This window comes from Mixophyes fleayi, chromosome 9 (assembly GCF_038048845.1).
Source record: "Mixophyes fleayi isolate aMixFle1 chromosome 9, aMixFle1.hap1, whole genome shotgun sequence".
NCBI classification, from domain to species: domain Eukaryota; kingdom Metazoa; phylum Chordata; class Amphibia; order Anura; family Limnodynastidae; genus Mixophyes; species Mixophyes fleayi.
Window position 1 is genome coordinate 83530506 of NC_134410.1, and position 72089 is coordinate 83602594.

Below are 72089 nucleotides of genomic sequence, written 5' to 3' on the forward strand. Positions count from 1 at the left end.
GTCTGAAATCAAGAAGCTGACCACAAAGGAAATTACTTGAGCGCCTATGAATGTGAAACTTTGCAGAATCAAGAAGTAATGACAGCCTCAAGGACCTCAGAATCAATAATGGAACTTGATGACATTTAGCATTTTTGAAATTACTATGCTTGGCCGCTACCTTGTTTTATATCTATTTTTATGTCACAGAAACTTTCCATTATGTTACAGAACCTTTCCATTGACGTGATTGTTGTTTATAAAAATATGAGCTATTTCAATTAGTAAAGCAGTTCAGTTTGGAAACCAGACTCTGTGTGTTTTCTCATTTCTGGGCTCCGATTGATCGGTACTGCTGCTAGCTGCTATTACATCTGATAACTAATACTGGCTTGTCAATTGAAGGTAGTTATATACATCTGTATAGGAAATACAGACGTCGCCCCGACAACCTGTTGCAACAAGGTTCAATATGCCACCAAATACTCAGTTTATGTAAATGAAGGTATAGAGAGTTTGAACCTGCAGAGAGAATTTTTTCAGAGATAGTTATTAATATCTACAACCCTATATCCAATAGGGATAATCATGTTGCTAACTTTAGATAGACTAGTCCTCAGAGAACTGTAACAGTATTAAACCACCATTAGGGAAATCAAGAGGGGATCAGTGCAGCTTCTTTACAAAGTAGTTGTGTAGCTAGTTATATATGGATTTAAATAAAAACAAACAAAAACCCCCCCAAAAAAAACATAAGTGCAAAAATAGATCCTCTCAGAAGTATAAACACCACCATGTAGTTTTGTAAACATATATAAATTTATTAAAAACAAAATAATGAAAGTAAAATTACATTATACACATACAATCATAGATCAATCATAAAATAATAAAATTCACTCAAATTCAATAATGAGGACCAATGAGATTATTGTATTCAAAACAACAGGAATAGTGCACATTTAGGAAAAATTGTTCAATTCAAATAATTCTGGAGTATACTAAAGTTGTAAAGAAATATATCTGATAAATACCACAATCGTTCAGTTTGTTATCTCAGTCTATGTATCACCCAGGAGGTAGACTTCACAATCAGACTGTCTGACTCATGTGACTGTCGGCAGATCCTGGCTTTGCCAGCCAGAACCACTACACAAGTCTTAATGCCACCATCAAATGTTCATTTTCACAACAACGATCTTACCCTTTCCTGGGCTCAGCAAGATGATCTTGTTTTAGTAATATTCCAGCGGGGTTATAGCAATTACAACAATGGGCTTTCTCCTCCAAGTGTTTGAGAGCTGACATATACAGACCGCTCTCTTTTTACCTACTAATGTGGACCCCTTATGAGGAAAAGGATTCATACTAACTGAAGACTGACTGCACACATGACTACCATCGCCCGGCAGCTGTGGGAAGCATTCAGAGGTAAAATTACTGTTGGAGCATCCCCACTACTGTGAGTCATACCACAGACTGCAGTGCCCACAATACTTTGAAACCACACTAATTTGGAGTGATTTGGTTTGCCAATCGGAGGTCTGATTTATAATCATATGGTGAAGTGCACTTTTCATCTCTCAAAACCAGTAGCTACTTGGTATTATTCGAGACATATTTATTCCTGGATCCCACAGGTTGGACTCAATTTTTGTAGGAACCAAACAATTACAATATTAATTATCAGGACATTAGTAATTTATTACGATAATTAATCTATGCAGAGCATACAATTGAAATATTTTTATTTCATAATGCCACCTATGTGGTTCATATATGTGTTTGTTTTTGCACAAAATCTTTTGAGGGTTCAGAATATCAGCTGATAATATTGGACAACCACCATATAACCACTCAATCTCTGTATGTTTTTGTTTTAATTCTGGTGGCTTTTTTATTATGGTATATGTGTATTAATTTGGTCTAATAAACATTTGTTTTTAAATAGAACCATTCTGTTTTTAGTTATTTTCATTCTGGTGCATCGTTATGATGGATTATGCCATTTAATTATTCAACAGTATTTACAATTCTTTGGTTGTCAGCGCTGTATTTTTTGTTCTTTTTTGACACTGATCTTTTTCTAAGGACTGTAGTAAGGTCCTTGTATACAGCTGTGACTTCCTTAGTCATTTGTTGTACAAAGGGTTGCCCAACTCCAGCTTTCTTACATTTGCCTCAACGTTGATGGCTCCAATAATGCCTTTGCTATCTGGTAGGCTGAAATACTACTGTTTGGTATTCCATAAAAAAAAAGAAAAAAAAAAAAAAAAAGACTTCCATAGTTGAGTTGGGTCTATTTTCTGTTACTTGTTTTCAGATACTGTGTTACCTTATTTGTCAAAGTGTAAGAAATTGCCCATATAAAGTTGTGTGCTCATTTAATGGTATGGTATCTGTAATGGGTTTGCATTGCTGCACAATGGTTTTTCCGTTTTCATAATATTGACTACCACAAGCTGCCACGCTTTAAGGGTAGACTCATACTTTCAGTAAGTTGAATAGCCTTCTTGCTGCAATAAGTATATATGTAGTCAAAACCTTTTGATCATGCATCTTAACATATTTCCTCAATAGGGTATTACACAATACAATCACATGTCATTTTACCTTTACTGTAGTATTCTTTTTTGCAACTATTCCTTTTGTATCTTAAAAATAGGGCAGTTGTACTGGACATGACATGTGTGCTTAGCGTAGAGTGCTCCAGTATGTTTTGGCTGGACATATATCTTACAATGTTTCAATTGAAGAAAAATGATGTTGTTTCTAGGGTCAGTATGTGCCTAAAGGAATAATGCAATTATTTCAAAATTTAATTTAATTTCCTCCTTTCTGTTTGAATTCCTAGCTCAACCTCACAGCTGTCCAGGTGTTAGTTTCAGGGTTCTATGATGTTAGTAAATACCAGAAATTTTCAGATGCCTGGCTAGAGAGGATGCAAATACTTTTGAAAAAGTTAGTATAGGTTCTTAGCTCTAGTTTATTTTGTTGGCAGTCCATGTAGCACGTACATTGTTTATATTGCTAATATTCTATCTTCAAAACTATGCCATTTATTTTGGAGACTAGAGAAGAGGATTTGTATCACTTGTGGGGTGTTGTTAGGCTAATATGGGTTTGCTAGCCTTAGGGATCCAAGGTAAGATGGGGAGAGTTAGGTCAACTATTACAAATTTCTTCCTGTCTATGTTATGATTCCTAGTGAATTCAGGACATGGCAATAGCAGCAGAAAAACTGAGTTTATGAAATATGCAGATTCAGGTAGCAGAATAAACAGGTATACTCCAATACACAATATGAACAGGTGTGATGAATGTTAGGAATAGTCTACAGAAGCAACAGGTTCAAAGCATTAACAAACAGTTTATATGCAGGCACAAGTATATTCAGTTACCCAATTGCCAGGAGGCACGAGGCTCCAGACTAAGGAGGCAGGGATCAAGATGCCAGAGGCACAAGGCAGTCCAGGGAAGCAGACAGACTAGCTGAGTCCAGTAGCCAGGCAGAGGTCAGGGTCACAGCAAGCAAGCATAATCCAGTAATCAGACAGAGGGTCACAACAGGAGATCAGACAACAGCAAAGCATAACTGGAACAGGGATAAACAAGAGACAAGCAGCAGCCAGGTATAAACTATGAACTGCACAGAACACAGATTGAGGGAGGTACATGATGCTGTGAGACAGGTGCAGTACTAATCAGGTAAGGAGATTAACTCCTACAGGCAAGGTATAAAATTCAGGGGCAAAACAGCAGCACTTCTGGTGGAATTGAGGTACTGCAGCCACATTCAAAATACATGAAGTCTACCATTAATTCCTCACATTTGACCAATTGCCATCACCATCTATATTATAATTCTTATTTAACAAACTACAATTTTTATATGAACCTCAATATTGTAAAGTTTTCCATTATGCTTTTTAAGAATCAACATTTGTTTTTTTTTGTTTTTTTTTACAACCTATCACTTCATCTGCATTCTGTACTGAACAATGTATTACAATTAATGACGGAAGGATAAAATGGACTCTTCACAAGATTCAGCACCCCCACTCTTGACGATTTTCTTAGAAATTGCATGTTGTAATGTTACCACTTTCCAAAACGGCATTCAGACATTCCCAACAATTTTTCCTCTTCATAATCAGTTTTGGGGAGGTGAAACTTGGGTTCTTATTCCAGCTTCAGCAACACAGTGCCTGAAGGGTTTACCAGCAGAGGCAAAGAGCAAGTTGCATTAAAGTATCCATACTCATACCGTGTGGGAAGTAACTGCGTCAGATAACACTTGTTTTTACAAGCTAATCCTTTCCAGAGCAAGGATTGCGAGAGCTGGAAAAAGCGAGCACCACCTATCTCTTTACGGTTAGTCACAGACACCGCTAAAGACCTTCCAGATAGGGGTTTCTCCCACAGTTCAAAGCTATCCACCTAAAAAACAGCAGAGGTATTAATGAATATGATATACTGGTAGTACTTTAGTAAACTAATGTAAACGAGCCTCAATTGTATAGTAAAAATATAAAATCTTAACGTAAAGTAGTAAACACACTAAGAAGTAATAATATAAAAAAAAAAAAATTTCAAAAAATTAAAAATGCACAATTAAAAAAAGTCACCTGTGTCCACGCAGCAAATATTATATATTGAGACATACAATAATTCCAGAGTTTTAGAAACATGCATGTAGTGATGAAAAATGTTACAAAGTTATACCACATTTACAGATAAAAGGACAACAACAATAGATTGCAAACCAAGAAAAACCATTGTCACACTTTAGAATCTTATTTTGTAATCTACTTTCTGAAAATTGTTCCAAATGAAGAAAGTGTTAAATTAAGCTGGATTAACACACACACACACAAAATTGCTGCAGATCCGATTCCTGTAATGATTTTACCAACGACTGAAAGTCCTGATGAGCATGCACATTGATGCGTACACACCTACACAATTTACAGTCAGATCTGACATTTTCATCTCTCATAAACATCTGCTGAAACGATCAGTACTCTGTACACACTCTACAGACATCTGCTGTCAGTGCAGCAATAGGCAAACCTAATGTAAATAATGGGCTAAACCATAGCGCACACAACTTCTAGAAACAGGATATACTATCACCGCAATTCGTTGCTTTGTGTATAGTGTATGTTTGGTTAACTCCCATTACAACTGTACACAATGTACAGTTCAGGAATGTCCTGTGGATGAATGATCCTACATTCCAGAAACTACTTGAATTTGTCACCCCACTCATCCAAAGGAGGACATGCATAACTGCAGAGCAGATTGGTTGCAACCCTCTAATTTTTGCACAGCTATTTCACTGCAACCTCTGTGTCTGATCATATTTGAGACCTATAAGGCCAGCAGGCAAGTTTTACATCGACAATAAATATTATTGTGATGAATAATAAGTTCAGTTTATTTTAATAAAAAAAAAAAAATGAAAATCAGAGTATTTCTTTAACTAACCAATCTTCACATATATAAAAAAATCAAAAACCTATAAAAACACCAAATTCAAACTGTGAAAAAAAAAATTACAATCTACAAATGAAAAACTCACAAGTGTTCATAATAATAATGTTCTATATCATCTAAGGAGGAATACTCCCACTGTATTACAGCATGTTCTAGCACTGGTGCTTGTTGTATAAGTCCTAAAGGCAGGAGGGAGGGTACTGGACCCATATCTGCAGAAAAGAGACTGGTGGCTACACTCTGATTTTTGGCTACTGGAAGGCCACTGGCTGATCTCAAGTACAGCGCCGCTATTTCACTGCAAACTGTGGGTAAGTTCTACAGGGACAATATATGAAGGTTGGTGAAAGACAGATTGTAAAAAAATGTTTTATTAAAATATAAACTGAACTTAGCTTATTAACAACAACACCCCCAAAAAATATATATACTGTATAAAAAATCTAAAAAAACACAACCAAAACAAACATTTACATCTATATCTAAAACCTATAAAGAAAAGCAAAACATAAAAGCAAACCCAAATATATTTACATCTATAAATAAAACGGCATAGATGTAATTTAATCCAACTGTAAAGAACAATCTAGAAAAGGTCACAACTGTTCAGAATTATAATGTTCTATATTTTCTAAGGAGGAAGGACTTCCACTGTATAACAGCAAACTAGCACTGCTGCTTGGTGTGGAAGTCCTAAAAGTAGAAGGTGTACTGGACAATCTTTCCCACCAGGTGTAGTTGTCTTTGGGGAGGGAGAGGCAAAAAAGGAGATGGGGCAGGACAGAACAAATCTTGGGCATTGCCGGGAGGGGGGGTGGATGGAACTCTGTCAAGCCAGTGTACTGCGCAATTTCCACGTGCCCTATAAAGCAGGTTCATAATTATCCGTTCTGCCTCTACCCAGTTGTCAACTTCCAAACGTCTAATTGTTTTTGGATATTGCCGCACTCATCAAATCACACTCGTCATCCTCTTTTTCCATCAGTTTGCTTGCAGAGTCTAAACAATGGAAAAGAGACAGGTTGCGCTCTACTCTTTTTAAGAGCAAGAGCAGCTTCACTAAAGGGGGGATATTCCTACCCTATTAAGAATAATGAAATTATATAGTGATAGCGCTCAATTGTCCTATTGAGATTGGGTATTTGTAGAGAGGATAAAGTAATAGTCCTAATATTCTATGCCACCAAGGTAATTGTACTAATGTTCTATGGTAGATCAAGGGGTGGATAACTAGGATAGAGAAATAACATTCAATAAAGTTGCAACAAAATGAACATAAAGTATTAATGAGAAAATCTGGTCATTGCTCTGTTGTTATGGAGTGGAATCAGGGGATACAAACCTGGGATAATAAAATAGCATCCATTTAATTGCACATACTACAAAGTGGATAAAATTACAGAAAAATAAAAAACACAGTGAAAGAGGCGACAATGTTGTCACTATCCAGATAAAAACCCCAAAAATCACAACATAAAATAAAGGTTCAAATGTCCAATATTACAACATGAATAAGTCCAATTGATGCTGAACTGATATTGGGCCGGGAAAACCTCTAAGAAACAAGAAAAGAAAAAGCCTATATGGTAGGTCCGATTTGTAACAGTCTTTGACCAACCTTATTAACCTGAATGTCCGCAAATGGATAGGAGAGTCCAGTAGTGTCCCTTTAGATGTGTCCTGTTTGATGAAAGCATGGGTATCCGTGTATAAACACCAGCGCTTCAAGCAGTAATCTACAAGCAGCGGTGGAGTGGTAGACGGCGTGCGTTCCACAGTGGAATGCACGGCACTTCCGGTGTGACGTCACTAAGAGGGTGTGACCCAACGCGTTTCATTCGCTTAGCGAATTACCTCAGGGGAGCATCATCGTTGTTGTGGAAACATGCTTTTATAGTTGTAATCATTAATTGCACAGGATTGGTAATTTTGATAAATCTGGTCTTGATATTAAAGACTGGTCATTAGTATTTATAGCTTTGGTAGATATGTAGCATAAATGATAAATTGATAATCGATTGGAGATGAATGATACAATGCATATACAAAAAAGAGGGGGGGACATAACGATGGAACTACATTATGCCCATTGAAATGTTATACTATAAACAATCAATAATATAAATAAAACAAACTCAGATCAAACAGGCAGAATATAACTCTTGATTATCAATACATATGTCTATGACAGGTATATTACTGGGTTGTTATACACAGATAAATCACAATACAACCAGCCACAATCTGGCTCTTATTCATAATTACACAATATGTAAGAATTAATTTACCGATAGCATCCAGATGAGAGAGGGGATCATATGATATGATTGATGATTTACCATATATATCAGAAATAAAAAGGGGGTTTGTGTAACATAATCAAAACATTGAAAGGAGACTAGTCAACGGGTCCAATCCTCACCAGTACACCCCAATCGGGATATTTCTCAAACATGTTTTTCTACTAAACCAGATTGTCACACGCCGGTCCCATAGCTAGGTGCCTGCGCTGTGACTTTCCCTTTAAGAACCATGATTCTGCTTACTTCTGCCTCAGAGACATTACATTCACAGGTGTTCCTGGCTACTGTGATCTGGACCTCCTCCTGAACCTCATTGGTCCTGGAGCACTATACTAACCTCCCAAGGTTATGGGGGCATTGCCTGTTCTTCATGTTACTCTGGTTGCACTTGGATCTGGCTGTATACCTCTCCTTCCGTGTGTCCGTTACCTGCTCGCTGGACTGAACTCCTCACTGCTGTTCACCTGCAAGCTGAAATTCCTCTCTGCTGTTCATCTGCAAGCTGAAGTTCCTCTCTGCTGTTCATCTGCAAGATGAAAGTCCTCTCTGCCGTTCATCTGCACGCCGACTACTTCGTGAGTTGTTTGCCATTATCAAGTTACCTGTCACCTGTAGTTCCACGTCTGGCACGGCTTATCATCACTCTGCTGTTTACCTGTTTGCTGGACTGTTATTGTGAACTGCTTATTGTGCCAGTGGCTATTTCTTCAGCTCAAGTTACGTGTTTCTGTTCAGCTGCTTCATACTACAGTGAACTCACCTTGCACCTGAGACTGGAACACCTGTTACCTGTAGTCCAAGTCCTTGGATGTTGTTTAACGCTTACTACTCTGCTAGATAAGAATCACTGTGATACCAGTAACCACCTGCTAGTTAATTCATCTCTATTCTCGGATCAGCCAAGTCTATATATTACTCTGTTCGGACTTTAGCTGTACCAGTGATTCACCTTCATCTGCTGTGTGTTTACCTATTGGATTCAAGTGTTCTTATTCATCACCTCTGCGTTGAACTGTTGTATTGCTCATCTCATGCTGTTGTCAAGGGTTACCAACTATGAAGTAGCATATGTGATTTGTTTCTGCAATCTGACCAACTGCCGTCTGTTCAGCTCTGCCGATATATATATTTATTTTTCCTGTTGTACCATCAGTCAAAATACTTTACAGCACTACTATTATCTCGTTATTATTCTCAGTGACGCTTATGAGCCATGAACTTTTAAACCTGTGTATAGCATTACTCTGCATATCGTGTTCCACCATCCTCTACTAATACTATCAATAGTAGAGGCAAGTGATCCACTAAAATTATTCAGAGCCGTGACACAGATATTCCCAAGCGGTCTCCCATCTTGGTACTAATCTGGCAACACTCTGCTTGGCTTCCAAGATCAGCAGAGGTTGGGCATGACCAGGGTGTTATGGTAGTAGTAAACATGGAGATATCACATAAGGGGGATTGGTGTGTCATAGACCCAATGATGACAGTTGCCTGACAGTAGCATAAGTTTAAGCAGAAATCTCTAATGAGTGGTAAAAGTAGAGGCCAGTGCTCATGATCCTATCATACTGAGAGATCGAATTCTGCATTCAGTCCTCGTGGTATAAGGGTATTTAGGAGGAAAATCATCCTAGATTTCTCTCCATTAATCAATTTATTGTTATTGCCTCCTCTCTGTTAGGAACTCCCAAGTCAGTACAGTGAAACTCGGAGACTACTCTGAAGGCCCGGTGTTCGCTGGAGCCCCTAGTGGTGGGGACAGACTGGGCTGCGGGCCGACAGAGGGTCGAGTAACGTATACTGGCTTAAAGGAGTACCCAGGAGTGGAGTGATTGGCGGGCTGCAGTTAAGCAGAATCCTAGGTCAAAGGGTCACAGGCACAGATGCAAAATCCAGAGACAAGCGAAGGGTCAGACACACAGGCAGAGAAGCAAAATCCGAAATCCAGGCAAAAGGTCGAGGTCAGAAGAGAAGGGTCACAGGTCCAAGAACAAGCAGGGGTCAAAACACGGGTAGTCAAATCCAAGGTAGCAAGAACCAAACGGATAGCACAAGCAGGCAGCAGGACTGAGGACAGAACGCTATAATCGGCAATGAGGTAGCAGACCTCATTGCCTTAAATGTACAGGTGAGCCAATCAGAGCCTCGCTCTGCAACTACTCCCAGGAGCTGACTAATAAAATAATTACAGCCTAATAGCCAGCAGGCTATTAGGTCCTTCTGCGCACGCGCCCGGCTGTCCCCTGTTGCCGGGACGCGGCGCTACACTGCTGGGCGTCCGGCCGTTGCCGAGAGTTGAAGGGAAGTGACGTCCCGGTCGTCATGGTGATGGCCGGGACGCTGGGGCAGGCAGGAAGCGAGCCGCGGCGGCTGTGAGTACCGCCGCGGCTCGTGACACTCTCCAATTAATCTGTACACGTTTGATGTCCACAAAACTTAAACCTTTGGAGTCACAATTATATTCAAGTTTGAAATGGTGAGAAAGATGGTGTTTTTCAAAACCATTCTTAATGTTTCTAATGTGTTCCCCTATCCTGGTTTTCAATGGTCTAATTGTTCGGCCCACATACTGTTTGGAACACGGACATTGTAATAAGTATATCACGTTCTTGGTATCACAAGTGATAAAGTCCTTGATATGGAAACTGGTCTTGATATATGTAGAACAAAATATTGAAGTACTATTAGTGGACCCATAGTTTAGGAGTTCACAGTTACTGCATCTACCACAATGATAGAAACCAGGGTTATGGCTCGTGGTACTCACCCAATCGTTCCTAAGAATATTGTTTGTGATGTGGTTCCTGACAAGAGTTCGCTTTAAAGCGGGAGCTTTCCTGAACACAACTTTAGGGTATATGGGTAGTAGTGGTCCTACTATGTCATCTTGCCGTAGGATATGCCAATGTTTTTTGATTATATATTTTAACTGTTGTGCTCCACTTAAATAGTCTGATATAAAATATATCTGATCTTGATCTTTGGCTATTGCGGGAGTATCTGCAAACCTGTATTGTAGTAATTTTCTGCGTTCTGTGTGTTACACTTACCTGTCCCCGTTCCAGCGCCGTAATCTCCGCTACTTCCGGGTCTTGGCAGCACTGTCACATGACCCTGCAGGCGGGGAATTCAAAGCTGCACTACAAAAAAACCTGCTCTGATGCCTGGACAGCGTCAGAGCAACTTCTTCCTGTTCCTGACTAGCGATTCCTGTGATCTCCAGTGTACCTTGCTGACCTTCCAGATTCTGCTCCAGTGTACAAGACCCATGTTTGTTTGACCACGTTACCTCTGCTCCAGTGTACCAGACCCAGGCTTGTTGTACCACGTATATATCTATATCCAGTGCACCAGACCTTGGCTATCCTGACCACAGAGTGGTTCCTATTTACCTTTCAGTTCCAGTGAGACCGCAAGCTATATCCCGCATCCTTACCTCTAGAGGCAGACCAGTGGACCGCAACCTGCGTTCCTCCGCAGCAAAGCCCATCCCGCCTTGTGGCGGTTCTTTGTGAACTCCAGGGGGTTCGTAATACTCCGCACCACCGACCGGCCAGCGCTGATCTAGAGTAAGGCAAGTACTCCATATTTATTACTTATATTACGGCACATTACACAAGTGTTACAGTTTTCTCTGACCACAATATGGATACTTCGGGAGACCCTTCTCCTAGGGATTTGTTCCAACACTTGTTAGGAAGGGTAGAAAAGCAGGAAGCTTAAATTTTTACAAGGACTGTCAGCTCGAATGGATACCTTGAAGACAACCTTAGTAGCGTCAGGGACGGCCTCAGCTCCTCTACAGGCTCCTACTGTCGCCCCTTTATCAACAGGTGCAGATTCATCTCTACGTATTCCTAACCCACCTAAGTTTGATGGGGACCTTAAGTTATGTAGGGGATTTTTGAATCAATGTGCTATACAATTTGAGCTCCTTCCCAGAAATTTTCCGTATGAAAAGGCTAAAGTAGCATATATCATATCCCTCTTGTCTGGTCAGGCCCTAGCCTGGGCATCCCCGCTCTTGGAGAGAGATGATCCCTTACTACATAATTACTCCAATTTCCTTTCTACCTTTAAGAAGGTTTTTGATGAGCCCTGTCTGGTCGCCAATGCAACTACCAGTATCCTTCGTCTCCGGGAAGGAAGCCTTTCTGTAGATCAATATGCTGTACAGTTTAGGACAATGGCCTCACAGCTCCGATGGAATAACGATGCCTTAACAGCTGCCTTTTGGCAAGGTCTTACAGACCAAATTAAGGATGAATTAATCTCCCAGGAACTCCCTACCTCTTTGGATGATTTAAATTTCCTTATGCATAAAGATTGACCTTTGCTTCAAGGAGTGATCTCTGGAGAGGGAACATCCTGTCGTGGCCCTTTTCGTCTTGTTCCCAGTTTTCAGACCCCTGTTGAACCTCTGGAGGAACCCATGCAGCTCGGAAGAACCCGCCTTTCTGCTGGGGAGAGAGAGAGAAGGTTCAGGAATAAATTGTGCTTGTACTGTGGTGAGGGGGGTCATCTTTTGGGTACCTGTCCTAAGCGCCCGGGAAACGACAGAAGCTAACGTTTAGTAGGGAGGTTTCGTTAGGTCCCTCTTTTCACATCTTCTCTTCTTCCAACAGTAAAGATTGTCTTATTATTCCCTGTGAAATAGTGGTAGGTACCAAGGTCCACCCTGTTTCTGCACTACTGGATTCCGGGGCAGCAAGCAATTTTATTTCTACGGCTACCATCTCTCAATTAGGTATTTCTACCCAGTCCCTAGAGGGACCCATCTCCCTCACCGCCATTGATGGAGGCACTATTTCTGGAGGACACATTCTGTTTAGAATCATACCTTTAAGCTTCAGAGTGGGAGCACTACATGATGAGACCATCTCTTTTTTAGAAATTCCTAAGGCCATTAACTCATTGATCCTGGGCCTGCCATGGCTTCGTCTTCACTCTCCTGGGAAAGACTGGCTTTCTACTAAGATTCTTTCTTGCACAGTAGTTTGACTAAAATAACCCCTATTTTTTCCAAAATTAATGCTCAACTGGGCAATCCTCAATTATTGCCAATTCAATACCAAAGTTTTTCAGATGTCTTCTGTGAACAGGATGCCACTAAGCTTCCACAGCTGAGACTGTGCCATTAATCTCCAACCTGGTAAATCCATTCCCCCGTTGACATATTTTCCCCTTATCCGTTTCTGAGACGAACGCAGTATCTGAATATATTCAAGAAAATCTCAAGAGAGGATTCATACGAAAATCATCATCCCTAGCAGGGGCAGGTCTCTTCTTTGTAAAAAAGAAGGATGGGGGCCTTCGCCCTTGTATTGATTACCGTGCCATCAATTCTATCACGGTGAAGAACAGATATTCCCTACCTTTGATCTCTGAGCTCTTTAACCAAATAAAGGGGGCCTCCCAGGCTTGCTGACCACGTCTATATCTCCGCTCCGGTGTACCAGACCCAGGCTTGTTGTACCACGCATATATCTATATCCAGTGTACCAGACTTCGGCTATCCTGACCATGGAGTGGTTCCTATTTACCTTCCAGGTCCAGTGAGACCGCAAGCTATCTCCCGCATCCTTACCTCTTGAGGCAGACCAGTGGACTGCGACCTGTGTTCCTCCGCAGCAAAGCCCATCCCGCCTTGCGGCGGGTCTTGGTGAACACCAGGGGGTTCGTTAGACTCCGCACCACCGGCCGGCACTGATTGAGAGTAAGGCAAGTACTCCATATTTATTACCTATATTACTGCATGTTACACAAATGTTAGTGTTTTTCAATTGATCAAATGCATCAAGGACTAGGTAAGTGTCAAATATTTTATCCTGAAATTCTGATACCATTTGTGTACCTTGTTCTATATAGTCCTTCAGATGTAAACAACTGCATCGGATCCTTGTGAATTGACTAAATGAAATACTTTTCAAACACTTGCAATGATGGTGGCTATCTGACAGAATATAACTATTCACATCAACCGGTTTTTTGTATGTTTTGGTGGCAAGTGTATGGTCCGAGATCTAAATTTCTAGATCTAGAAAACCTGGCTATACTTCGCTGTAAATTGTAGTCCATAATTGTTCGTATTTATGTGTATTTATGTGAGATAGAAACTGAAGTAAAGAAGTTTCAGGTCCATCCCAAATGATAAAGACATCATCTATAAATCTTTTTCAGAGCACCAGATTTGCTGCCCAGCTATTGTTTGACCAAATTGTTTGGTTTTTCCAGAAACTCATGAACCAAGTTTGAGTGGTATGAAAAAAAACTGATGGTGTAGAATATAGAGTATTCTCTTTAATAGGTGATGGTGGTGGAGGGATTTTGATAGATGGAATATCTACATTTGTTGTTTGGTGTTTATGAGGTGTTTTCCGTTGCCAACCCATTTCGAATCTTTTTCGAATCCAGTTTCTTTCAAACCACCCAAACTTGGTTCATTACCCTCAATTAGGAATCTGGAATCCATTACTTCACATGCCACTGATCCGATCTCCCAAATAGGGCATTTTTTGGGGCTAGGCCCTAAATTCATGAACCTAGACATAAGACCAAATCAGTTGAATCCCACAAAAAGAAATCTAGACACCTCAGAAGAGGAAGCCAAAAAACCAAAACCCATACCATAGACAACCCTTCTTCCACAAAATCTACAGGCATTTTTAATCTAAGCACACACATATATCATCATCAGCACAAACCAGTGTAATTACAAAAGGATTAAAATATGCTCCCACAAAATCAATTAATAAATTCAATACTTATTTAGATGTCCAATGCTTTGTGAGGAAACTCACTCTCAAAAAATTCTTTACTAAAACACCATTGGAACGTACCATCAGAATAGAATAGGACATATATAAACATACAAACTTAAAACCTGAGTCACACTTCTACCCACGACAGGTCAAAGGAAGCTTAATAGACAGTTTTGAAACTCTAGTCCTTGATGACATTGGTAAAATCAAGCAACACAAACAGAATGCTGTTCATTTCAGCTGATGTCAAATTGACGCATTAAAAGAGTTACAGAACATTAAAGAGATTACAATTAAACCAGCAGATAAGGGTGGGGGGATTTTTATTCTTAATACGATCGAATACAATGCAGAGATGTACAGATTTTTATCAGATACATCCACCTATGAACGTCTTAAAACCAACCCAACCACCGACTACTCTGAACAACTGAAATCCATTCTAACCGAAGGGAGGGATCTGGGTATCCTAACCCTCAACGAATTCAATTACATACATAATTCTCATCCAATCATTCCTGTTATTTACTATTTACCAAAAATTCATAAAAACCCTACCAATCCTCCAGGCAGACCAATAATCTCAGGAATCGGATCTATAACCGCTAATCTTTCTCACTATCTGGACATCTATCTGCAGCCCTATGTAAAACAACAAAAAGCATACCTCAAGGACACCACACATATCTTACAGATACTAGAAGACACAGTATGGCACAACAATTACTGGTTGGTCACATGCGATGTGACGTCCTTATATACAGTCATCAAGCACGAACTAGGCATCATCAGCACAAAATATTTCCTCGATCAGGACCCTAATTTAAATAGTAGACAGATAGAATTCATTCTTACAAATTAAGAATTCATCCTTAAGCATAATTACTTTTGGTTTGATGATGCATTATATATACAACTTCAAGGTACAGCCATGGGCACCAAATTTGCCCCAGCTATGCAAATCTATATATGGAGTTTCTGGAAAAACCAAACAATTTGGTCAAACAATAGCTGGGCGGAAAATCTGGTGCTCTAGAAAAGATTTATAGATGACATCTTTATCATTTGGGATGGTCCTGAAACTTCACATAAATACGAGCAATTATGGACTACAATTTACAGCGAAGTATAGCCAGGATTCTGTAGAAATTCTAGATCTAGAAATTTTCATCTTGGACCATACACTTGCCACCAAAACATACAAAAAGCCGGTTAATGTGAATAGTTATATTCTGTCTGATAGCCACCATCATCCCCTGTGGTTAAAAAGTATTCCGTTTAGTCAATTCACGGGGATCAGACGCAATTGTACACATCTGAAGGACTATATAGAACAAGGTACACAAATGGTATCAGAATTTCAGGATAAAAAATATGACACTCACCTAGTCCTTGACGCATTTGATTAATTGAAACATACAGAACGCAGCAAGTTACTACAATACAGATCCGCAGATACTCCCGCAATAGCAAAGATCAAGATCAGATATATTTTATATCAGACTATTTAAGTGGAGCACAACAGTTAAAACATATAATCAAAAAACATTGGCATATCCTATGGCAAGATGACATAGTAGGACCACTACTACCCATATACCCTAAAGTTGTGTTCAGGAAAGCTCCCGATTTAAAGCAAACTCTTGTCAGGAACCACATTACAAACAATATTCCTAGAAACGATTGGGTGAGTACCACGAGCCATAACCTTGGCTTCTATCATTGTTAAAGATGCAGTAACTGTAAATTCTTAAACTATAGGTCTACTAACAGTACTTCAATATTTCGTTCCACATATATGAAGACCAGTTTCCATATCAAGGACTTTATCACTTGTGATACCAAGAATGTGATATACTTATTACAATGTCCGTGTTCCAAACAGTATGTGGGCCGAACAATTAGACCATTGAAAACCAGGATAGGGGGAACACATTAGAAACATTAAGAATGGTTTTGAAAAACACCATCTTTCTCACCATTTCAAACTTGAATATAATTGTGACTCCAAAAGGTTTAAGTTTTGTGGACATCAAACGTGTACAGATTAATTGGAGAGGAGGCAATAACAATAAATTGATTAATAGAGAGGAATCTAGGATGATTTTCCTCCTAAATACCCTTATACCACGAGGACTGAATGCAGAATTCGATCTCTCAGTATGATAGGATCATGAGCACTGGCCTCTACTTTTACCACTCATTAGAGATTTCTGCTTAAACTTATGCAACTGTCAGGCGACTGTCATCATTGGGTCTATGATACACCAATCCCCCTTAGGTGATATCTCCATGTTTACTACTACCATAACACCCTGGTCATGCCCAACCTCTGCTGATCTTGGAAGCCAAGCAGAGTGTTGCCAGATTAGTACCAAGATGGGAGACTGCTAGGGAATATCTGGTTTAGTAGAAAAACATGATTGAGAAATATTATCCTGATTGGGGTGTACTGGCGAGGATTGGACCCATTGACTAGTCTCATTTCAATGTTTTGATTATGTTACACAAACCCCCTTTTTATTTCTGATATATATGGTAAATCATCAATCATATCATATGATCGCCTCTCTCATCTGGATGCTATCAGTAAATTAATTCTTACATATTGTGTAATTATGAATAAGAGCCAGATTGTGGCTGGTTGTATTGTGATTTATCTGCGTATAACATCCAGTAAGATACCTGTCATAGACATATATATTGATAATCAAGAGTTATATTCTGCCTGTTTGATCCGAGTTTGATTTATTTATATTGTTGATTGTTTAAAGTATTACATCTCAATGGGCATAATGTAGTTCCATCGTTATGTCCCCCCCCCTCTTTTTTGTATATGCATTGTATCATTCATCTCCAATCGATTATCAATTTAATTTTTATGCTCCATATTTACCAAAGCTATAAATACTAATGACCAGTCTTTAATATCAAGACCAGATTTATCATAATTACCAATCCTGTGCAATTAATGATTACAACTATAAAAGCATGTTTCCAAAACAACGATGATGTTCCCCTGAGGAAATTCGCTAAGCGAATAAAACGTGTTGGGCCACACCCTCTTTGTGACGTCACACCAGAAGTGCTGTGGAACGCACGCCGTCGACCACTCGCCGTTTACCACTCCACCGCTGCTTGTGGATTACCGCTACAAGCGTTTGAAGCGCGGGTGTTTATACACGGATACCCATGCTTTCATCAAACAGGACACATCTAAAGGGACACTACTGGACTCTCCTATCCATTTGCAGACATTCAGGTTAATAAGGTTGGTCAAAGACTGTTACAAATCGGACCTACCATATAGGCTTTTTCTTTTTTTGAGGTTTTCCAGGGCCAATATCAGTTCAGCATCAATTGGACTTATTCATGTTGTGATATTGGACATTTGACCCTTGATTTTATGGGTTTTTAACTGGATAGTGACACCATTGTCACCTTTTTCACTGTTTTTTATTTTTCTGTAATTTTAACCACTTTGTGGTATGTGCAATTAAATGGATGCTATTTTATTATCCCAGGTTTGTATCCCCTGATTCCACTCCATAACAACAGAGCAATGACCAGATTTTCTCATTAATACTTTATGTTCATTTTGTTGCAACTTTTTTGGATGTTATTTCTCTATCCTAGCTATCCACCCCTTGATCTACCATAGAACATTAGTACAATTACCTTGGTGGCATAGATTAGGACTATTACTTTATCCTCTCTACAAATACCCAATCTCAATAGGACAAATGAGCGCCATCAGTATATAATTTAATTATGCTTGCAGAGTCTAGTATAATGCGACTCATGACCTTGGTGTTTTCCTGCTCCAGTGTCCTTTTTTATCCCACTCCTGCCAGGTTGTTGCCCTTGTGGCTGGGTGGACTCTGCAGTCTGCTCGGTGGGAGCCGGCATCTCCACCATATCACAAAACCCCTCCTCAATGAAGACAGATGGCTGTGTAATAAAAATACAAATATTTAGCATGATAACAATATATACATGTGCCGATATAAAATTAGAACAATTTTTTTTTGTTTTCATAGACTGTTAATGAATGCCAAGTTATTGCAGAAGAATTGGACAATTTGCAGAATTTCCCAAACTGTGGCAGTGCCATAGATGGCAAACATGTCAAAATTATGCCATCCTCTAAGTGTGATTGCTATTGCTACAGTTACAAAGGATTCTTCAGTAAAAATGGCAAAGAGTCAGATGGTTGGGAATTGGAACAGACGGCTTTCCATGACAAACTTAAACACAATGCACCGAATATGCCAACACTTAAAAACAAAAAAAGGTCTTAATTTTGTCTTTGTAACTGATGAAGCATTTGCACTGCAAGCAAATTTTTTAAATCTTACCCCCAAAAAGCACTTACAGCGAAGATATTTAATTACCGATTGTCAAGAGCAAGGCAAGTAGGGGAGAATGTTTTTGAGATATTGAGTAACAGATTTACCATTAATCTTTGCCTTGACAAAATAGACAAGGTGGTGATGGCATGTTGTCTCCTACACAACTATCTCAGGTGTAAAAGTTACAGTGTGTGTGTTCAACACAGCTTCCACTTTGGAGCATAGTACAGATTATATTGGAGGAAGTGGTATGGTTGACACCACTGGAGTCTTCTCAAACGAGAAAAGCCAGTGAAAAGGCCAGGTTAAACAGGGAGGAAAATTTGCAATATTTTAATGGTGAGGTCGCCGTCACCTGGCAGAATGACATGTTATAATATATGTACATTGACATACTAAGTGAAATTGAAGTTCTCATTTTTATTAATATTTAAATAAATATTTTTTGCATTTGTGTTTATGTGTGCTTACTTGTTATGCCACTTGCAGATATCTCTTAGGTTGCCGGAGGGAGAGTTGAGGAACTGGATTCCATCTGGAGCCAGTTGAGGAGGACTCATTGAAAGAGCCAAACATTGGTCTGGCTATTTCCTTGTCAGCCATTACCTGCAGGAAGTCAAAGTATGACAACCTGGGTACATAGACATCTTCAGTCCCCTGCCCCAGATCTTTGAGGTATCCAACTGATTGAGTTCCTTCTTGAACACAGTCTTTATGTTTTGTATCTTCCCTCTGACCCAATCTGCATTAGCCTCTGGATAATGGGGAAGGCTCATTTTTACCATTTCCTCAAACTCTTCTGCCTGTTTGAGTAGTCTTGACTTGCTTTGCCACAAGCAGGGATGGGATGGGATGGCATCCGTAGGCCTTAATGAAATCTTTCATGTGCTCTACATTCTTCTCAGATGGCATGTTGAAAATCTCTGTAGAGATAACAGATGTAATATTTCCACACAAAACTCAGATTTAAACCAAGTCACATGTAATAAAGTACTTACCTTTCTATAATAGTATTAAAAAACCATGTAATCAGTTCAGAAGGTACCAAAACGTAATTAAAAGTCTGAATGCTGCGATTGGTCCATACCAATTGTTAACGCCCGCATATGCACCAGACAGAAGCCAGACTGTCGCCAGCAGTATGTGACAACATGGCTGAAGAGAAAGAAAAATATAAAAGTGAGGGAGGAGTGGTGGGAAAGAAGAAGGGATGTCATTGGAAGAGGTGAAAATAGCCAAACCAATGAGTCAGTTAGAGGGAATCGAGATGATGGTCAGAGTGCTGAACTAACATGACTACAATTGCTACACTTAAATAAAAAAAAAAAAAAATACAGGAGGGGAAATAATGCAGAAGTTGATTAATATGCTACGAGAAAAACTTGGGGGGAAGAGAAGCAAAATGTAAAATATGAAGAACAAGGAGCAAGGAAATACGAACAAACAATACAAAAAGTGAATATTAAAGCTTGTAATTAAAACTTTGTAAACCTATTAGTAATTAATGGTAACAATAAAGATGAGTAAGGATTAGTAAAACAGTGCCATCTATTTACAGAAAGAAAAATGTGATCAACTATCTACAGCAATGCAGGAAAAAAAAAAAAAAAAAAAAAAGAGGAGAAGCCATGGCCAATGTGGAAATGCAAGAGGAACCTAAAGAAGGTAATTAAAAAGTTAAGTTTTTTTTAAAAAAAAAGTAATGTGTACCCTGTGCATATATGTGAATATATCACATCTATATTTCAGTTGGTATGGACCATCACGGCAGGATACCTGGACAAACCCAGGAGGTACATCAGCACCAAGTGATTCCCAACAGTGTCCAAGGTGAATGAATGGTAGCTCGGAAGGAGAGGTCAAATATTAATATTTTGTTAGCTTTCAGTGATGCAATAGGTGTGGATGAAATGTATTCCAAAAAAAAAAAATAGTGATTAGTGTTATTCAGCTTTCAATGAGGGTTAAGTGATCAGTAGCATTTAATAAATAGTTAAATCATACATACAATTATAACATTGCAGTCTAGTAATCTGTTAAAACACCTCCAAACCTGGTTATACAAATATTATATATTTGAATTAACATAAACAGTGATGATGTCACAAATATACATAGATAACACTAAGAGGTCTTCTTCATTGTTCTAGGGTTAACGATGTTCCAGTTCTCTGCTGGACATAGGTCAGTTCATCTGGTCTCTTCACAAAGGAGGGGGTAACTTACTCCAACTGTTGCCTACATGTCTTCCCACGAATACCCAGTTTAAACTGACCCATAAACAAAGTACTTTTGAGTATTAATCTCATATTGCTCTTAACTTGCGACCGCTACTCTGTCGAAACAAAGCATATTTCACCAGCAATAACCTGAATATGAGACCAAACTCTACCTTTTCAAAGGACCTGAACCATAAATACCTTTACTATAATATTATCTATGTATGAATAATCTCTAATACATTTTACTAATAAATAAATGTGAATTGGAACCTAATAAATGTGTACTATTTACAAGTGTAAGTGTGAATGTAAATCATCATCATCTATTTATATAGTGCCACTAATTCTGCAGCACTGCACAGAGAACTCATCCACATCAATCTCTGCCCCATTGGAGCTTAAAATCTAAATCCCCTAACACACACAGACCGAGAGAGACTAAGGGCAATTTAATAGCAGCCAATTAACCGATCAGTATGTTTTTTTTGGAGTGTGGGAGGAAACCAGAGCACCAGGAAGAAACCCACGCAAACATGGGGAGAAGATACAAACTCCACACAGATAAGGTCATGGTTCGGAATCAAACTCATGACCCCAGTGCTGTGAGGCAAAAGTGCTAACCACTAAGCCATCATGCTGCCCATAAACGTGTGTTATTAATCTTTGTGATTGCGTCATTAAATGTGACGTGCTAATCGCAGTCGCACTGTAAAATAATATCAATTTAGTTCAATTCATCCATTTATTTGACTTCCACAATATATAATAACAAAACACATTTGTAAAATTCATATATATTTAAGGCAAACATATAAGACCACAGTAGAGTATCCATGCTGTATACACCCTGCTTAAATTGAAATGGTCCATATTTGTATAGCCAAGTATAAATCATTGAATGCTGTTTTCTTGAGAGCTATGAAAGAGACAGTTTATGAATAAACTGTTTCAATGTTGGAAAATAAATGTTTTTGTAATAAAATTCTGTTTCATTTGGTGCCATTTCTTGCTAAAACTGAAATAAAGACCTAAACAATTGATATATGCTTGTTGTCCATAGGTTTTATACTGGCCATAATAGGTTATATAAATTAGCTGCAGAGTGGAAATATTTAGTGTGCATATATCCATCTATATAATAAGACTGTACAATAAGCAAAATAACTATACATAGAGGTAGAGAAAACAGAATTTTATAACATCAGTAAATACATGAGACTTTATTGAAAATATATTTGCACATGAGTTAACAATTCCTGTTGTATACAAGAACAAGGTGACATAAAGAGCATGTAAAGAACCTTTATTATTGATTTGCTATGAAAAGATTACTAGTTCCGTGTGCTTATGCAGTATGTTTAGACAACAGTACGTAGGAAACATCATAGATTTAAATATGCGAGCCCACAAAGATGTTGATGTTGGAGGAACAAACGGCAGAATTGTCGGACTGACTTCCAAATTTGCACAACATCATTCCATCATCGATCGGGATTTTAGAAAACCAAATCAAACGATGTAATGCTTTGGTATGATAAAACATGGTAGTGGAAGCGAACACAGAAATGCAATATATTACCAAACGGTTGTTTATCGTGTGATTTGCAAGATAATTAGATGAAATTAATGTAGTGTGTACCCAGCTTTAATGAAGATTAAGCCAATTATTGTAACTACATGTGTCCATGTACAAATAATTACAAAAAACTTCTAACTTACAAAATATTAAAACAAAAGCTATGTAATATTATACATTTGTCTGTTTAAGACAAATTTTCAAATATTTTTTTTTAATGAGGATGTAAATTAAAACAAATTTAATTGGTCATTATGGCATATCAATATTGCAGAAACAACTGGATTTGCAACATCAAACCATGACATTATTATTTATTTGCACCAATGTATTTTCTTTATTTTTAGGAAATTGTGAAAATGTGCCTCTCTTTGCTTCGTAATGACAAGCATAGAATTTACACCTGAGTGCGTAACACACTATCTCACAAAATTTCAAACAAAATTTGTTGGGTAGGCCTAATAATTCATGCAAATTCTGCTCTTCCAAGCATGCCCATGGTTGGGGCATGGTGATGCCCAGATTCTGTTCCAGTGCATGAAAGAAGAGCAGAGCAGAGGCTCTGTAGCTGATGAAAAGGCAGTAAACGGGCCCAATCATCACTGGGACCCATGCCCCTGAAAAGACTAAAGTTCCAACTCTGTTTACATCTTTATTTTCCCATATAATTCTCCCGTTTGTCTATGAAGTTATTCTTCAACAGCAGTGTGAAGGAGTGATCACTCCTAAACGCGTCATCCGTGGTTATTTGGCACATGCACAGTAGCTAATTACATGATGCCCACTACGTTTTAGGACACAGGCTGTACCTGTGAAGTATTACCGGTGCAGCAATAGCACACGTGTCAGGGACTTACCTGGAAGCGAGGTGTCCACGGGGTCCCTCGCCGCTCCCATACCCAATGTGGTGGCACCCGTGCAAGTGACAGGGAACCAATCAGGGTTCCCCGCTCGGTCATCTGAATTTTGGTGCTGTGACAAGCCAATCAGGGCTTGCCGCGACGTGACATCATTAGACGACGGCGTGCCGACGTCTAAGGTGCCAGCGCCATTTTAGTCAGTCAGCAGCAAGAGGAGAGTGCAGACATCTGGAAACCGACGGAGAAGATGACGTCGCGCAAAACAGTCAGTGGAGGCAGAGAGCCCTGGTCAGGGCAAAGAGCGACTGCCTCCTGAAGAGCCTACAAGATCAAGCAAAGAAGACGGTGGCAGAGCATTGAGAACGACGGCAGCTGGGGGACCCCCGGAGAAGACCCCTGAAGACGCCAGCGGAAGGCAAGGCCCTATTGGGAAACCCCTCTCCCGGGTCTGCACCCGAACCTCTACACATATCCCTTTCGTATGACTGGTGGGTTCTCTTCCTTTCATCAGGCCTGCAGCACCACTACTGTAGTTTCCGGCACAAGGCCCGGACGCAGTTAGGACCTAGGTAGGGTTCTCTCGGGCACAAGGCCCCATAGGTAGAGAGAGGGGGGCACAAGGCCCCATAGGTAGAGAGAGGGGGGCACAAGGCCCCAGTGGTAACACTTGAGTTCCGGCAGTGGCCGCTGATGGAAGCAGCGGCCAGAGGTGGGAGTCATCGGCGAGTATAGCTCCAAGTTCCCCTTTTTCGGAACGGGCGCACACCTATTGGTGGGCGGAGTACTTGGGAGGGATTGTTCCTATGCCCTCGTGTTCGCGGCGCCAGAGTAGCAGCCCAGAGCAAAACGAGGTGTTGGCGACCAAGGTAGTTTGCGTCTGTCTCGTAGTCACCTCCTTCAGAGGATAGCGAATCTTCATGCTTTGTTTTCTCTGCAGGCATTGTACCGGTAGGCGTGCAGGGGAAGGAGGATCAAGGCGAACACCAGATCAAGGGATTGCAGAGAGAGTGGGGTGGTGTTCCATAGTGTTCCCTCGGGATCGGGTGAGTAACTGGGGTGTAGGATAGGGGATTGTGCTGTGTGTCTCCCTTAGCACTCGTTACATGCTTCTGGGTGCAAGGTATCACAGATCTACAGGGGGCCAGTAAAGCTGTTAATAAACTTGTTTTTCTGGTGTAAGAATTAGGAGCCACTTAATGAACATGTCTTAAGACTAAGGCACCCTGCAATGAGTCTCTGCACACCTTTGGGGGTGAATTGTGAAAAATACATGCTTTCTCTCTGTCACTAGCTGGATGCATAGAAAAACACACCTGTAAGACTCTATGGACAAGCAAGTATTTATAGATTAAATAGGAGTTGCAGTGTAAGACAACATGGAGCAATGGGTGGGTGGTATCTGGGTATGATTACATGATTTGATGAAGTTTGGTCAGTAGATGTTGAGTTTAAATAGCTTTGTCTTTGGTTTGCAGACTGCATGTAGATTGTAAGAAAGTAGGTTCAGTGTAGGTGCATAGACTGTTAAAGAATATAGCTGGGATTTTGACTTGGATGGGAAAGATAGTTTTAAACACAGAAAATTATTGTTAAATAGTAAGCGATACAATTGTAAAGGGAAGTGACTTGGGAAAGAGTTTAAATGCGAAAATAATTAAATATATTTAGAGAGTATAATAGTGCAGATAAAGAAGTTTTGTACTAAAACAGTGCTGTATATGAATAGATTGTGTATTGTGCAATGCAGTTTAGTGCTAAATAAATTGACTTGACAAAATGGCTCCTTGTGCGTTGTAGACTTGTAGTACTGTCTTCTGTCTGTTCACCATTTTGCTATGCCATGTGATCTATCCTCCATCTTGCACACTGTCCTGCTATTAACACACACACACACACTGAAATCTGGGATACATACATTAATACACAGCCAAGAAAGGCACATTTACACATCAGTAAAACAGCTGAAGTAGGCAATGCATTGTATTTCATTTAAAATCTATTATGTATTATTAACAATAGGTATTTGTTGAAAGCATATCTTAAATGAGACTTTGTGGAAAAAGTCTTTCTTGAAATGATATGCATTATTCCCTGTATTATACAGGTAAGCAGAACAGACATTGAAAATAGAATTCTCTTTCTAAGACCTGGATTTAAACTAGAAACTACGCTGAGTGGTAATGAAGATAGGTATTACAATATTAGCATTATTAGTATATATTTGCCTCTTCATTGGACCCTTGTGCTCTCAGATAGCAATAGCAGATTATCAAGGAATTAGCACTGCTATAAGCACCCTTTTACAAGCAACATCTCACTTTTTTTTTTAAAAGTCTTCACTGTACAATTAGTACCCAAAATCATTTTGTAGCAGCTGTACCACGACTCTCCAAATTATGCGTGTCATGTCACAGATTGCACGCAGTAGATTTTAAATGCAAAGCTTAAATCACAAAAGTAGTATTTATACACTGTACAATAACTAGTCCAGAGTTTAGTCAGTATTTTAGCAATTAAATGCTGCAGTTGAAAGCCAGTGTTTATAATTGCTCATGTGATATTCTTAATTTGAATGTCTACCCCATGGTTTTTATCACACCAGACTAGAATCGTTGTTTTGTAGCTAAAGAAATATGGTGTGTCATAAAATTGTATTGGGGTTACCGTCTTCTGGGGTAGACAGCTGCACTTTACTCACTTCAGCCAGATAAATCATACCAGTCCACTACTTCAGTTTAAATAACCTCAGCTAGTTTTATTCACTAGCAAGAAAACAAAACAAACAAAATCCTTGTAATCTGGCTTCTAACATACACAGGTACTCCCTCTCTAAAGGGAGGGACCTAATGTCCCACACATATACAAAACAGAATATACAGATCATAAATTGCAGTATCTCAGGAGCTATAGGACCTCCTATCCAGGTAATGAGAGCGAGTGAACTGCCTAGCAGCCTTTTGATAGCACCTCAACATGTGTAATTCCTGATTAGCCAGCAACTTGCTCACTCTCTGGAAAACCCGAAAATGAACCATATGAATAGAGAGTCAGCAGCTGCCAACAGAAGGAGAACATTTTTGTCACTTTATTTGATGGGTTTAGATGATTTTCTAGCCGTTTTGTGGAGAAAAAAATTCCACTTATCAAACTGAAGTGTGTGGTGTCTGGAGAGAAGACAGATTAATAAAGAGGACTGAATTACAACTGCTAAGAGGATTGAACTACTATTGTATTACTGCTCCATTTAAGACCATCATCCCAGGATCTGGTTAATGAGAAAGCAGTTGAGGATTTAAGAAAACACATGCAAGATGTTGAGAGAGTCTGAACCTCACTGTACTACTCTGGTTGGATAGATTGTCCGAGGATCTGGGTAGTTGGCAAAGCAAACTGCATGAAGAAAGAACTTTTATATGTTATGTGATTATCTTTTGTCCTCGATATTTTACAAAGTTATTTCTAAGAGAATGCTTGTTTACTGAACTTTTAGAAGTTATAGAAAAGTCACCATATATGATTTTGTAGTAGGGCGATATCTTTATGAATTTTTTTTTCTCCCTTATAATAAACATATATATATATATATATATATATATATATATATAAATAAAACAGACTTACCTGCAAACTGAAGGTACAGATGTCCGATGATACCGGCCTGGTGACACGAAGTGATGCCGAAGACACAGCTCTCCGGCACTGCAGTGTCACGTCATCGCGATTTACATCTATGTTAATTTAAAGCAGAAATATCGGGACCCCGCACGTTAAAGTGTTTAAACACTTAACCTGACATTGCAGCTATAAATTAACATTAATAGAAGTTGCGATGATGTCAAAGTATAGTGCCGGAGAGATCTTCATGCGGAATAACTTGCGGTCAGCATGCTGGTGCCATCGGAGATGTGCAGCATCGGTTTTCAGGTAAGTCTATTTATATTGAAATAGTTTTTTCATAAATTCAGTTTTTATTTGCAGGTCTCCTTAGTGTCGGAATTTTCAGGATCGAAAAACTGTACCCAAGCCATGTATTGTGCATTTATGTGTATGTTTGTAGCATGTTATCTTCATTAGATTGAAAGTTCTAGCAAGTAGGGTCCTCTCCCCTTCTCTTTTGTTGTTTGCAATGGTATTTTATTAGTCACTGCATTTTCAATTTTATTTTATCCCCAATTGCACAGTGCTATTTAATATATTCACTTAACCCTAAACCCTAACCTTCTTGCTCCTTCGCTAACCTCCTTCTCCCCTCTCTCCCCTAGTCCCGCCTTTCTCTCCCTTACTTTAATGGCTTGCTTTTGTGCCTGTTTGTACATCTCAGTGCCTCTCTTATTCTGGAGAAATTATAATGTATTGAAGGATACAGTTAGCAGAAGGTAGTTTGTGGACCAAATCTTGAGTACCACCCAGGTTCTAAAAAATAACAATTTCACTGCCCATAAAGTTTTCAAATACCTTAAGAACTCTGTATCCCTGCACACCAAGAGAATCTTGGTTGATAGCGATCACCTCTTGGTTTTGCAGGAGAGCTTTAGACTCTGGACTAATATCTCTTAAGTCGTTAGACATTAGCAAAGGTGCAGCCATGATGGACCATAGAGCCATTTGAGTGATCTGCTGATCCCAACTCAAGCCAAAGTTACCTATGACAAGCTGTGAGAGATAAAATTGGGTACCATTATAAGTATAAGGTTTGATGGAGAATGGTAATTAAAGTAAGGGTGTAGGGGGTGAAAGGTCTAGTATAAAGCAAGTATAGGCCAAAGTTTGAAAGGAAAATAATTAAGTACAAATGGGGATATTTATGAAAGCTAGTTAACAGGAGAACACTGTTATAAAGTCACGTTTTCTTGACTTTTCCAAACTACACAAATATAAATGTTTTATACTAAAGCTTTTAATTACAGGGTATACACACAAAAAAGAAAAAACACACTTTAAATACAAAGAGGATGCAGGGGGAGGGAAGGCAAAAGGGGAAGGAAAAAAAGGGAGGCAGTACTTATTAGTACATATCTATAGCATCAGAAAGTACAAATCCCAACATCTTAAATTACAAATTGTTCAAAATGCAGCTTGGATGGCCACTTCCAGGTATTACTGTAACAGATTGTGGGGGGACCTCAAAGAGACTGGCTGAACTAAAGTTTTGGAGACATGTTGATTCCAGTCGTACCATTTGATGTGGGGAGAGGAGGCAGAAGGGGCATATGGTACTCCCATAGTTTCCATGTCGCAGCTTAACTAAACCTTAAAAATTATTTTAGTTATGGAAGGTAGTGTAGCTGATTTCCACGCTTGGGCTATCACCGCACGAGTAGCTATAAAAGTGTGACCTATGACATACCGTGCCCCTAGTAAAACTTCTGGAGGAAAAAAGTGTAAACGTGCTACTTCCAGAGTATTAGGGATCGGAGTTTGGATGACCTTAGATATCAAGGCGTATACCTCGGCCCAGAGAACACGGACCAACTCCAGAAAACATGGAAGATGTCCCCTATTTCCCCACATTTACGCCAACAGGCCCTAGTCTGGACCGGCCACATCTTATGCAATCTGTCAGGGGTCATATAGAGTCTGTAAAGCCGCTTATAGAGCATCACCGTGTGGTTCAAGCAATTCGACATCCTATGACATTCTGATAGATACGGTCCCATTGATTCGGTCAAATTCCCGGCCAAGATCTCTCTCCCGGGCTAATTGGGAAGAGGCCTTTACCGACTGCTGACTTGTGTTGAGGTGAGTGTACCAGAAGGAGATAGCCGCTTTGCTGGTTCCATTTGAGAGTCTGGACAGGAAGAGGGCTGGAGGGTGTTATAAAGTAGTGCCTAGTGTGCGCAAGGAATGTAACCAATGATTAACTTGGAGATATTTATAGAAATCTTGGTTAGAGATCTGAAATTGTTCCCTCAAATCAGAGAAAGGCAATAGCGATGTGTCAGAATGAAGCATTTTGATATTGGCAATGCCCCTTGTACACCACAAGGATAGGATTTAAATTAGGTAGCAGTTTAGCTAAAGCAAGGAGGGAGAGATTAGAGGTAGGGAGGGAGACGAGATTAGATACCTTTAGAAATTTGTCCCAAATTATGAGGGCGTCACTCGTAAGACGTGGTAGGGTAGCCCGAGAGGGCCTCCAGGACTTGGTAATCCAAAGAAGATCAGCCAAAAGGAATGCATGATTAAGACCTCTTTCCAGGTCTACCCAAGGTTTATGGGAACCTGGAAGGGACCAGTCTCGGAGCGGAGCTAAAATGGCCGCTTCCTTGTATTTTACCAAATCTGGTAGGGCAAGACCCCCAGTCTTTTTTGGACGGGACATAGTCGTATGAGTGAGTTTAGGCGGTTTCCCCTTTTATATGTAGGTGTAAGTAGGCCAAGTAAATTATCCATATAAAGTTTGGGCAACTTAAAGGTCCTAAATAGATACATAATTTTGGGTAGGAGGGACATTTTAAATGCGGCTATCCCGCCTAGCCAGGAGACCTCATGGTGTTGTCACGATTTTACTAAAGGTGTTTAGTTGTATCAATAATGGGGTATAGTTAGTCTCAATCATGGCGTCTAGAAGAGGAGTGATCATAATCCCTAGATAGGGCAAGAAGGAAAGGGACTTCCAAGAGTATGGAAAGGCCGCCTTCAGGCGCACGAGGAGAGGATCCGCTATATTAATAGGGAGGGCGTCCGTTTTGGACGTGTTCAATTTGTAGTAAGAAACTCTTCCGAATTTCTGCAGCAAATCATGTAGGAGCGGCAGAGAGGTCTCCGGACTAGTCACATATAGCAAAATGTCATCCGCAAAAATACAGTTTATGAGCGGTTGCGGCTAAAGTGATGTCTGGGAGTTGAAGGTGTTGCCTGATTTGCTCGGCCAGGGGTTCAATAGCCAACAGAAAAATGAGAGGCGAAAGGGGGCAGCTCTGCCTAGTACCATTAGAAAGCATGAATTTATCTGATGTGAAACAGTTACTAAAAGCCGCTGCGGAGGGGCCCCTATATAGATTTAAGTATTTCCCCGCAAAAACCAAACCGAGAAAGGACCCTCTCCATATATCCCCAATGAAGCCCATCAAAGGCCTTTTCCGTGTCTAGAGACATAATTAACAATTCATGGTGGTATTTGTTGGCCTGTTCTATAATATTGATAGTTCTACGGGTATTAGCCGATGCTTGTCGTCCGAGGACGAAGCATACTTGATCAGGATGAATCTATTAGAGATCAGTTTGGCATAGATTTTTAAATATGTATTAAGAAGAGCAATTGGTCTATAGTTCGGACAATGGGTTGGGTCCCTGCCCGGCTTGGGAATCGTGACAATACAGGATTCTAGCATCTCCGGCGGAAATTTCCCCTGGTGAGTGCCTGTATTATATAACTGCTCTAAGAGTGGAGTGAGTTCAGCCTGGAACGTAGCATAAAAGTTGTTAATGAAACCATCTGGTCCTGGGGCTTTATCTTTGGGTAGGGATTTTATTACCAGCGCAATCTCAGATTGTGTCCAAGGGGCATTCAAGGAGATGAGAGTCAGCGTCCAGGGATGGTAATTTTAGCTCATTTAAAAACTCCTCGATCAAGGTTGGAATTGGTTGAGGTGAGGAATCACAGTTACAGAGAGTATACAACTTAGAGTAGTAAGTCGCAAATTTTTTAGCTATATCCCATGGGTTAGATGTTCTAGCACCTGATTCGTCGGTTAGATATTTAATACGGTTTTGAGCCCTCTGGCCTGTAAAGACATACTCCTAATGGCTGTTGTGCATTATAGCACCTGTTTTTCTTTCCACCAGTTTTCATAAAGATCTCACATTAACAGTCAAAATTATTTTGAAAGGTAATACCAAGAACATGTAATCATTTAAGTACTGCAAACATCACACAGGGCTCTGCCTATCACTTTACTCACCATATCTGGGTCATTCCATGCTCCCGGACCAGCTACAGGAACCAGTTCATCTTGCAAAGCGGAGGTAAAATCGATCACATACTTCACACTTGTCCAAGAGTCTTCAATATCATCAAAGTTTCTCCACAAGTTGCAGTATTGAGCAACTTCTGAATAGTTGACCTAGAAATTTTAAATGGCGCAAGACGAAAACAGGGAATGAAAATTTGACTTCTTCACAGACATTTCTGAAAACTGGTAAGCCATGCCCTGTCCTTTTTTTTGCAAGTGTCAATTGCATGAACTCACTTTAATGTTGGTGAACAATTCTGAAAACTGATACAACCTATAGCAACCAGATTATCCTGTAATTTGTCTATGGGTTACAAAATAAAATATCTGGTTGTATTAAGTTACAGCACTATTTCTACTCAGTTACCTCATCACCTGTCTTCAAAACAAATATTACCCAGTATGTCATTTTGCTTTTTTAATTAAAGTGTTATTCTTACAATTCACTTCCACACAAACTATAGAAATATGATTATATAATCTATTTTCCCATCAGATTGTCTTCAAAGGGAGAAGTTTATTAAAGTTGAGGAATGAATATTTGGGGTAAATGTATCAAATCAGTTATCTAAACCGCCTATTTGCGGTCATAATTTAAAAAGGCAATTTTATTAAAGGTGGGTTTAGCCTTTACTATAATTGTCATTTTAAATACGCACTGCAAATTGACGAAAAATTTATTAATTTACCCCTTTGTCTTGCTTTGTACTTGTCATTGTCTTTTGCACTCCATTATTTTATGTTGTGCTACAATTTTGTTCTGCTACTTCTGCCTTTTCCTATGTGAAGAAATGAATCAAATAAATATATAGTCTTATATTTTCAATAAATAGGGATTACCAGTACAAGTCTAAATCCAGGAAGAAAACTCAACATGATGGACAAGTTCAAAACAGACCAACTGCATTTGACTAAAATAGTACAGACCTGGCTCTCCAGATGTGGTGAAACTACAAGCCCCAGCATGCTTTGCCAATAGATAGCTGGCAGGGCATGTTGGGACTTGTCGTTTCACAACACCTGGAGAGCCACTGGTTGGTCAGGCCAAGTACAAATACTTATATAAAGTCACATATACTAAAAGATTAAAAATATTTACCATGGTCATCACCAAAAAGCAGAGCATAGCTCAAAGTGACTTAACTGCAAAATTTAATTAATAATAATAATAATAATAATAATAAATTAGAATGCTGAAACTCTGCCGATTTGTGACAATATTGTCGACGTGAATTTAATTACTCTCTTCCGACAACCATAAAAATTATGAATGTTGCTAGAATTGCTGGTGCTGGGAATAGTTAAAGTGCACAGGACAGTGGGGATAACATTTTAAATACAGCACATGTGGCAAAATAATTCTAAGTTCAATACCCACACATAGGTCTCTATTCATCACACAAATTTCATTAACACATCATTAGTTAATACATTGCATGGAGAATACTTTATAAAAGTATTTGGGGGGGGAAAGAGCTCATTGCCTGCAGGAAGAGCAGCTATGTGTGTAGACCTACTACTCTACCAGGGGCGCACGCAGGGGGGTTTCTGGGTCTCCAGAAACCCCTCAAATCCGCTAACAAAGTGCCCCACATAGCGGCACTGTACTATACAGCAGCCGCGGCGCTGTCAAAGAAGCGTCTGCGGCGGTGCTGTATCGCCGTTGATGCTTCTTTCACAGCGCCGCCGCTGCTATATAGTACAGTATCTGCCGAAAAGGAGCTGCTGCGCATGCGCAGCAGCTCTCGCTTTTTTTTGGGGGCTGGGGAGCGCCCCTGTCTACCATGCTTGAATTGTACATGGGAGCACCGCACTTCACTACTTTAGCAGACTAACAATCAGTAAAATCCATTTTCCCTCCTGGATGTATGTGATGGAAAAAAAAAATGAATGTAGACAGCAGTGCTGGAATTAAGCTTGTAGTAAACATGGACAGGCAACCTAGTATCACCAATGTTGCATTTTGCTGTAAGCTCCACCCAGCTTTATACGGGTAACAGGAATGTCCTCAATTGTCCTTCAGTCAGTCTCTCTCTCTCTGTAGGTTAAGGAATGTAGACTGTAAACTCCAGTGGAGCAGGGACTGATGTAAATGAGTTTTCCATGCAGCACTGCAGAATTAGTGGTGCTCTATATATAGCTGATGATAAATAAGCCAGAAATTCTAAATATTTCAAAAAACACTCCAATAAATTATAATTGCCAAATGTATGTGCAGTGAAACACTGATCTTCATTCAGTCTCTTGGTTTTCTTGTGTACTATGTAATGTAAAATTCCAGCATGGTTCTATCTTGCAGCTTTTTATAGCCTGTGCCTCCCCTCGTTGTAGAATATCAGAACTTTGAGGCTATTTAGATCAAACTTATGCACATATTTAAAATTGCCAATTATTCTTAGTTCATTACCACCTACAATGTCACTATGTTTAGACACTCAAATCCATAGTGATCTTATAGTCTAACTCACATAATTGCAATCACTTAATGCATAAAATGTGTGTTTTGGTGTAAGTGTTCAAGTCAAAAAACATTTCTGCTCCAAACTATTAGCCTCTTTGAAAACAAATGGATCCCCTGAAATCTGTGAACCTATGGCAGAACATGTGCCACATTAGAATATTGCAACTATGGTACACAGTACAATTAAAAATAGCTATACAATACATCAAACACAAATTCAAATTAGGTATCCTCCTGAAACTAAAACCTTCACTAATTATGTCATTCTGCAGCAACAAAAGCCAGCTTTTTCCTGTCTCTACTTGTTATAGCAGCTGGTTAAATATTTAAGAAATTCGCAACTTGGAAAAACCATGTTCATTTTTTCCGCTCTCACAAACAAAGTTTCCCTATTTGTGGACCTCCTGAGCTTAAAACTTCATATCTTCATTTTCAAAGGCACCATCTTTGTTGTAAGTTCTAAAGGCTTGTAAATACGGTCTCACGTGAATATTTTTAACATGTTTGGGGTGCTTACTGATAGCATGCAAAATGAAATTACCAACAGTGGGCTTACTGTACAAGTCTGTCTCCAAATATTTTATAATTTTTCAAGATGAGGACATCTAGTCACTCAGTCCTTTGTAGATTACAAAAATCATGTCAATTGTTAAATTAATTTCATTATGATTTAAATTTACTCACAATTGTGTAGTTTCTCAATCTTTTCAGTCCACAGGATGAGCCACACTAAAAACATGAGTCTAAAAAAACCTCATCTCAAAAACAAAACAAACCATGGTGTACCCAGCATCCCAGGTAAAGCATATGAGAAGCACATTTTGCCCCTACTCCTGGTAGCCATAGCTAAAAATCCTCACCAAAATCAAAATCATGTGAAAGGACAAAGTCAAGCAGGTCAATTACGAATTGACTGCACTCCAAAAGTTCCTCAGTCTCGGCAACAAATTTGATACTCAACTCATTATAGATACAAGAGTACAGTGCCCCAATATTGTGTCATAACTATAATTAACAATTATTCATATAGCACCGGTATATTCCGTAGTGCTTTACAATAGGAAACAAATGCATTAATAAAATGAGACTGGATATTAACAGACAAAGTAGTAAGATGGCCCTGCTCTCAAGCTTACAATCTATAGGCCTGTTTGCTAATTCTGTTGGATTAAAGTATGTAATCCACATAAAAAGGAAATTATTTTACCTGAAGAAAAAAAAAAAAAAAAAAAAAAAAGGAGGTATAAAAAAGGAGGATTTTTGGCTTTACCATAAAATCCATTTCTCTGAATCCATTTGAGGGACACTGCTTAACCATGGGTTATAGAGGGCACCGTGCTGAAGTAGACACTATTAAAATTATGGATGGTATATTTATGAAGTGGTGGTTCCGACAAACTGCCGACCCTCTGCGTTTTGTCATTTTTTAAAATGGAAAATTTCTTAACGACAAAGCCCATTGGGTTTTGTCTTTAATAAAATTGCTTTTTTAAAAAATAAATAAATAAAAAATAATATTACGGCAAATTGATGAACCGCCGCTTAGTAAATATATCCCCTAGGACTTGTTTGTATCCTAGCTCCTACCCTCTATCTCTACATCCATATCTCCTCAGTTGTTTTACCAACAAAATCCATAGGATGGGACTGAGAAAACCAAACTTAGAACACCACAATATTAAAACAGCGTGTACAAATGGGGGTAGTAACACCGTGTCCCCCATATGAATTTAGAGAAATGGATTAAGTATAAAATCCTCTTTTCTCATCCTATTTGGGGGAGACAGCTTAACCATGGGGACGTTACAATGATGCCCATTGAGGAGAACACGCTCAGACACAGCTGTGCGCAAGATGTTCTGTACCAAGGACATTTAACCTGTGGAATTTGCAAAGGTATAGATGGAAGACCAGGTTGTTGCCGGACACAACTGTTAACTGATGCTCCATGCCATGCTAGCCAGGAGGACATCACCAATCTGGAAGTGGTTGTATTGTAATCTGGAACTCATAATCTGTCAGATTTTGCTTTCAGCATCATGCCACACTCTTGTGCTCATGATATGATAATGATTTGTCCACCTGCTTCCTTAACTCTTAACAACAGCCAGCGGGTGGCTGTTAGACTTAAGGATGCAGGTGGTCACTTCTGGTATACTGGCTGTAGTCCCAGAATCAATAAAACGAAATGTTGGTTCAGCTGAAAATCTGATAACACCTAGACTGGAAAAAGAGCACATGTGCAAAAAAAAGCTCAGTTATAATGAAAAACAAGATATGAAGATCTGCCAGACAGAGCAGAAATACAGATAACCATTATGGTGTAACAATAGCCAGTGAGGGATATTTTCCAGGTTAGGAGACTCACAATTTTTATAGTTTAGAATGGCCGCTTCTGTAGCGCAGAAAGGACATAGTTCTACATGTGGAAGATTGAGCAGCTGGACAAGAAGAACAGTGAAAAAAAAAAAATCTGGAATAGCAGCCAAAATTCTCTGAAAAAGATAGATAGGGTAGAACCAGGTATTTAGGCGGGACTAATTACTGTTCACTGTCTGGACCGTCCTGCAGCTAAATATCCTCATCTAAAATATCCTCATCTCAGCCATCCAGCCATCAACCAGGCAGGTGAAGTCATGCTGGAAAATTCTCTTGGTCTGGTGCTACCAAAATTACTGGGAATACCCTCTTTCCAGGTCTTCTTTAAGCGCCCAAGAACTTTTGAAGGTGGGACTGGGTCCCTGAAAAGAATGGCCCGCTGACTGTAGTCGGTTTCCCAATTATTCACCTAAAGGATGAGCTTGCAGAGATTGCTGGGCTATACGTTCAGTCCTATGTAAAATCCTGCCCGACTCCTACATCGCTCATGGTGGTCCCCACTTGCAACCATCATGGCAATACGTAGTAAACTGAGCTTTTACCAGCTACTGAACGCTCTTCAGCCCCAGTTGTCAAAGAGGCCTTTTACTAAAGGAAAGGAAGAGTTCCAAGTGGAAAATACATAGATATATATGTTGGGCTGGGACCACTAAAAGAGGGCCATGTACGTGGTAATGATACCAGGATGTTGGGGTAGGAACCCAAAGGAAAGACCTGGTATCTAGGGATTCAGGATCACACAGGCAAAGAAAAGGTGTTATTACAGAAAACGATATATATATATACACTGTATATACCCGTGTATAAGCCGAGTTTTTCAGCACATTTTTGTATGCTGAAAAAGGCCCCCTCGGCTTATACACGGGTGAACTTACCTGGTGTCCCGTCCCTCAGTTGTTAAGTTCCGCAGTGGAACGCATGTGCGTTCCACCGACAGGAAGTTCGGCATTTGGAACGCAAACTTGCGTTCCACTGCGGGGGAAGGGAAAGGCTGTAGCCAGAAACTCGGCTGTGGAGCTTTGCTCCCTAGAGACTCTAGGGCGCAGCGCAGTGCCTGCTTGAGATTTACTGTAGCTGTTCCCATCGCTGCCTTCCTTTTTCGTGGAACTCTGGAGCATGGAAGGCAGGCAACACCCCCAAGTCCCACGGAATCCAGACTGAACCATAAGGATAGAGGATTTCTGTGGCACACCACATACTGGAGCGATGGTCTAACGCCACTCAATGCACCCTGAACCCCCTTACACCACCAAGGTAATTGTAACATCTTTCAACCATTTAAACATGTTAAAGCCTTTTCACCACAGTGTATAGGTGCGCTAAATACATTTTGGAAAGTCATAAATTGGTTAACAATCCATTACTTAGACGACAAGCAAACAACACACATGATATAAAAATACATATAGAGATGTAAATTAAAAACATAATAATGAATAAATCTAAAAAAATTACCAGTAGCTGCTGCATTTCCCACCCTAGGCTTATACTCGAGTCAATAAGTTTTACCATTTTTTTGTGGTAAAATTAGGTACCTCGGCTTATATTCGGGTCGACTTATACGGTATATATATATATATATATATATATATATATATATATATATATATATATATATATATATATATATATATATATATATATATATATATATACACACACACACACACACACACACATATACATATATATATATACATATACATATACATATACATATATACACACACACACACCACAAATTTAAACACCCAGTGTTCACCAAACATCACCCAGCAACCCCTGTGTTCAATAACCCCAAAATCCAGGAAAATCTTGTAATCCAGTAGCCACAATACTCCCAGGAAATATCCTCAGCACACTGGTAGCAGCCGAAACTCCAACGCCAGTAGCTTTTGGGAGCAAATCATCCACACACTCTCCTCCAGGCCTTCTCAAAGGGACAACATTTCCCATGTCGGGAATCCCTCCCTGCAGGGTTATCCACAGGTCATGGATGCTGGGATTGACTGGAAGGTATTAGTGGGATGGAGATGGGAGTGGAGTGCTGTGAAACCCTCATGGCTTTCCCTCCTGCTGTTTTAGAGTCTAGGGGGTAAATGCATCAAACAGTTTTCCAGCGGGTTTGAAAAGTGGAGATGTTGCCTATAGCAACCAGATTCTAGATATCATTTTGTAGGATGTACTAAATAAATGATAGCTAGAATTTGATTCGTTTTTCAAACCCGCCAGAAAACTCTCAGCTTGATACATTTACCCCTAGGAGTCTGACAGTTCCAAACTGCTCCAAACAGTTGCTGATTGACTTAATCCTGGTTAAATAAGAGAGCCTCCCTGTTTTAACCCCTTCCAGTCATTTGTGATGCCAGAGGGACTCCAGCTGCTTTCAGCTTACTGTCTGTAAGAGGGGGTGATGCCTTGAACAGAAGACAGTACATCCACCATGTTGTAATCCGCTATAATGTTCATATGAATACATGTAAGCCACCTGGCTTCATTTGAAGATCAATGACTAACAGCTTAAGTGCAAAATCAACAATATACAATAAACCATATACAACTGTACAATGAGTAACAGTGAAAAAGTCTCCTATATCCACATGCAATTAGACACTCTTGAGGGACATGGGGACAAAAAGTATATATTGAATGGTTCTGCCACATTTGGGATAACCATTAACCCCAACTGCCCTGAGAGATCAAAAGCTTTGAATACCCTTGGTGTACCAAAGGTTTTCACTCTGCCATCCCATTTCTGAAACCATTTCGGATTCAAAGTAGTTCACAAAACAATCCACACCATTTTCTTGCAACCCTTATGCAAAGTTTAACAGAGACCAACTCCCTAGCCACCGGCCAAATTGTTCAGTATCTTACACTGCATAATGGAAAACTCAGGCTTAAATACTTTAACTGTATAGTTGTTTCATCAAAGATATTTAAGAAAATTTTCAGATTGCTCTACTTTTATAGAATATCCCAGGTGTTAAATTGAGAATACCATCCCTATTTTTTCTCACCTTTGTTAGGTGCCTAGCATAAAATGGCCACTCACAGGAATACACTATATTTCTTCCTGTACGGTTCAATGCTAAAGACATACGGCGGTAACCTGCAGAGAGAATAAACAGAAGATACAGATTTATGCAAATTGTAAACAAATAATATGCATACCACCCAACATTTAAAGTGCAAAATAGTGTTCAAATCTCACTGCTGACCTGACAGAATTCCTCCCGATTCGACCAAAGTCACTTCCAGCCAACACTTTCCCAGGATCAACCCTTTCCAATAACCCCAAACCTTTTCAGATCAGTGATTCAGCACAAACCTGCCATAATGGGGTCTACAGGGAGGTATGAATATAATCTACTTTTATATATAATCTAAGAATTATTTTGTTAGTAGTGTTACTTGCTTGGCTATAACAATTAGTGACTGCCGATGTCTGATCACAGTAATGGTAACATACCTCTTCATGTTTTCCCATGGTTGCAATATGCTGATTGAAAGTTCCAGCACTATTAAAAGTACATGAACTACAAGCAAACTGGACTGACAGTATACAGCTGTCCAAGAGAATCCATGAAGAGAAGAGGCAGCCATTGCTGTTATGCAGTACCAGCAGTAAGTAGCAAATAGATATAGTAAGAAATACTAAGCACAAAATGACAAATTATTTCCATTTAGAGATAAATAAGATGGACATATCCTTTAACAATGCATATACTTACGGAAGGGCAAGTCATTTTGTGCACATAGTACAAAAAGAGATTATTTTTTTTAATTAAGTGGTTTGGAGGTTTAATTATGTACAGTCATGGCCAAAAGTTTTGAAAATGACAAGTATTTTTCAAAGTCTGCTGTCTCAGTTATTATAGCAATTTGCATACACTCCAGAATGTCATGAAGAATGATCAGATGAATTGCAATTAATTTCAAATTCCCTCTTTGCCATTACCATGAACTTTATTCCAAAAGCAACATTTCCACTGCATTTCAGCCCTGCCATAAAAGGACCAGCTGACATCAGGTCAGTGATTCTCTCATTAACACAGGTGAGTGTGTTGATGAGGACAAGACTGGAGATCACTGTCATGTTGATTGAGTTAGAACAACAGACTGCTCTAAAAGGAGGGTGGTGCTTGAAATCATTGTTCTTCCTCTGTTAATCACGGTTAGCTGCAAACAAAGATGTGCAGTCATCATTGCTTTGCACAAAAAGGGCTTCACAGGCAAGGATATTGCTGCTAGTAAGATTGCACCTAAATCAACCATTTATCAGATCATCAAGAACTTCAAGGAGAGAGGTTCAATAGTTGTGAAGAAGGCTTCAAGTCACCCAAGAACGTCCAGCTAGCGCCAGGACCGTCTCCTAAAGTGGATTCAGCTGCAGGATCCGGGCACCACTAGTGCAGAGCTTGCTCAGGAAAGGCAGCAGGCAGGTATGAGTGCATATGCACACAAAATGAAGTGAAGACTTTTGGAGAATGGCCTGGTATCAAGAATGGCAGCAAAAATGCCACTTCTCTTCAGGGACAGACTGATAATCTGCAAAAGGTACAGGGATTGTACTGCTGAGGTCTGTGGTAAATTAATTTTATCTGATGAATCCCCTTTGATTGTTTGGCGCATCTGGAAAAATGCTTGTTCGGAGAAGGAAAGGTGAGTGCCACCATCAGTCCTGTAGAGCATCCCGAGACTATTCATGTGTGAGGTGCTTCTCAGCCAAGGGAGTGGGCTCACTCACAATTTTGCTTAAGAACACAGCCAAGAATAAAGAATGGTACCAAAACATCCTCCAAGACCAACTTCTCCCAACCATCCAAGTACAGTTTGGTGATGAACAATGCCTTTTCCAGCATGATGGGTCCATGGCCAGGAAACTCCCCACACCTCAATCTCATTGAGAACTTTTGGTCAATCCTCAAGAGGCAGGTGGACAATCAAAACCCTACAAATTCTGACAAAGTCAGCCATTGATTATGCAAGAATGGGGGTCCGTCATTCAGTATGTGGCCTAGAAGTTGATTGACAGCATGCCAGGGCAAGTTGCAGAGATATTCAAATAGAAGGGTCAACTCTGCAAATATTGATTCTTTGCATAAACTGAATGCAATTGTTAATAAAGCCTTTGAGACTTATGAAATGCTTGTAATTTTACTTCTGTACACCATAGTAACATCTAATAAACACTGAAGCAGCAAACATTGTGAAAACCAATACTTGTGTCATTTTCAAAACTTTTGGCCATGACTGTATCTGCTAGTTGTGTGGGAATAATGCAATTGTACCAACTTCAGTAGGTGCTTACCTTCCTTTCCTCTTTAGATAAAAAAAAACAGTGAGTGTAGCAATTCAGTCTGGCTTCTTGGTTACTCCCAATAATAAAACATAACTATTTTCTAAACTGTCAGGTTGATTAAAGATGCAAGCTGCGAGCGATGGCTATATGTATTAAATGTGGCTCTTGATTCCTACCCATATTTTCTGGGGTTCAATATCTAATGGTGGTTACTCTAAAGTAGAAATACGTTAATTGGTAGTAGAATAATTAATGGTAATGCACACTTTAACAGAGGATTATAGAAGTACAGTATTTAGCGTTGGGAACATGTGATATTGTAGAGGAAAACCAATTAAAAAATGCAACCGATTTAGAATTTTGTATAAGTGTCATGTGCAGTTCATTTCCCCCTGGATCAGTCATGAGGGCAGATCTCCCCACTGCAAGCAGGGTAGCTCTCAATTTATTGATTGCAGTAGAGAGTAGTTTTGGAAGCAGGGCACAAGAGGCTATCTAAAATTAAGGTTTAAACACAATATACAGTAATTTGTAACTGTCAAATATTTGTATGGATCACTACTAACAGTTTCTCTATTATTGCTACCACACAGTCATACTAGAGGGCCCTACCAGAAAAGGAATGCAGTTGCCAAGGTTATACACTCCCCTTGATCTTGGAACAAGATATTCTAATTTACATATGACTATGCTTTCAAAATCATACAGTATGTTGTTGGCTAACTTGCCCCCATTTGAAGACCTGGTACAAGTGCAAATATGAATTACCATTATCACAATGTACATCCATAACATAATAAATGCATGGGTTTGACACCTAACTGGGGATCTGGTGGTCAAAAGGCTACAAAGTATCCTGTTCAGAGTCCATACTCTGAGAAATGAGGCACTTCAAATGAGGAGTCATATTAACCCCCTGTTTCCGCACACTAGCCCAACATGTTTTAGAAACTAAACGAAAAATGCATTCTTTTCCTCCATTACGCCACTGTGACAAGATGGACTGACATCTGACAATGCAAAATCTGCCCTTCGTCCTTAAAACAAGAAACTTACGAACTGTGAATCATCATCATTTATTCATATATCGCTAACATATTCCGTAGCGCTTTGCAATTGGGGACAAACACAGTAAACTAATAAACAAACTGGGTAAAACAGACAAAGAGGGGAGAAGGCCCTGCTCGCAAGCTTACAATCTATGAAGCATTCCTCATGGACACCTGAGAATATTGTAGTGGTATGTATTAGTATATTGAGGGTAGACTATGATACAATGACTGGTGTATTGGGGATCATATATTCTACATCTTATGTAAAACTTACACTCCATTGTTCATATATAAACCCTTGCACTGTTGGCCAGGCACCTCTAATTGGCAGTGTTGTTAAAATGATTTCAAACATTTAACTGTAGTTTAAATTAAGTTTTATGTTCAAATACACATATGCTGGCTTGTATTTATTACCTTAAATACCACCGATGTCTGCCTGCCCTGTTCATGCAATGCGTCTGCAACATAGTGATTCCACTATTCTGTGGGATGCGGTGGGAGGATTCTGGAACTTGGTGACTGTTCTGACTGTTATTTATTCCCATTCTTGTATATAGCTGCTATTATTTTACAGTTTGTATTTCATTCTGTAATAAAGATACTGTTGTACATTCCACTTCACCTTGCCTGTGTGATCCAAGAACCTTAAGCTTCCAGGGCTACTCTGAGTTTAGGCTCTAACACCCTGGTATCGCATCCTCCTTCTTTAAAATGACAATTTTATTAAAGGAAAAACTCACAAGGTTTTGCCTTTAATAAAATTGAGATTTAAAATATGGCTGTCAAAATTGGCAAAAATCAGCAAATCGACAAAATCATAGTTTAATACATTTACCCCTTGGATTTTCTGTAAATGTGAGGTTTTCCGATATTGCAGCTGGAATGTGAGGAGCTCAAAAGAGCCAAACATATACAATGGTTTAGAGGGGCTGAACTATGCCATTTTTTAAAAAAAACTGCTCAATTCGATTCACACCAGACAGGAGATTTGAAATTTAGATTGTACGGATCAGATGCGAGCTCATAGAATATTCAGGCAGTACTGAGTGGTGCCCTATTAACAAGTATCTTTTTAATAAAAATAGCATTTCTAGCACCTGGGTTTTAGGGGATTGGTACTATACTACATTATAATAATGTATGCAAAATATGTGGCTCTCACCATCTTCCAGCTGATCCAGAGTTCCATAATTACAACCGTCAAATTTGAGTAGATCCACTCCCCAGTCAGCAAAGGTTTGAGCATCCAGTTCATAAAAACCCTGGCTTCCTGGGTATCCAGCACATGTTTGTTTACCCACATCCTGATATATTCCAAGCAGTAGCCCACGGGCATGAACCTAACAGTGACAAATCAATGCAGTTTTTTCATAGATGACTGTCTATTGCAATTAAATGTATAAATTATTTAATAAGTTTTACATTCTTATCTTTTCACTGCTTCTTTGTTCCGAAGCTCCTGTGCAATCCACAACAGCCTTGTGCGCGTGCTCATTCTGAAAACGTTGGGCATGTGCTCAAACATCCCTGCACTTCACTGTTGCAGAGAGCGGTGTGACAGTGTACATGCATTGTAAAGCTCTGCTCTTCGGAGCAGAGCTGAAAAATAGCAAAAACGGTAATGTACGGCAGCCTGAGCTGGCATACATTACTGTATGTGTAGAAGCATATTCATTAATTGAAAAAATGCAGTACATAGCAGTTCTTATAGATGTCTATGGGAACTGATATGGATTACGAAAAAAAGTGCAAAGCAGCACATAGCGATGCACTGTTGATAGATTAGGCACATACTTCAATTGGAGTCTATTCCCCGAAAACTGTTTGACATGAAAACTAGGTTTAATAAATGGGCCCCACTAACTGAAAAGTGGCAAAATAGTAAAAAAAAGTGTAGAAATATGATGGATGTATGAACCTTGTTTCAAATAGAGGTGCTTTTGACACCTGTGAATGAGTGCATCAGAAGCCTGTTTGCTTTTAAGCACCATTCTCCTTCCTCTAACTCTGGATTGCCTCCATTCTTCTCTTCACATCAGAATACTGTCCTAACAAAAATAAGTGAATAGGTCACTCCCCCCACACATTCACCAACATATTCTAAGCTGCTGTAAACATACTGATGATGGGACTGGCTGGTAAACTGGGTACTTACAGGGATTTGGGAAATGAAAACTGAATTCAATGGTGCACAAGCAACTTACATAATCAGCCAGTTTCTTGATGCCTCCAGGAAACCTAATGGAGTCAGCCTGTAGCTTGTTATTTTCATCTCTGTGTATAGACATCCAGCAGTCATCAATACAGAGATATTTATACCCAGCTTTCAGCCATCCATTTGACACCATCATATCTGCCATTTGCATGAAGAGCTGTTCACTATAAATACAAGAATTTAATCCATGAAAACAGTATTCTTCTGTTTTATATAAAAAGATAGTTGCGAGGTAGGGAACTTGATTGGCAATATGAATTGTGTCTAAAACCCTTAATTCATTCTGCAATCTCAACTTCTCTATTTATATTGTTTCATGCAGCCAATGCCCAACAGTTTCTGTGAAAGTGCAAAATATCAAGGATTGGATTAAAAAAAACAAACTAGACAGTGTTGACACCGATAACAATATATGTTCTAGGACATCTGTGATGTTATATGACTACCAGGGGTTTACTTAAGCACAATACATATAGATATTGTACACCAGTGCATAGTCCCAAATCAGATTGAAAGCTCTTCAGAGCATGGACCTGTTTGTTTTCTTCTCCTTGTAAGTTTTGCTTCGAATGTTTTTTTTCCAAATATTGAGTGAGCATGCATACTGGACATACATAAAAAAATTGTTACTTTTTCACACCCTTTGCCAAGCCAAAAAGAAACCTAAACATTGCAGGAAGTGTTCTGCAAATATATAGCCAAGTAACGCTACAACAAAAGCTTCCATTTCCTCATTCTCAATGCTTTAGGCATTCGATCTGCTGTTTCCTTACCTAACACAATTAACAGGGTTCGGTTTACAGTCGGTCTGACACATGAATCTCTCCCAGTGTAACCAGCCCATCGGAGGAGTAAGTGCCAAGCCATTGTTCAGGCCCAATACTTCCGAGGGCCAGGGCGCAGCGACTAAAATTATTACAGGCCAAATAGATTTAAGTACGACCCGGTCCATCTTGCACAATTCTCTACTAACAACCTGGAAAATAAACTACTTATTATTATTAAGCGCCCAGCCAATCAGTATGTAGCTTCCTGGATAAAACCCTCCCATGGCAAGTAATATCCACTCAACTGAGAGCAGCAGATGCGACTAACAAATCACACAGGAGAGGATTTTAAATAGTGTCAAGTGACGTAATAGCTCATAGTCTTAGTTTACGACTCAAGTCTATGGCGATTTCAGGGATAGCAAGTGTGCGATTGTTTAACAGATGGTATAATCCAGGGAGGTAGTGGTACTAGAAGGAATGACGGCTTCAGTGCGCTCAAAGGAATGCCAGTTGACTATAATGATAGCAAATTGAACTTTTATGTATATTTTAAAACATCTTACACCTATGAATTATATGTTCCACACACTTATTGCTAAGATACTTACATATTTAACATACTACACACTACATATTTAACAACTGGTGATGGGAATCTATTGTGCACTTACCTTTAAAAACACGTCCAACTGTGTGTTCCGCATATTTAAGAAGGGTGCATCGCAGACGAGGCTGAAGTTAGCTTCTTATTCGTTTCTATTTCGTGCTCCAGCTTCTTATTCAGAAAAGCTTATTTTTAATGGATTAAATGAATTTGGATCACTGATTTCACATCAAATTAACACTACAGGGGGTCCCTTATACAAAATGCATTAGTATTTTGCCTGACCCAACATGGTTAAGGGCATGAAATCAGGGGGCAAAGTGGGTAAAGTCACCATATTTTATCATTTTGAATAAGTAGCTGCAGATTTGCAAGTGTTGATGTTTTTATTAAAAAATTGCAACAAAAATAAATCCAGTATCACTTTGTCCAAGATAAAATAGACTATGTACATTATCCAAAGGGTAAAAAGGACCACTATGAACAAAAACTTTACACACCCAATTCTACTACAATCCCATCACAAAACAACTAATACACCACTTCACAAATATAAAAAAGATAAAAAAACAAAACAAATCAAAAACTTCCATGAGAGAAACATGCTAACCCTTGCACAATACTTTTCATTACCACAACCCCGCCACCAATCTATAATACCACCCACACATCCTTTACTGTCAGGTAATGAAAGCAAACTTTAAATGTATGTAAACCTTACTAAAAAAAAAAGAAAAAAAAAAAGGGTTTCCACAAAATCTAATAGTGATAAAACAGGATAGATAGCCAAGAATGGAGAGACTGCAGGTGTTATCTACCGCTTAGGGAGGTCTCAGCCCGCGCCAAAGTCTACCCCAGCTCAGCATCCATCCGGCCCCTCTCCATTTCCCTTATTTTCCAAACCTCGTGCAGAATACTATCCGCCACCTCACTACAGGGAAGGATTTTGCCCCTAATGGACACTAAACACTGTGCGCTCCATGTGTAAAACCTAACAACTACGCTAACTAAATAACGAGTGCTTAAATCAAAATACCCACAACTTTTGAGCACTCCATACACCCACTCAGGGTAACTAAGCCCCGAAAGACACGGAAGGCCTAAGGCGTGGGACACTCCCTTGTAAACCTCTATATTAAAAGGACACTGAAGCAAGAAGTGGTCCATTGTCTCCACCTCCCCATGACATTCCTCCCGTGGACAACCACGATCATCGACACCCCTATGCTTCAGGTTCCCCTTAACAAAGAGCCTCCCGTGAAATGCAAGCCAAGTGAGATCTCTAAACTTCGGAGGAATCCGCTGGGAATTCACCAAAGACAGACCCTTCGAGCTCATATCACCTGGGCAATCCTTTAGTAACAGGGGCACATCAAAGTGAGTACGCAAAATCCTCCTCTCCAACACCCTTCTAGAGGAGTTTTTTGCCTCACCCACCTCAATCTGCCATTTCCTTGTCACCTTTAAACCCTGAACCACATAGGCGGGGAGGTATCCATGCTTAACTCGAAGACTCTTTACGGGACCCCCATCCAACCATGTGTTGAGAAAGGGGTGCACCCAAACACGAAAGCCAGCTACCCACCGAGGGGGAGACTCCACAAAGAGACTCCCGAGATGAAGCTTCAAAAAGGCAGTACTAAAGAACAGCACTGGGTTTACCATTCCCAGGCCACCTTCATCCTTCGGTTTGTAGGTCACATTCCTCTTGATGAGGTTCAACTTGTTCCCCCATAACAACTGAAAGAACAAGGAACTGACCTTGACCCTCAATGATTCTGGCAACAGACATATGTAACTGACGTATAAAAAAACTGGGATCAAGTAAGTCTTGATCAAATCAATCCGTTCTCTGTAGGGCAGCTTCCACTTCTTCCAATTATCCACCTTAGAGGCGGCATCTGCCAGTTTCAATTCCCAATTTCGCTGGGCATAATCACCCGAACCAAATAGAATGCCTAAGATTTTAACCTCTTGACTGGCCTGAGGGAGCGCATCCGGAAGGACAAACTGCCGTCCTTCCTCCCCTAACCAGAGAACTTCACTCTTTTCTTGGTTTATCTCTGAGCCCGAAGCCTCAGAATATTCGCAGATTAGATTTTCAATGCCACGCGCCTCGGCCATGTCTAACAAGACTACTGTGACATCATCAGCGTAGGCCGCTACCTTCAAGGGAACATCCACAGCCAGCTGCACTCCCCTCACTGCACCGTTCTCAATCCTCCTGATAAAAGGATCAATCGCAAATACATAGAGGAGAGGGCTCAAGGGACAACCTTGTCTGACTCCAGATGACACCGCAAAAGTAGGACCCACCCAACCATTTACAAGAGGGAAGCTCTCGGCCTGCCTATAAATGGTACGCAGCCAATCAACCAACCTCACTGGCAGACCGTACCTCTCAAGAAGTGCCCACAGATATTCATGATTGACACGATCAAACGCCTTAGATTGATCCAGCGCCAGAAGGTACTTACCCCACTTCTCAGCCCTGCACCGCTCCACGGCCTCCCGGACGCCAAGGACAGCATTAAAGATGCTTCGACCCTTCACCGTACAGTGCTGAGAAGTGGAAAGCAACAGGCCTGATACTTCCATAATCCTGTTAAAAATGACCTTTGCCAGAATCTTTCTATCAGAATTGAGAAGAGCGATGGGGCGCCAATTCTCAATCCTGGATGGGTCTTTCCCCTTGGATAGCAAAATAAGGGCGGACTGCCTCATGGAGGGAGGGAGTAACCCTCTACCCAAGCTCTCATTAAAAACCTCCACTAGGTGTGGGGCCAGGAGGTCCACAAAGGCTTTATAAAACTCGGAAGTTAAACCATCCGGACCTGGGGATTTCTTATTTGATAAACTATTAATCGCCCTCCTGACCTCGTCCACTGTTATCTCAGAATCCAAGGGATCAAGAGAAGCCTGATGGTCACCAAGCCCAGACACACCCCTCAGAAACCATTCCATCTTCTCTCTGATAAGTACCTTCCCAGACAAAAGGCCAGAGTAGAAGGAGTGCACGACTGACAAGATACCCTCTTGGTCTTTCCGGAGGACCCCTCTGTCATCGCGCAGTTCCCTCACCTCCTTCGCATCAACCGAACTCTTACAGTTAAGGTAGGGATCCGGAGAGTGGTACTTACCGTAGTCCCTTTCCAAAACCAAAGAGGCATAACGGTCATACTGGCACTCTTTTATCTGGGATTTTACCCGGGAGATTTCCCCACTATCTCCACCCTCAGAAATCAGGAAATCGAGTTTCCGTCTCAAGGCATGGCAGACGTTCTTTTTTATCCAATTCCTCTGAACTATAAGTTCCCTAAAGAACCTCCGAGTTCTTCCTTTGAATTCCTCCCACCACTCTGGCCTAGCCCAACCTGTGTCTAAAAGTGTTTCTTGGGTTTCAAGGAAGTCCCTAAAGGATTGTCTAACCTCCTCATCATCCAGAAGGCTGGAGTTCAGACGCCACAGGCCTCTGCCTTTCTGAGGGGTGTCTGAAGTGTTCAAAGATACGCAAAGACAAACGTGATCCGAGAACTCTACCGCCATCAACTATGGAGTTGATGTGACAGAGCTCCCTTTTAAAAAAAACCTTTCTATTCTTGACCTACTTCTACCTCTAGAAAAGGTGAACCCCGTGAGGTCTGGAGAGTGATGAATATGCACATCTACCAGCCCAGCCTGACTTACCATATTAACTAAAAAGCCTGCATCATAGCCCAGCGATGTCCATGAGCCTTCCCTATCCTCTGGCCTAACAATGGTGTTAAAATCACCCCCGAAGACAATCTGCCGGGCCGTAAAAAGGTAAGGTTTAATTTCCCTGAAAAGGCATTTCATACCCCGTTGGGTCTGTGGACCATAAATATTTATCAACCTCAGGACCTGCCCCCTCAGGGAAACATCCATAACCATACATCTGCCCATGCTTATTTCTATAATCCGCTGAATGGTTACCATGCCAGTAAAAAGGACTGCTACTCCACCGTACGGCTCGGCCGCAAGAGACCAATAGGAGGGACCTCTCCTCCACTCCCGTTTGCATTTGTGGAGGTCCGCGAGGCGCGCAATCCTAGTCTCTTGCAAAAACAAAAAATCAACCTCAAGCGTGTTGAAAAAATCAAAGGCCAAATAACGAGCTCGATCGGAACGCACAGATGCCACATTAATGGTGGCAAACTGTATGGGTTGGGGAGCCATCATTAAAGATTATAGGCATGGGCATTGCCTTCATTACCTCTCAGCATTATATTACCTAACACCTATAAGACCCTTGACCCTATCCCCGGATCCTGTACACCATCACTTCTGGCCAGAGAATCTTCTGACCGAACCACACCGTCAATCCCAGAAATTGTCCCCCCGGGGTCCTCCCCTTCTGGATATATTTCCTCCCCCTCCCTCCCTGATTCCATCACATCATCCTCCCTATCCCCCCGATTCCCTACACCTGAACTACAAACTACCTCAAAGATGGTGTAAGTAGCCTCAGAAACCTTAGTAGGTTCCCCACCTACTTGAATTACAGACTTGCGAGGAAATTTTACACCCACAATATTGATCTCCCCACAATTCTCACCCCCTGCTACACCACCTGTTCCGACCTCAGTACCCACCACCTTTTGAACAAAGGGATCAGCCTGCCTAACCCTAACCTTTGCCCTAGTTCTCTGCACTTTGGGCCTCAGGATCAGCTCTGCGCCAGCAGTACACACAATTTCCCCATCCTCTTCATCACTAGACAGGGACAAAAATCTGTTGGCCAAAACAACTGGTTCAGGAGAACTTGGACTCGCCCTACCCCCTTTCCTACCACCTTCCAGCTTCCACCTTTTTCCATATCCTCCTCCCCACCTTTCTTACTAGTACTAGGCTGGGCTGAGCTCACCTTTGACCTTGGCTTAGGCTGCGGTTTCTCATTCTGTAGCTGAACAGACATCCCATACCTAGGTCTTGGCTGAGGCTTAGATTGGAATAAACCCTGTTTCCTAGGTTTTGCCTTAGGAGGCCTCCTCTCTTCTCTCTCCACCTCCTCAGCCCTTTCCGCCATCTCTGCATCGGATTCCCTATTGTGGTGTGCGCAGGGACAGTTGGTGAAAGAATGTCCCACTTCACCACACAGGTTACATCTGATTACTTTACAACCTTTTGCTGTATGTCCAAGCTCTTGGCAATGCGCACACCTAACAACATCACAATCCCTGCTAAAATGGCGGAAAGAACCGCAGCGATAACATGTCCGGGGCTGGCCCGAATAGAAGCACTGGATTCTGTCCCTGCCTATATAGGCTGCAGATGGAAGGTGTACTGGACCAGAATCCAGTTGCCTCAGGCTAATAACAGCCATCCAGGCCCCACCCCAGACGTGCCTCTCTGAATCTGGAACCTTAACTAGAGGAGATTCCATTACTGCATACCGTTTTACCCAATAGGAAAGGTCTTCCACTAATAAGGATTCGTTGCGTACTAATATAGTCATTCTGATGTTATTCTGCTTGGTAATGGCTGAAGCCTCATAATCCACCCAAGGGGACACATTCTTGACACTCCCCCATCGTGCCCAGAAATTCTGGAGGCCATATGGGGTCTCAAAACTTAGGTCATACTCAGCTGTCCCCACTGGGTGAATACAGGCAAAGAGATCCTTGGCCACAAATCCCAATCCAAATACGTGGTCCAGAAAAGTACCCCTATCTGGTGGGGAACCCTCCCCTTTCCATTTCAGTTGGACTACATTCCTTCTATTTGGTGATCTTCCCAAATTTGGCTGTGCTGGGGCTGATTTTTGCCCCCCCCAGAATTCTGGCATATGAAATGTATGGCTGCTTTTCCTGACCTCCCCTTCCCCCCCATCGTTAACCCCTTCACTCCTTATTCCTCCACTCTTACTCTTATTCCCCTCCCTAGCCTTTGTTTCCTGCTCATTTTCTAAAGAAAAAAGCCAATAAGTAATTTCAGATTCCTTAACAGAAACACCCATTTCCAACAGGCTATCAGTCACTTTTTTTTCTTTCGTTAGCACATCCCAGTCTGCTTTTAACTTGTCTCTGGCTGCTAGGCAGTCCTTGGTCACCATACGAATTAAATTACTTCTCAAACTGAGGTTAGACAAATTAGCATCATTTGCACCAGGTATGATGTCACTTTTTGCAACATTTTCACCAGAAGCAGTCTCCATTTGCACAAGACTGCCTGAGGCCCCTGCTGCTCGCACACCTATGCCTAGTGCATCTGCCTCATCTCTGTCATGTCCAGGCAAGGGGATGCCAGCCTTCTCATATTTTTGCAACAGCTGCAGGAAAGTCTACCACAGCCAGCGACATTTCTGCAGACACCCCCGGAATCTTCCTGTACTGCGGCTGCAGATCACCCCTTGCAGAATTCTCTGTGGATGTTATCGGCCTAGGAATCCCTTTATTCAGTGGCAGCTGGACTATGGTCTCTGAGACTTCTTGGGATGAAATTGCTGCAGGGATTTTCTCTCTCTCCCTCTGCTGGATGTTCTGTGAATCACATGCTGACTCACTGCTAGGCTCAGTCCCAGACAGGATGAGGTCACGACCTGGAAGTGTTCTCCCTGCTGCATCCATGCTGCCAGATCCAGTTTTCATGCTGCCAGAATCTTCCACAGCTACCCCTGACTGCACAACCGTTTGTATACTGTTTTCCAATAAATGAATTTGTTCTAAAGTCATATTGTCTGTATTTTGTACATAGTCTGAATGAACAGGCAAATTAGGTGGAATTTGTGATCTTTGTGTACTCTGAGAGCTTTGTATGCCTGTCACTGATTCTTCCTCTGCACTTGTAGATTCAGCCTCCTCTGCATTAATCCAGGCACTTAGTAAACGCACTGTTGCTTCTTTATCTTTTTGCACACTCTCCAGTTCTTTTATTTCTTGAGAAAAAACTGCTCTATTTGAGCTAAATGCTTTGTTTCTTTTCTTTTTAAGCAACAGTATCTGCTCCTTTAACTTCTCCACCTCACTTTTGGCTACTTCTAGTTTACATTTCACTTCTTCCAATTCCATGGTATCACCCCAGTCACCAGAAGCACCATTCTCCTCATTATTTTCACAGTCAGTGTCCATTACAGAGGCATTCTCTGCTGAAATTGTGGACTCTGTCATGTTGTTATCTTTCTCTTTATACTGCACTGTCTCTCCCAGTATTACATCAGTACTTTTAGCCACCGCAAAATCTTCTGGGGCCTTAACCCCCTTTTTCTTTGCTTGCACAGGCTGAATTCTTCCTTCAGGTTTTACCTCCCCAGATTTGGGGGGTTTCTTGGAAATCCCTGAAGCACTTTCAGTTCCCTTTTTCTTACCCCGGGTGGGGTAACCACGATCAGGTTCATCACCAGGCCTTATTCCCTGGCTGCTGGTACTCACTGGTGTTTCTGTGAGTAGGCCTGGACTAGGCCCAACAGCCAGGGGACTCTCCCAGGGAGGCTCCCCAGGAGGCTCCATCAAATCTGGGTAGACAGCAAACAACGGTATGGAAGTCAGGAGCTCACAAGCACACCTCTATGCCGTTGGGCCAGCAATTTGACAGTGGCAATCAACACAGGGTGGTCAGTTACATATAAAACATCTGTCTTTTGCCTGGCCCAACGCTGTTTTGGGCATGCAATCAGGCGGCAAAGTGGGCACAGATAGCATTTTGAATAAGTAGCTGCAGTTTTTCAAGGGTTGATGTTTTTATTAAAAATTGCAACAAAAATAAATCCAATATCATTTTGTCCAAGATAAAATAGACTATATACATTATCCAAAGGGTAAAAAGGACCAATTTGAACAAACCTCCACACACCCAAATCTACTACAATCCCACCACAAAACAACTAATACACCACTTCACAAATATAAAAAAAGACAAAAAAAACGCAAATCAAATCAAAAACTTTTTACGAGAGAAACATGCCAACCTTTAGCACAATACTCTGCATTACCACAACCCCGCCACCAATCTATAATACCACCCACACATCCTTTACTGTCAGGTAATGAAAGCAAACTTTAAATGTATGTAAACCTTACTAGAAAAAAGGGTTTCCACAAAATCTAATAGTGATAAAACAGGATAGATAGCCAAGAATGGAGAGACTGCCATGCCCCTCTCCATTTCCCTTATTTTCTAAACCTCGTGCAGAATACTATCCACCACCTCACTATAGGGAAGGATTTTGCCCCTAATGGACACTAAACACCATGCGCTCCATGTGTAAAACCTAACAACTACGCTAACTAAAAAACGAGTGCTTAAATCAAAATCCCTACACCTTTTCAGCGCTCCATATACCCACTCAGGGTAACTTAGCCCCAAAAGACAGGGAAGGCCTAAGGCGTGGGACACTCCCTTGTAAACCTCTATATTAAAAGGACACTGAAGCAAGAAGTGGTCCATTGTCTGTTTTTGCCTCATCCACCTCAATCTGCCATTTCCTTGTCACCTTTAAACCCTGAACCACATAGGCCGGGAGCTATCCATGCTTAACTCGAAAAAAAATTCTGGACCCCCGTCCAACCATGTATTGAGAAAGGGGTGCACCCACACACGAAAGCCAGCTACCCACCGAGGGGGAGACTCCAAAAAGAGACTCCCGAGATGAAGCTTCAAGAAGTACTAAAGAACAACACTGGGTCTACCATTCCCAGGCCACCTTCATCCTTCGGTATGTAGGTCACATTCCTCTTGATGAAGTTCAACTTGTTCCCCCATAACAACTGAAAGAGCAAGGAACTGACCTTGACCCTTAATGATTCTGACAACAGACATATGCAACTGATGTACAAAAAAATTGGGATCAAGTAAGTCTTGATCAAATCAATCCGTTCTCTGTAGGGCAGCTTCCACTTCTTCCAGTTATCCACCTTAGAGGCGGCATCTGACCGTTTCAATTCCCAATTTCGCTGAGCATAATAACCCGAACCAAATAGAATGCCTAAGATTTTAACCTCTTGACTGGCCTGAGGGAGCGCATCCGGAATGACAAACTGCTGTCCTACCTCCCATAACCAGAGAACTTGACTCTTTTCTTGGCTCATCTCTGAGCCCAAAGCCTCAGAATATTCGCAGATTAGATTTTCAATGCCACGCGTCTCGGCAATGTCTGACAAGACGACTGTGACATCAGCGTAGGCCGCTACCTTCAAGGGAACATCCACAGCCAGCAGCACTCCTTTCACTGCACCGTTCTAAATCTTCCTGATAAAAGGATCAATCGCAAATACATAGAGGAGAGGGCTCAAGGGACAACCTTGTCTGACTCCAGATGACACCGCAAAAGTAGGACCCACCCAACCATTTACAAGAGGGAAGCTCTTGGCCTGCCTATAAATGGTACGTAGCCAATCAACCAATCTCACGGGCAGACTATACCTCTCAAGAAGTGATCCAGCGCCAGAAGGTACTCACCCCACTTCTCAGCCCTGCACCGCTCCACGGCCTCCCGAACGCCAAGGACAGTATTAAAGATGCTCGGCCGCAAGAGACCAATAGGAGGGACCTCGCTTGCACTCCCATTTGCATTTGTGGAGATCCGCGAGGCGCCCAACCCTAGTCTCTTGCAAAATCAAAAAATCAACCTCAAGCATGTTGAAAAAATCAAGGGCCAAGTAACGCACGGATGCCACATTAATGGTGGCAAACTGTATGGGTTGGGGAGCCATCATTAAAGATTATAGGCATGGGCATTGCCTTCATTACCTCTCAGCATTATATTACCTAACAGCTATAAGGCCTTTGACCCTATCCCCGGATCCTGTATACCATCACTTCTGGCCAAAGACTCTTCTGACCGAACCACACGGTCAATCCCAGGAATTGTCCCCCCCTTCTGGATATATTTCCTCCCCCTCCCCCCCTGGTTCCATCCCACCCACCTCCCTCCTATCCTGCTCCTTATCTACTTGATTATTTCCACCTGAACTATGAAATACCTCAAACATAGTGTCAGTATCCTCAAAAACCTTAGTAGGCTCCCCACCTACTTGAATTACAGACTTGAGTGGTAATTTTACACCCACAATATTGATCTCCCCACAATTCTCACCCCCTGCTACACCACCTGTTCCAACCTCAGTGTCAGGCGCCGCTCGGCGGCCGCCCGCCCGCCCATACAAGAACGTCTGGTTGCCTAGCAACCAGACGCGTCATTTCCCCTTCCGCCCGGCCGGCCAGCCCAGACCCAGAAGCGTCCCCGTTGCTAGGCAACGGGACGCTGCAGATAGAGAGCGCTACGGCGCTGCCCTATGACTAGCGCTACGGCGCTACAGCTATTACAGCACCACTAGTGCTGAGGGCATTGGTTAGCAGCCCTATTTAAGTGCCTCTGACCTCACCTCCTGTGCCAGAGTTTCAGGTCCTTTCCTGTCCTCCAGCGTTCCAGTGTTCCTGTGTCTATCTGTTTCCTGACCCTTGCCTTCCTCCAGTTTATTGCCGTTTGCCTGTGACCATTGTGACCCGGATTGCCTTGACTACCCCTTTGGATCTCCCTTTGTACCTCGCTGTCAGAACGTTATCGACCCGGCTTGACTCACACCCCGTTTGAATTCTCCTTGTGTACCTGCACTACCCGCATCATTGCTGAACCCGCCTGTCTGATATCCCTCTCGTGCTTCGCTATCTGACTCGTGGAAGGACCGCGACCTGCGTGTTTCCTGCAGCCAAGTCCATACCTCCTTGCGGGGGTCCCTGGTGAACACCAGGGGCACGTTAGACTCCGCGCCTTCCTCCGAGTAGTGCCAACGATAGCAGGTACGCTATACTAGTCGTGACACTCAGCACCCACCACCTTTTGAACAAAGGGTTCAGCCTGCCTAACCCCAACCTTTGCCCTAGTTCTCTGCACTTTGGGCCTCAGGACCATCTCTGCACTAGCAGTACACACAATTTCCCAACGCCATTTAACCCTTGAAAAACTCCAGCTACTTATTCAAAATGCTATCTGTGCCCACTTTGCCACCTGATTGCATGCCCAAAACAGCGTTGAGCCAGTCAAAAGACAGATGTTTTATATGTAACTGACCACCCTGTGTTGATTCCCGCTGTCAAATTGCTGGCCCAACGGCATTTAACACTTGCAAAACTGCAGCTACTTATTCAAAATGCTATCTGTGCCCACTTTGCCACCTGATTGCATGCCCAAAACAGCGTTGGGCCAGGCAAAAGACAGATGTTTTATATGTAACTGACCACCCTGTGTTGATTCCCGCTGTCAAATTGCTGGCCCAACGGCATTTAACACTTGCAAAACTGCAGCTACTTATTTAAAATGCTCAAAATGCTATCTGTGCCCACTTTGCCACCTGATTGCATGCCCAAAACAGCGTTGGGCCAGGCAAAAGACAGATGTTTTATATGAAACTGACCACCCTGTGTTGATTCCCACTGTCAAATTGCTGGCCCAACGGCATTTAAGCTGTGGAAAAACTGCAGCTACTTATTCAAAATGCTCAAAATGCTATCTGTGCCCACTTTGACATCTGATTGCATGCCCAAAACAGTGTTGGGCCAGGCAAAAGACAGATGTTTTATATGTAACTGACCACCCTGTGTTGATTCCCACTGTCAAATTGCTGGCCCAACGGCATTTAAGCCGTGAAAAACTGCAGCTACTTATTCAAAATGCTCAAAATGCTATCTGTGCCCACTTTGCCACCTGATTGCATGCCCAAAACAACGTTGGGCCAGTCAAAAGACAGATTTTTTATATGTAACTGACCACCTTGTGTTTATTACCACTGTCAAATTGCTGGCCCAACAGTATTTAAGCCGTGAAAAACTGCAGCTACTTATTCAAAATGCTCAAAATGCTATCTGTGCCCACTTTGCCACCTGATTGCATGCCCAAAACAGTGTTGGGCCAGGCAAAAGACAGATGTTTTATATGTAACTGACCACCCTGTGTTGATTCCCACTGTCAAATTGCTGGCCCAACGGCATTTAACACTTGCAAAACTGCAGCTACTTATTCAAAATGCTCAAAATGCTATCTGTGCCCACTTTGCCACCTGATTGCATGCCCAAAACAGCGTTGGGCCAGGCAAAAGACAGATGTTTTATATGTAACTGACCACCACCCTGTGTTGATTCCCACTGTCAAATTGCTGGCCCAACGGCATTTAACACTTGCAAAACTGCAGCTACTTATTTAAAATGCTCAAAATGCTATCTGTGCCCACTTTGCCACCTGATTGCATGCCCAAAACAGCGTTGGGCCAGGCAAAAGACAGATATTTTATATGTAACTGACCACCCTGTGTTGATTCCCACTGTCAAATTGCTGGCCCAACGGCATTTAAGCCGTGGAAAAACTGCAGCTACTTATTCAAAATGCTCAAAATGCTATCTGTGCCCAACTTTGACATCTGATTGCATGCCCAAAACAGTGTTGGGCCAGGCAAAAGACAGATGTTTTATATGTAACTGACCACCCTGTGTTGATTCCCACTGTCAAATTGCTGGCCCAACGGCATTTAAGCCGTGAAAAACTGCAGCTACTTATTCAAAATGCTCAAAATGCTATCTGTGCCCACTTTGCCACCTGATTGCATGCCCAAAACAGCATTGGGCCAGGCAAAAGACAGATGTTTTATATGTAACTGACCACCCTGTGTTGATTGCCACTGTCAAATTGCTGGCCCAACGGCATTTAACACTTGCAAATCTGCAGCTACTTATTCAAAACGATAAAATATGGTGACTTTACCCACTTTGCCCCCTGATTTCATGCCCATAACCATGTTGGGTCAGGCAAAATACTAATGCATTTTGTATAAGGGACCCCCTGTAGTGTTAATTTGATGTGAAATCAGTGATCCAAATTGATTTAATCCATTAAAAATAAGCTTTTCTAAATAAGAAGCTGAAGCACGAATTAGAAACGAATAAGAAGCTGGCCGAATAAGAAGCTAACTTCAGCCTCGTGCATCGCAGCAGATATCGTGAATATCTGCTGCTTTGCATTCCTTTTCATTTTTGGGAGCAGTCACCATTCTACAGTATGGTGACTGCTCCCAACCGCAATCTAACAAGTTACAAAAAAAAGATTTTTACGGTAACTTGTCATGATAATGTACGCAGGGCCGGATTAAGGGAGGGGGCACAGGGGACAAGTGCCCCAGGCCCCCCTCTCTCAGGGGGCCCCCCAGACCAGCTGTGGCTGCTTTTACTGGCCCCAAATGTCGGAATACAGGGGGCAGCACAGGGTTCCGAGTTTAAGTGCTCTGTTGGCACTATCAGCACAAGTATGCTTTTGCTTTTTTTTTTTTTTTTTTTTTTGAGGCTTCTGTAGCTGCTGTGTAGATGACAGAGTGATGAGGAGCAGAGAAGAGCTGCCCTGCCTGTCAGGCATAAGGTAAGTTAAGATCTGGGGGGGATGTGTTTGTGAGAATGAGTACAGTATATAAATATAGTGTGTGTGTGTGTGCAGCATATATATATTGTGTGAGTGTGGCCAGTATATATATATATATATATATATATATATATATATATATATATATATATATATTGTGTGTGTGTGTGGGCAGTATATATATATTGTGTGTGTGTGTGTGTGTGCGCAATATATATATTGTGTGTGTGAGTGTGGCCAGTATATATATATATATATATATTGTGTGAGTGTGGCCAGTATATATATATATATATATATATATATATATATATATATATATATATTGTGTGTGTGTGTGGGCAGTATATATATATTGTGTGTGTGTGTGTGTGTGTGTGCAATATATATATTGTGTGTGTGAGTGTGGGCAGTATATATATATTGTGTGTGTGAGCGTGGGCAGTATATATATATTGTGCGTTTGTGGACAGTGTATATTTTGTGTGTGTGGGTAGTGTATCTATTGTATGTGTGAGTGTCGGCTATATATATATATATATTGTGAGTGTGGGCAATATATATATTGTGAGTGTGTGCAGTATATATATTGTCAATGTGAGCAGTATATATATTGTCAATGTGGGCAGTATATATATTGTGTGTGTGAGTGTGGGCAGTATATATATATATATATATATATATATATATATTTATTGTGTGTGAGTGTGGGCAGTATATATATATTGTGTGTGAATGTGGGCAGTATATATATATTGTGTGAGTGTGGGCAGTATATATATATTGTGTGTGTGAGTGTGGGCAGTATATATATATATTGTATGTGTGAGTGTGGGCAGTATATATATATATATTGTGTGTGGGCAGTGTATATATTGTGTGTGTGAGCAGTATATAAACTATAGTATGTGAGTGTGGGGGGCCACTATATAAATATAGTGTGCGTGGGGGCAGTATGTTAATATGTGTAATGGAAGGGGGGTTCTTAATATAGTGTGGGGGGTAGGCTATTTAATGGTGGAGTGCAGGTGGGGGCTAATTACTTAATGAGTGCTATTTTATTTGTGGGGTGATTGTGGGGCAATTTAATTTAATATTGGATCGTATTAATTTAAGATGAGGTGGTTTGGGGCTATTAATTGAATATGGGACTGATTTTGGAGAGGAGGGCTATTTATTCATTGTAATTGTAAATATGAATGATTTAATGTGATAGTTGTGGGAAATGGTTATATTAAACATAAATGCTATTTAATTTATTGCCAGGCTGTTTGGTGGGGAGGGAAATAAGTTTATTTATTAAATGTGTGCACTATTAATTTAATGTTGGGGCTGCTTGGGGAAATTAGTTCTATTATTAAATGTGACTAGTATTAATTTTATTTAATTTCAAATTTGGGGCTGGTTGCAGGGAAGGGGCCCTAATAATTAAAGGGGGTGCTATTGATTTATTAACAGGACTGTCTGGGGACTCCTAAAGTTTATTTACATTTTTTACATTTTTTTTTCAAAATAGGGCCCGACATCCCAGAATCTACACAAGCAGCAACTGAGCTTAAGACACCAGCAGCCACAGGTGGTGAGAAGTGACAAGTGCAGGTAGGAGAGAGCAGGACCAGCTTCCAACTGTCCTCAATATAGTGGGACAGTCCAGAATGTGGGTGACTGTCTCACTTTGTCAGGAGTTGGTCTGATTGCAAGGACAGTTGGGAGGTATGTCCTACTTCACACTGTTATGCTGTGATGGCAGAGCTGCATGCAACTAACAGTAGTGCACACAGCATTGCCTGTTTATTTGTCTAAAATAAAGACCATATTACACAATAGGGGTCTCCCTGTCTTAAGTGCCCCGGGCCCCCAGAACCTTAATCCAGCTCTGAATGTACGCCAGCTGTAGCTGGCTTACATTATCATAATTGAAAGATTTCAGTGCTGTCAGCTCTGCTCCGAAGAACAGAGCTGGACAGCGCATGTGTGAAGGGATCACATGATCCCTCCCTGTCACTCACCGCTCGCTCTCTATATAGTTGCAAAAACATAGCGAATATGTCTGTGCGCATGCCCGAGGGTTTCACTCGGCGCATGCGCACTGGAGTCAGAAGAAGAGCCTCGTTAAGCGCATGCTGCTTCGGGAACGAAGAGGCAGTGGTAAGTATGTTTTCCACTTCACAGGAACAACAGTTTTTTGGAACTGCTGTTCCTGTGTTGCTTTTTTAATAAATATGAGAAATAGTTAAATCCTTATCAATGCGATAAGGATTGAAAACTATTTTTCATATTTTGCGAGTGTTGATAAATGTGCCCCTAAGTGATCTTTTACATATACAATTAAGGCTTGTTGCTATGTAATGACAGCTGTTCTATACGCCACCTAAATACAGAAATGTCAATAAAACTGCTGGTGCTTCATTTCTCTCAGATCCCCTAATCCCACACCCTAAATCCTTTGCATTCGCCCTCATACCTGTACTCTGCTACACAAGTGACATAATGTGGAATGACAGCTGATAACTATGGAATGACAAATGTTTTATATGCAGTGTGAATGCAGAAATATCAATAAAAAGCATTTTTCTTATAAAAAAAACTTTATTTCTCACAGATCCAATAATCCCATACATTAAATCCATACTTTCAAACATGTCCCATAGATTCTAAACTAAAGATAACAGGGCCGTCTTTTCTCTCTGTCTGTATTACCCAGTATTGTTTTATTACTGTTTGCTCCTAATTGTGAAGCCCTGCGAAATTTGATTATATAATTATATAAATAAATATTGATGATGATGACTTCTGTCCCCAGCTGCGTGTGTGTGTGGGGGGGAGTGGCCACACAGAGCCGTAACTTAGAATTCTAGTGCCCTGGGCGAGAAAGACAAATGCCGCCCCCTAGCCCTCAATTTTAACCAAATTAACCTAAAATATTCCTATATTGCGCCCCCCCTTCAGCGTTGCGCCCTGGGCGGTCGCCCCCCTGTCGCACAGCCTTAGTTACGGCCCTGTGGCCACATCACATTGAGAGAATGCTGCGCTACCTTCTCCAAGATTCCCATCCCGCTGAAATCGGGACTGTCCCGCTGAAATCGGGACTGTCCCGCTGAAATCGGGACTGTCCCGCTGAAATCGGGACAGTTAGGAGGTATGAAAATCCTTTGTATATGCGCTACCCCATTCCTATACCTCACTACACAGTGTCATAATGTGGATTTACGGCTAATTACTATGGAATGGCAGCTGTTTATATGCCATGTGAATGCACAACTGTCACTAAAAAGTTGTATTTATCTCATAAAATTAGGGATGAGCGCACTCGGATTTATGAAATCCGAGCCCGCCCGAACGTTGCGGATCCGAGTCGGATCCGAGACAGATCCGGGTATTGGCGCCAAATTCAAATGTGAAACTGAGGCTCTGACTCATAATCCCGTTGTCGGATCTCGCGATACTCGGATCCTATAAATTCCCCGCTAGTCGCCGCCATCTTCACTCGGGCATTGATCAGGGTAGAGGGAGGGTGTGTTAGGTGGTCCTCTGTCCTGGTAGATCTCGTGCTGTGCTGTTTAGTTCTGTGCTGTGCTGTTTAGTTCTGTGCTGTGCTGTGCTGTGCTGTGCTGTGCTGTGCTGTGTTCTGCAGTATCAGTCCAGTGGTGCTGTGTGCTGTGCTCTGTCCTTCTGAGGTCAGTGGTGCTGCTGGGTCCTGTGCTGTGTCCTGTTCAGTCCAGTGGTGCTGTGTCCTGTGCTCTGTGCTTCTAAGGGCATAGTTATTTCCCCAATATTCCCCTGTGTTTAAAAAAATAAAAAAAAGTTTTTTAAAAAAATACCAAAAACTACTTTAATTTTTTTTAATTACCACAAAATTTGCACAACCAATCCTGCAGTATAAGCCCATTGGTACTGCAATATTACCAAGTTCACACATTCAGCAGTAAAAGTCCAGTGGTACTGCAATATTACAAAGTTTACACATTCTGCAGTATCAGTCCAGTGGTGCTGTGTCCTGTGCTCTGTCCTGCTGAGTTCCGTAGTGCTGCTGGGTCCTGTGCCGTGTCCTGTTCAGTCCAGTGGTGCTGTGTCCTGTGCTCTGTGCGTCTAAGGGCATAGTTATTTCCCCATTATTCCCAAGTTTTTAAAAAATAAAAAAAAAGTAAAAAAAAAAAAAAATTAAAAAAAAAAAAAAAATATATAATAATTATAACCAAATTTGCAAAACCAATCCAGCAGTATAAGTCCATTGGTACTGCAATATTACAAAGTTCACACATTCTGCAGTATCAGTCCAGTGGTGCTGTGTCCTGTGCTCTGTCCTGCTGAGTTCCGTAGTGCTGCTGGGTCCTGTGCCGTGTCCTGTTCAGTCCAGTGGTGCTGTGTCCTGTGCTCTGTGCTTCTAAGGGCATAGTTATTTCCCCATTATTCCCAAGTTTTTAAAAAATAAAAAAAAGTAAAAAAAAATAAAAAATTTCAAAAAAAAATAAAATATAATAATTATAACCAAATTTGCAAAACCAATACAGCAGTATAAGTCCATTGGTACTGCAATATTACCAAGTTCACACATTCTGCAGTATCTTGTGCTACATATAATGGAGACCAAAAATTTGGAGGATAAAGTAGGGAAAGATCAAGACCCACTTCCTCCTAATGCTGAAGCTGCTGCCACTAGTCATGACATAGACGATGAAATGCCATCAACGTCGTCTTCCAAGCCCGATGCCCAATCTCGTAGTACCGGGCATGTAAAATCCAAAAAGCCCAAGTTAAGAAAAAGTAGCAAAAAGAGAAACTTAAAATCATCTGAGGAGAAACGTAAAGTTGCCAATATGCCATTTACGACACGGAGTGGCAAGGAACGGCTTAGGCCCTGGCCCGTGTTCATGACTAGTGGTTCAGCTTCACCCACAGATCTTAGCCCTCCTCCTCCTCCCCCCCCCTACAAAAAATTGAAGAGAGTTATGCTGTCAGCAACAAAACAGCAAACAACTCTGCCTTCTAAAGAGAAATTATCACAAATCCACAAGGCGAGTCCAAGGATGTTGGTGGTTGTCAAGCCTGACCTTCCCATCACTGTACGGGAAGAGGTGGCTCGGGAGGAGGCTATTGATGATGTAGCTGGCGCTGTGGAGGAACTTGATGATGAGGATGGTGATGTGGTTATTGTAAATGAGGCACCAGGGGGGGAAACAGCTGATGTCCATGGGATGAAAAATCCCATCGTCATGCCTGGTCAGAAGACCAAAAAATGCACCTCTTCGGTGTGGAGTTATTTTTATCCAAATCCAGACAACCAATGTATGGCCATATGTAGCTTATGTAAAGCTCAAATAAGCAGGGGTAAGGATCTTGCCCACCTAGGAACATCCTCCCTTATACGTCACCTGAATAACCTTCATAGTTCAGTGGTTAGTTCAGGAACTGGGGCTAGGACCCTCATCGGTACAGGGACACCTAAATCCCGTGGTCCAGTTGGATACACACCAGCAACACCCTCCTCGTCAACTTCCTCCACAATCTCCATCAGATTCAGTCCTGCAGCCCAAGTCAGCAGCCAGACTGAGTCCTCCTCAATACGGGATTCATCCGAGGAATCCTGCAGCGGTACGCCTACTACTGCCACTGCTGCTGTTGCTGCTGTTAGTCGGTCATCTTCCCAGAGGGGAAGTCGTAAGACCGCTAAGTCTTTCACAAAACAATTGACCGTCCAACAGTCGTTTGCCATGACCACAAAATACGATAGTAGTCACCCTATTGCAAAGTGTATAACTGCGGCTGTAACTGCAATGTTGGTGTTAGACGTGCGCCCGGTGTCCGTCATCAGTGGAGTGGGATTTAGAGGGTTGATGGAGGTATTATGTCCCCGGTACCAAATCCCGTCGAGATTCCACTTCACTAGGCAGGCGATACCAAAAATGTACAGAGAAGTACGATCAAGTGTCCTCAGTGCTCTTAAAAATGCGGTTGTACCCACTGTCCACTTAACCACGGACATGTGGACAAGTGGTTCCGGGCAAACGAAGGACTATATGACTGTGACAGACCACTGGGTAGATGCATCCCCTTCCGCAGCAACAGCAACAGCTGCATCAGTAGCAGCATCTACAAAATGGCTGCTCATTCAAAGGCAGGCAACATTGTGTATTACAGGCTTTAATAAGAGGCACAACGCTGACAACATATTAGAGAAAATGAGGGAAATTATCTCCCAGTGGCTTACCCCACTTAGACTCTCATGGGGATTTGTGGTGTCAGACAATGCCAGTAACATTGTGCGGGCATTAAATATGGGCAATTTCCAGCACGTCCCATGTTTTGCCCACACCATTAATTTGGTGGTGCAGCATTACCTCAAGAGTGACAGGGGTGTGCAGGAGATGCTTGCGGTGGCGCGCAAAATTGCTGGACACTTTTGGCATTCAGCCAGTGCCTACCGCAGACTAGAGGCACATCAAAAAAGCATGAACCTGCCCTGCCATCACCTCAAACAAGAGGTTGTGACGCGCTGGAACTCCACCCTCTATATGCTGCAGAGGATGGAGGAGCAGCAAAAGGCCATTCAGGCCTACACAGCCACCTACGACATAGGCAAAGGAGTGGGGATGCGCCTCAGTCAAGCGCAGTGGAGACTGATTTCCGTGTTGTGCAAGGTTCTGCAGCCATTTGAACTTGCCACACGAGAAGTCAGTTCCGACACTGCCAGCTTGAGTCAGGTCATTCCCCTGATCAGGCTGTTGCAGAAGCAGCTGGAGAAAGTGAGGGAGGAGCTGGTAAGCCATTGCGATTACACCAAGCATGTAGCTCTTGTGGATGTAGCCCTTCGTACGCTTTGCCAGGATCCGAGGGTGGTCACTCTTTTAAAGTCAGAGGAATACATTCTGGCCACCGTGCTCGATCCTCGGTTTAAAGCGTATGTTGTGTCTCTGTTTCCGGCGGACACAAGTCTACAGCGGTGCAAAGACCTGCTGGTCAGGAGATTGTCCTATGAAGAGGACCGTGACATGCCAACAGCTCCACCCTCATTTTCTTCCACATCTATGGCTGCGAGGAAAAAGCTCAGTTTTCCCAAAAGAGGCACTGGCGGGGATGCTGATAACATCTGGTCCGGACTGAAGGACCTGCCAACCATTGCAGACATGTCTACTCTCGCTGCATTGGATGCTGTCACAATAGAAAAAATTGTGGATGATTACTTTGCTGACACCATCCAAGTAGACATGTCAGACAGTCCATATTGTTACTGGCAGGAAAAAAAGGCAGTTTGGAAGCCCCTGTACAAACTGGCTCTATTTTACCTGAGTTGTCCCCCCTCCAGTGTGTACTCGGAAAGAGTTTTTAGTGCAGCGGGGAACCTGGTCAGTGAGCGGCGAAGGAGGTTGCTTCCTCACAACGTTGAAAAAATGATGTTTATAAAAATGAATAATCAATTCCTCAATGAAGTACAGCATTGCCCTCCAGATAGTACAGAGGGACCTGTGGTTGTGGAGTCCAGCGGGGACGAATTGATAATGTGTGATGAGGAGGAAGTACACACTGTAGGGGGAGAGGAATCAGAGGTTGAAGATGAGGACGACATCTTGCCTCAGTAGAGCCTGTTTAGTCTGTACAGGGAGAGATGAATAGCTTTTTTGGTGTGGGGGCCCAAACAAACCAATCATTTCAGCCAAAGTTGTTTGGTAGGCCCTGTCGCTGAAATGATTGGTTTGTTAAAGTGTGCATGTCCTATTTCAACAACATAAGGGTGGGTGTGAGGGCCCAAGGACAATTCCATCTTGGACCTTTTTTTTTTGCATTATATGACCAATCAACAGTCGTTTGCCATGTTCAAAAAGTAAAACCAAATTTAAAAAAATTCAAGAAATTAAACCAAAAGGAAAATGCCGTGTCATAATTTAAAACAAGAGGTATTGACGTGCTCTAAAACTACTGTATTGTTGTTTATATTTTATAAACACTACACTTGAAAGCTTGAGTCTTTCAATAAAAAAGTAACTGTCCATTGCACGAATATTTGCAACAGGGACAATTTTAGGGTTAAAGTCAACTAATAACACTTCGACGCTGTCTGTCTTTATAAACACTACACTTGGAAGTTGGAGGAGGTATTGTGGCCCCGGCACCAAATTTACTACCGGGGCCACTCCACTGTGCAGTCCATATTTAGGTGTATCAGATATTAAACAACGGTGACAGTTGATGCCCAATTTTTTAATTATATTGTGGCCTCGGTACCAAATTGTGTACCGGGGCCACCACACTACGCAGTCCAGATACTTGTTTGGTGGAATTCAGACCAGTTGAGGGTTTTATTATTATATTGTGGGGACCACTCTATCTATACCACACTACAACTCTATACCACTCTATTTAATACTTTAATTCTATTTAATACTTTAATTCTATTTCATACTTTAATTCTATTTAATACTTTAATTCTATTTCATACTTTAATTCTATTTCATACTTTAATTCTATTACTAATTACCATAAAGAGGAACTGCCGCTTCTATTTAATACTTTAATTCTATTAGTAGTTACCATAAAGAGGAACAAAATAAACCAATTTTACCAAAAGTATAATATGACTTAGACTTACAAACACTACACTTGAAAGATGGTGCCTTTAAATGAAAAAGTCAGTCTTCATTGCACGACTATGTGCAACAGGGACAGTTTTTTGGTTTACAAAGTCAACCAATAACACTTCGACCCTGTCTGTCTTTAACATACTTGATGGGATCTCAATGACGAATTGTCTGTACCATGTTTGGAGGAGGTATTGTGGCCCCGGTATCAAATTGGGTACCGGGGCCACCCCACTACGCAGTCCAGATACTTGTTTGGTGGAATTCTGACACGTGGAGGGTGTATTTATTTTATTGTGGCCCCGGTATCAAATTGGGTACCGGGGCCACCCCACTACGCAGTCCATACCCTTTTTTGGTGGAATTCTGACCCGTGGAGGGTTTTTTAATTATATTGTGGCCTCGGTACCAAATTGTGTACCGGGGCCACCACACTACGCAGTCCATACCCTTTTTTGGTGGAATTCTGACCCGTGGAGGGTTTTTTAATTATATTGTGGCCTCGGTACCAAATTGTGTACCGGGGCCACCACACTACGCAGTCAAAATAGATAGATGCGTATCATAGATAAAGTACATTCAGTGGTGTGGGGCAAATTGAAAAATATTCAAAATGCACTGACATTATCAAAAACAAGAGGTTGTCACACGCTAAAACTCCAACATGTATATGATGGAGAGGATGGAGGAGCAGCCGTATGTGTAGTGTAATGCAGACCTGTTGAAGGTTTTTTATATATTTTATTGTGGTGCCCAGTGCCCACTCCTCTAGGCAGTCCAGGTACATTTATTGGTGCGATTCATAAAAGTTCAGGGTTTTTAATATATTGTGGTGACCCACTCCTCTACGCAGTCCATGTACATTTATTGGTGCGAATCAAACAAGTTGATGGTTTTCTTATTATATATATTGTGGTGACCCACTCCTCTACGCAGTCCAGGTACATTTATTGGTGCGATTCATAAAAGTTCAGGGTTTTTAATATATTGTGGTGACCCACTCCTCTACGCAGTCCAGGTACATTTATTGGTGCGAATCAAACAAGTTGATGGTTTTCTTATTATATATATTGTGGTGACCCACTCCTCTACGCAGTCCAGGTACATTTATTGGTGCGATTCATAAAAGTTCAGGGTTTTTAATATATTGTGGTGACCCACTCCTCTACGCAGTCCAGGTACATTTATTGGTGCGATTCATAAAAGTTCAGGGTTTTTAATATATTGTGGTGACCCACTCCTCTACGCAGTCCAGGTACATTTATTGGTGCGAATCAAACAAGTTGATGGTTTTCTTATTATATATATTGTGGTGACCCACTCCTCTACGCAGTCCAGGTACATTTATTGGTGCGATTCATAAAAGTTCAGGGTTTTTAATATATTGTGGTGACCCACTCCTCTACGCAGTCCAGGTACATTTATTGGTGCGATTCATAAAATTTCAGGGTTTTTAATATATTGTGGTGACCCACTCCTCTACGCAGTCCAGGTACATTTATTGGTGCGATTCATAAAAGTTCAGGGTTTTTAATATATTGTGGTGACCCACTCCTCTACGCAGTCCAGGTACATTTATTGGTGCGATTCATAAAAGTTCAGGGTTTTTCATATATTGTGGTGACCCACTCCTCTACGCAGTCCAGGTACATTTATTGGTGCGATTCATAAAAGTTCAGGGTTTTTAATATATTGTGGTGACCCACTCCTCTACGCAGTCCAGGTACATTTATTGGTGCGAATCAAACAAGTTGATGGTTTTCTTATTATATATATTGTGGTGACCCACTCCTCTACGCAGTCCAGGTACATTTATTGGTGCGATTCATAAAAGTTCAGGGTTTTTAATATATATTGTGGTGACCCACTCCTCTAGGCAATCCAGGTACATTTATTGGTGCGAATCATAAAAGTTCAGGGTTTTTAATATATATTGTGGTGACCCACTCCTCTACGCAGTCCAGGTACATTTATTGGTGCGATTCATAAAAGTTCAGGGTTTTTAATATATATTGTGGTGACCCACTCCTCTACGCAGTCCAGGTACATTTATTGGTGCGAATCATAAAAGTTCAGGGTTTTTAATATATATTGTGGTGACCCACTCCTCTACGCAGTCCAGAAAGATACCTTGTTGCAACGTTTTGGACTAATAACTATATTGTGAGGTGTTCAGAATACACTGTAAATTAGTGGAAATGCTTGTTATTGAATGTTATTGAGGTTAATAATAGCCTAGGAGTGAAAATAAGCCCAAAAACTTGATTTTTAAACTTTTTATGTTTTTTTCAAAAAAAATCCGAATCCAAAACCTTAAATCCGAACCGAGACCTTTCGTCAAGTGTTTTGCGAGACAAATCCGAACCCCAAAAATAACGAAAATCCGGATCCAAAACACAAAACACGAGACCTCAAAAGTCGCCGGTGCACATCCCTACATAAAATACCCCTATTTGACCCAGATCCTCTAAACTCACACACTAAATCATTTGCATATGCGCTCCCCCATGTCTGTACAACACTACACAAGTAACATCTATCTATTTATTAAGACCCTGATACTTTAGATTTTCTATCATAGCCTATCGCATCAATAGAAAATCTGTGGCCAGACAATTTTCAATAAATTGACACTGACCTTCAGCTGTAAAAGGTGTTTGGCAATAATCTGAGAAGCATGGACGTGGCTTCCAGTTTCAGATGCAATAAAAAATAAGAACGTTATTATTTGAAAAATATGGAAGTAATTTAAAAAATAAATAAAAGAAATGTGTCAGGGATAGCCACCTCTAGCCACTCCCTGATTTAATATCTTATCATATATTCACACAATCAAATAATATATCACCTCTGTTTTGTTATTAAACCTATCCTAACTACCTTTACCAGTCACAAACTGCACTCTGCACACTCGTGACTTGGAAATGTTTACTGTATGGGGTTACACACGATTCTATCACTCAATCTTCCTCTCACCTATCGCACAGATTACAGATTTGCCAAATCGCCCCCAAACAGCGTTCACACAACCACACCACTTCGGTTTTGCCACCACCTATTGAATAACCCCAATATACTGTCTCACATTGGCACAAAATGAGCACTCCTTATTACACAGAGGTTAGACGGGCAAACGCCAACAATCAAAAAGGATTAACATTTAAACCCCTCAAGGCTCTATGATACAAATGTACATACAGGCACACACTAGACTTGGTATACAAATGTATTCACAATTCACACCTCATCATTTTAAGGGTTAGCAATCTTGTTCATAAAAGGCTGTGAATTTATTTAGAGCAATAAGGACAACACTTATTAGGTTTTAGATTTAATATACAAAAAGTACAATGCTTACAAGTTATAAAAAATAATAAACAATTGGCATACAAATATAACATTGCACAACAGTTATAAAAACAAATGGGATGAAAGTACAGAGCATAATTTACGTATAATAATCTGTATGCCTGTGGCAGGCAGAACAGATGGACAGTCCTCCAATTAGATTGATCCCCAAGTGCTGACAATATGTCCCTTCACAACACATGCTTTTAAACCAACTCAAAAGGGACGGCATTCAGAGGAGCCGTGTTGATGCTAATGTGGCGGCGGAAATGTCCCCTGAGTGTCAGCCATGGTTTGCTCAAAAATATTCCAAAGTTTTGACCTCTCTTAACTTTTCTCAGGTATATCCCAGAGACATAACTCCCCCATCAATAAACCGGTCATAACCTCCCGCACATTTAAATGCCAAACATGATGGGATTATAACAATATGAAATACATTTCCCATAGACATGTGACTACTGCTGCCCCTTGGTATCGCTGGTAGCTATAATTCACAACCTTTGTACAGT

General features: G+C 41.1%; 1 protein-coding gene and 1 long non-coding RNA gene across 4 annotated transcripts; one reads left to right on the forward strand and one right to left on the reverse strand.

Moving 5' to 3' along the window:
- Positions 1 to 776: 776 nt before the first annotated feature.
- On the reverse strand, positions 777 to 45926 carry GLA (galactosidase alpha). 3 transcript variants are annotated; one of them, XR_012678910.1, is made up of 8 exons: positions 45699 to 45926; positions 44915 to 45089; positions 43873 to 44050; positions 39371 to 39462; positions 31460 to 31621; positions 28011 to 28208; positions 19369 to 19820; positions 4338 to 4419 (listed from the first exon to the last, which is right to left on the reverse strand). XR_012678910.1 is itself a non-coding variant. In XM_075184604.1 (7 exons), the coding sequence occupies exons 1-7, from the start codon at positions 45875 to 45877 to the stop codon at positions 4162 to 4164; spliced, it is 1242 nt and encodes a 413-aa protein (XP_075040705.1). In that variant the 5' UTR covers positions 45878 to 45926; the 3' UTR covers positions 777 to 4161. The 3 variants fall into 3 exon arrangements, 1 of the variants encoding a protein (XP_075040705.1); XR_012678911.1 differs by lacking the exon at positions 4338 to 4419 and adding an exon at positions 18206 to 18496; XM_075184604.1 differs by lacking the exon at positions 19369 to 19820 and having other exon boundaries at positions 777 to 4419.
- On the forward strand, positions 19787 to 22139 carry LOC142100793 (uncharacterized). The gene is made up of 3 exons (XR_012678912.1): positions 19787 to 20562; positions 20647 to 20727; positions 21048 to 22139. It is a non-coding gene; the product is annotated as an uncharacterized LOC142100793 (long non-coding RNA).
- Positions 45927 to 72089: the final 26163 nt, after the last annotated feature.

Coding starts and splice junctions, on each gene's coding strand:
- GLA (XM_075184604.1), bottom strand. CDS start 45,877: ATGGACCGGGTCGTACTTAAATCTATTTGGCCTGTAATAATTTTAGTC. Junction 39,463..43,872: donor TCTGGATCAGCTGGAAGATG/GTGAGAGCCACA, acceptor TTCTCTCTGCAG/GTTACCGCCGTATGTCTTTA. Junction 28,209..31,459: donor CATGGAATGACCCAGATATG/GTGAGTAAAGTG, acceptor TATCTCTCACAG/CTTGTCATAGGTAACTTTGG.